Below are 72,089 nucleotides of genomic sequence, written 5' to 3'. Positions count from 1 at the left end.
TACTTTATTGCGATTGAAGAACTTTTTATTTAGAAAAGAAAGTGCTGAGTTTTTAAATTTTCGATTACTTATGACGTAAATAAAGGGATTTACCGCTGAGTTTAAAGGTGGTAGTATAACTTCTGTTGTATTGACTAAAATCTCATAAAACAGCGGCTCCTTATTTTCAAAATTATTTAATAATCTCTGAAAATAAAAACTTAAAAGCACAATGACAAATGTTGGCAACCAACACGTTACGTAAACCAGAAACACAATAAATACTGATGTAAACAGTTTTTGTTGGCGTAACTTGCTTCGATTAATCCTTAACTTTAACTGTCCCAATTCGAGTTTTGACATTTGACGGATATGACGCGATGTGGTTTTATAGACAAAATAATAGATATATCCCATCAAAATTATTGGTAGACAAAAACAAACAACATAAACAGTTGTAAAAAAAGGTTTGTTATCACGAGTGCAAACGTGATATTTTGAATTGTAAATTGCGCTAAGATACGAGATAGCATTTCCTCTGATTTCAATAGGAAAAGTTGCTGTTTTATTCCATTTAAACATTCCAAGAAAAGACCAAAGAAACGCATAAACCCATAGTGATAAAAGCCACGTATAAAATAAAGCAGAAGACGTTGATAGTTTGAACTGAAATGGAAGCTTTAACGATAAAAATCGCTCAACTGCAATCGAAAACAAATGATTCATTGATGCGATTGAGAGAAAAGGCTCCATAATTAGGATTATTTTACATGCAGTTTTTGATAAACAAAACAGTCTATTGTTGTACATTCTTTTTATGTTATATGGCATGGTTATACATCCCACTAAAAAATCGACAACAGCTAGCGAAAGTAAAGTAACATAAGTAGTATTTTGGCGAAGCTTTGACGTAAAACTAATGATAATGATAACAAAAATATTCCCGATTATTGTCATTGAAACCATTACTATCAATATTACAAAAAACATTAAGTATGTTTTATTTGTTTTTTCCCTACACTCGTCATTTGTCTTCGCACTGTCATTCCAACTATGTACCGAGCTGGTAATTTGATTCAATGTTAAAATAATTCTTACTAAAATTATTTTTTCCATTCAAAATAAACTAAATAGGCTAATAAAATGGTACAGAAAGTGTTTATGTAAAAATTTGTGAGCAAAATCATCAATATTTAAAAACCTCAAATGATAAGTAAACTTTTATTAATGAAAAAAATAAATAAACAACGATTGATTTATTACACTTTAAATTTGACTTTGTTTCAGTTCAAACTTTTTTTTTGTTTTAACATGATTTGCTTAGCAATAATTTAAAATTTCACACGTACAGCAAAATTTATACATATATTTATTTATTTATTATTAGCAGTTTATAAAATATTCATTCAAAGTTTCTATTACCAGTGTAAATATCATGGTTTAAAATTTTTTACAGCTTATTCCAATAACTTATTTTGCATTAGAAAATGAAACTATATGTGGTTTTAACTTATCTTTAGAAAAAGTCACCTCAAAAACTAAAATATGTTACTTGTGTTGAATGCATTACGTAACATGTGTTATATTTATGACGTAATACTTATATTTTAAATAATCTTTACAAGGCCATAAACTCTCTCAAAAAAAAAAGGATTTATTTTTTCGTATAGAATTTTTTATTCAGAATATATATATATATATATATATATATATATATATATATATATATATATATATATATATATATATATATATATATATATATATATATATATATATATATATATATATATATATATATATATATACAGTGTGGTGAAAAAAAAAAGCCACACTAATATTTTTTCTTCACTTTAAGTATAAAATGTATAATCAAGCAAAACAAAAAAAATTGGATGTGGCAGTGAAAAATTTAGGACAGAAAAAGTATGTTTATATATAAACTAATATTTACATAAGTAAAATCTTTAAAAAACGGATTAATATGGGCACATTTAATATTTTAGAAAACATCTAACGGATGTAGAAATTAGACGAATTATTGAAGCTGCTGACTAAGGAGAGCCTCACAAAAGCATTGGAAAGCGTTTTAAACGAGAAAACTCAACTATTAGGAGATTGGTAAAGAAATATTAACACACTGGTAAAACTGAAAGGTCTGCTGGATCTGGGAGAAAGCCTAAAACTTCAAAAAAAGAAGATCGCTACATTCTTAACGCTGTCAAAAAAAATCGTAAAATCACATGTTCTGAGATAAAACTAGATTTGAACCTTACTAATATCTCAAAGTGGACAATATCTCGCAGAATAAAACCATCGGGTGATTTTTTTCCTGAAAAGCAAATTAAAAAAAACCTTTGTTAGTGAAATCGAAAAAAAACGATTAAAGTGATGCATTGAGCACAAAGATTGGACATGTGAACAATGAGCTAAAGTTATCTGGAGCGGCGAGTCTTCTTTTGTTTTGTTTTATAATGATCGATCTCACTGTTGGAAATTAGTTAGGGAAAAATTCAACCCCCAAACATGCAAGGCAACAATTAAACATGACAAAAAGATTAATGTTTGGGGTTGTTTTAGTGCACACAAAGTTGGAAAACTTTACCGGGTGAAGGGCATCATGGACCAGTATATGTATCATAAAATCTTAGTTAATCAGCTTGGACCAAGTATAAAATAACTTTTTCCTAATAGTGACTACATCTTTCAACACGATAACGATCCTAAACATACAGCACGGTTAAATAAAAGATATCTAGAATCTAAATTGATACCAGTTATGTCTTGGCCAGCACAGTCTCCTGATTTAAATCCAATAGAAAACCTTTGGTCTATATTGGATAGAAAATTGAAAGGCCGTAGAGCAACAAATGAAGATGATTTGTTCCAAATTCTTCTTGTTGATTGGAATGCTTTGCCAAACGATTTATTAAAAAGACTTATAGATAGTATGCCTTTTAGATGCGCAGAAGTCATAAAAAACAAAGGATGGCCAATTAAGTAACAAAACAGCTGAAACCTAAAAAATACTTTACAAATCCTAATTTGTTTTTATTATATGTAATATACAATGATGTTATAGACATTTTTATCAAAATTGTCCTATATTACTTTTATTATATGAGTCTTGCACATTTTTTGTTGCTGTTTTTATAAAAAAAATTAGTGTGGCTTTTTTTTTGCACCCCCCTGTATATATATATATATATATATATATATATATATATATATATATATATATATATATATATAATACATACATATATATATATATATATATATATATATACATATATATATATATATATATATATATATATATATATATATATATATATATACATACATATATACATACATACATATATATATATATATATATATATATATATATATATATATATATATATATATATATATATATATATATATATATATATATATATATATATATATGTGTGTGTGTGTGTGTGCCCGAAGTGGAGAAAAAAAGTAACGGAATGGTATTTGGTATAAATTAAAAATATCGTCCCTAATCATTGTTATATATAGAGATTAATAAAAAGGTGGCGGGGTGGTTTATAGTTTATAAAAAGATGACGGGATGGAATCCTGCCGCATCACGCCTTACTTCGAACACTATATAATATATATATATATATACATATATATATATATATATATATATATATATATATATATATATATATATATATATATATATATATATATATATGTATATATATATACATATATATATACATGTATATACATATATATACATATATGTATATACATATGTATATATATACATATATGTATATATATACATATCCCAAAAAAAAATATATATATATATATTTTAATATAAATATATATATATATATATATATTGATGCATATGTAACAGCTTTAGGGGGTGTGACACCCCCTACACTCCCCGTCCCAAACGGGGGTGTAGGGGAGTCCTACCCCCTCCCCTCAAGCTGTTATATATGCATGTGAGTTGGCACACTTGTATATTTAGCATTTGAATTGGCAAATGTCAAGTATTGAGAACCTTTTTTCGTGTGTGTGTGTCTCTAATTGGCAAAAAACATATATTACACCCCCCCCCCCCTCAATGAGAGACCTCTTCGGGACTGCACTGAACTATGGTTTACTTTTACAACATGTGGTTTATTGTCACAGCAATTGTTACCTACAGTTTTGTTAATAATTGGCCTTAACGTTAGGCAAAAATTCAAGTCTTTGGCCTTGAAAATATTTGCGTAGGCATTGAAATTCTTTTTCTTGGCCTTGACCTTAAAACTATTGACCTTGTCCTTGGCCTTGGGCTTGCAACATGTGGCCTTGGCTTTGCTAGTTTTGGCCTTGTTAACAACTCTGGTATAGAGTAGGGGAGACCGGGGCACGTTGGTCCGCTTTTTTTCCTTGATGTGTAACTTTTTAGCATTTTGTTTTTTAATTAATTTTAATAGCTTTAATCATAATAGCTTTTCAATACATTTAAAACTATTTTTGTTAGTTCATGTTAGGTGGGCCAACCTACCTTGTTATCGGGGTAGGTTGGCCTAAGAATTGAGGCAGGTTGGCCCACATACAACCTATGGCAGACTTTGAGGTGGAAAAACGCTCATTGATCAAAAACAACTTTACAACTTGATGAAACAAACAACTTTATAACTTGATAAAACAAAATTGAAACAACTTTAAAACAAACTACAAAAAAATGAAATAAAAACAAAATAAAACAATAACATTTTATTCAAAAACAGTATAAACATTTACAATATAACCCCTTGAACACACAGCACCTGGAAGGCTGTTTGAGAACGGTTTGAAGCAACTAAGACAAGACACCTTCCTCATTATCATCTTTGTTTTTCTTGTTGCGTTTTTCTTTTACAGGTTGACTGACAAAAACCTTGCTTGTTTTAGAGTTACTTGGACCGGCTTCTTTGATAGAAAATAGTTTTTTATTTTTTGAGCCCTTCTGTTTTTTTTCTTTTGCTGTTTTGTGTTCCTGTTGCAAGGCTTTTTTAACTGATGTATCAGTTAATATAGCAGAAATTCGTTTCCGATTTCTGAGCTTATTTACATTGTTTTTTCTAGGCTGAGTTTTTTCGAAAAGCCTCACTTCTTCAGGAGATCGTATAAGTGAAGAGTTTGGAGTAGCACCTGATGTGCTGTCTAAATCTGGAAAATTTCCTTTCTTAGATTTTGATTCATTTGAATTAAATTTTTTGAACTTCTTTTGTTTACAACCCACAGATGAAACTTTGTTACTAGGTGTTTCTTTAGTGATGCTAAAACCCACAGATGACATTTTAGTGCTAGGTCTGGTCTATCTGTTAAATATGATGGCAAAAAATCACTTTCTGAAAAAATATCTCTGTTAAATGGACAAATAACTGTTGCTTGGAAACCACTACTCATGTTCCTTGGAGTTATAGCATTAGGAAATGCTGTTTTTACTATATCAGGTAAGTCATAGATAGTCATAGGTCGTATGTTTATTAAAACTTGTGCGTCGAGCTAAACTTGTTGCTTGAGGAGAGCGAATAGAAAGCTTTGGTTGCCTTTTCAAGAATCCGGAGAACTAATCATTACCAGCAGATTGAAGTTCTATCCATGAGTGAGGAATTTTCCTGCTACAAGCAACAGCATATGTATAAGCAAACTGTCGAACTTCTTTAGGAGAAAGACCAAATTAAATATCACTTGCTCTCATTAGGTACTCTTCAAGCAAAACTTCCTGCTCAGGTTCAAATACTCAAAGAAATATCAAATATATATTACCATTAGACATAAACATTAAAATCATATTAGGTATCTGTCCCAGTCTCTGAAAAATTTAAAATTTTAAATATATCAAAGCAGTGTTTTATATTGAAGTATCTTATTAAATGTTTAAATAAGTTACAGTACTAAATAATATTCAAATTAGTTAGAGAAAATAAAAATACCTGAAATCTTTTGGCATAGCCAAACTTGTGCCAGGGTTTTTTTAATCTTACTTAGGTGGTAGTAAACCGAAGCATTAGATGTAGATGGCAACCTTTTGGATATGCAATACCTTCCTAGAGTCTTACGTGGTATATTAAATTCTCAACTAACTGTTCTAATTGATCTTTTATATTTTGTAACTTGTATCAATGCCAATAACATTGTTTTTTCTGACACTTTTCCAAAATATGATTTCGTTCCATTTTTAGGTAGGTCTAAAAAAAATGCAAAAACCAAAAAGACATTACTTTATTACAATGTTTATATTTAACTATTTCTTTTTTATTTAATTATTTATATACTTGCATACTTATATATGTAAAAAGTTACATTTTATATATGTAATTGTTACCTTTTCTAAATTTCTGCAGGGTTTCAACGCAGGGGTACAACTGATTTGGTGTTACCAGCATCATTTCATCTAATAATTTGAGAACTTTACCACAGTTGGTTTTATCCAATCCGCCACCACTATAAACATGCCACATTACAGTATTTTTTTCCAAAAAGTATTTTAGGCCCTTATTAACTAAAAGAATGTCAACAATTTGTGTAACAACATGCTTATACATGTGAAGTTCCGGAGGAGGGATGCTATCAAGAATAAATTTTCAAGGATCTTCCTTAAGCAAACATGGGTTAATAACATTACTGAATAATTGCATAGTCTTATAAGGATATCCTGCATCTTGGTACAGATAGTAATCTGAACCTAAGGAGGCAAAAGTTCTCAATCACCTGATGAGCTTATTGTACCAGTACAGTAACAACAAGCATGTTTTCCACCATGGCTCTATAATAAATTATTTTATTATTCTGAGATTTAATGTTTTAATAGCTACTTGTAAAAATTAATAAGCTTAAGCAAAATCTGACTGCCAAGAAGTACTTTTATGAGCTTTAGGTCAGAAGCCACAAAAAAATTGAGCTAATTTAGAATTATTAACTTAGTAAGCATCCAAGATTATGGTTATTCTCCTTGACGTTACGTGCCAAAGCCAGAATTATCACCTTGTTCACTCCTGAGTCTTTCTCGTTTCTACTTTGCTCCTCTAACTTTGTTTCATCGAAAATATTCATTATAATCTGAACGTTAATCACAATTGAATAGTAGTTCTAACTTTATTTCTTTTATTTGAGTAGTATAAAGTAGGTTAAGTTACTAAACCTTCAGTGAACCCTGTCCTCCATCAATTCCAACTCTAACAATGGCTTTCATAAGATATAATCCACGCAGAGAACAGATTTCTTGAAACACTGAGTTTTCAAATTCATCTTCCTTTCCATTTAAAAAAACAAATATTTTGTAACTGTAAAACTTATCTAGAGCATGAGACCACTTCACAACCGTAGCAATTAAATTCTTTTCAACACCTAATTGTGAAATACCATACTGTAAACAATGTAAGATATATTAAATATTATAGATTTTTTGAAAAAAAAAGTTGCCGTTTTAATTATGTTATAAAATATATAGACACCTAAACGACCAAGATCTTTTCGTAAATCTCTAAGAATATTACGAACAACATTTTCAGGCAGATCATGATTTTTCTTGATATCAAATATTGTATCAGTAGAGACTACTTTTTTTTTTGGAGCTTTGGTTCTAGTACTACTGGTAGGAGTGATCCTCCTAAAATTAGAATAAAATATTTCAGAAAGTCATTATAAATAAATAGGAAAATAAATAAAAATATACCAGTGGATAATTGCAACGAATTTTCATTCTTAACTAAAAAATTTAAAACATTTAAGGTTATTTGCTCTGACATCTTTTCATCCTTGAAAAGAATAAGATTCTTAGCATTTTGAACAGCTGATGTTCTCGTGCATGGGCGCCCAATGCCCTTTCCAACTAGTTGAAAACAATCTGTGCAGAATGAGTTTAATCTTTTAATGCAGAGATTTTCATTTGAATCAATGATACAATCTTTTAATTTAAAAATCTTGTGGCTGCGCTTATCTGATACCATGCAACAAATTGGACATAAGCATTGATCCTCAGTTGGAGCAATCCTTTCTACCTTTATAAGTTTTCAATAGTAATTTTGGTTAACAAATTTATCGTAATGTTCGACCTAAAGAAAAGTATAAATAATAGCAAAATATGTTGGCATTATTTTCAACACAAGCGGGAAAAATGTACTCTAAATAAAATAAAATATGTTCACATTATTTTCAACACAAGAGGGAAAAATACAGTCTAAAGAAATTAAAATATGTTTATATTATTTTCAACTCGGAGGAATAAATGCAGTCTTAAAAACTTAAAATATGTTTCATTTATTTCAACACAAGAAAGAAAAATGCAGTCTAATGAACTTATAGTATGTTCGCATTTATTTCAATACAAGAGGAAAAAATGCATAACTTAAAACGGTGCAAGCAATCAATATCAGAGATAAAAAATATGTTCTTATAGAAAAACGACAAATGTTTATTTAACTATTTAAAAAAATGAAAATATTAAAATTAAAATTATATGAACATAAATTTCATAGTATGATTAGTGACTTATATCATGTACAACATGTGTCTGTTCCTACCTTTCAAACACTACAATGATGAATATGTGTATATATATACATATATATATATATATATATATATATATATATATATATATATATATATATATATATATATATATATATATATATATTCATTAATTCTATTTCAAAAAATTATCCTCCAAGAAATTTTAAAAAGTGAAAAAAAGTGTTTTGAGAATAGAAAAAGAGAGATTGGAAACAATACGAGCTTTGTAACTTCAGATATGGAGATGGGACGTTGTTTCCAGCAACAACAAAATCAAAAAATTAAGGTCTTATCTAAATATTATGTAACTGCATCGCAGCTTAAATTTCCCCTTCAAACCACCAATATTTTATAGAATTTTATACGGAAATTATATTTTAAAATTTATTTGTAACAATATTAGGTGTTAAACTTAAAAAAACAATATTTTATATTTTTTTGTTTTAGGGGGTAATCCTCAAGCATTAAGAAAAGTTAAATAAAAATGTTATGAAAATAATCTTATGTTAAATTTTCAAAAATATTGTCTTTTGTATAATCGATTTTAGTTGATTACACTATCGTTGTTAGCTGCGTAGCTTTGCAACTTTTTTACCTTGGACCTGAAGCATTTAAAAATAATTTTTTGCTGGTAATGAAATTTTTTTAAATTGTAAACAGTTAACACCAACAAAAGAAATTGTAGTTGTTGTCTGCTACAGATGAGTTAAAGTGTAATTTAAACCATAACCTAGTCAGCTGTAAGTTTCTTTTACATTATTTTTTAATAAACCACTAAAATGACACTAAAATTCACGTATAGAACTTTTTTCTATCGTGTTAATACTCACGTAGAGCACTTCCTCCACAAAAACGGCACAAAAACGCACGTTTGGCAATTCCAATTTCCGAAAAATTTCCTGGGTGTTATAACCCAGGACCCCGTATACAAGAGGGAGGGGTTTCCACACTATTCCAATTTTCATTTTTATAAAATAAAACTTTGCTTGTAAATTTTATTATTAGTTTAACTCTTAAACAATTATTTTATTTGGTTCATACATCTTGCTAAGTTGTCATAGCTACTAAATGATTAGATAAACTTTCATAAATTTTTATTTGTTTAATAATGATTAGAAAAGTAGGATAGGATATTTGAGCAACTTTATTAAATTTATCAGATCGTTTGAACGGTGCGTCGGATTTTTTTTTTTTTAATATTATAAAAATTATTGCTTAAAAAAGCAAAAAAAATTTAGGATTTGTTTGAGAAAGTATTGTCTAAAGTTTACCAAGCTGCTCAACTTACTTCATCGGGGTATGTAATATTTTCACGTTTATGATAAAAATCCCTTGCGTTGTAAATGCCGAAATATGCCGAATATGTCGAAACTCATAAGTTCATATGCCGAAACTCTTAAGTTAAAACCAATAGTTTAGGTTTTTATCAAAAACTATGAAAAAAAATAACAACTTGAATAAACAGTTGTATATTTAAATAAATTGTGAACATGTAATAAATTAACTTAAAATTTCAAATTTAAGTTTCAATCTAATAGTTGAGTCAGCAATTTTGAACGCAGCTATTTTTACTTGACATATCTCAGTTTCATTGTTAGTAAAGAAAAATTCTTTTTTCAAATTAAATTAAAAAAAAAAAATTATTCCATTGCATGTTGGTACTGTTTTATTGTTTATTATTGGGAAAAGGAAAAAATTTTAAGTATATAAGACTTATTAAGCTAGATTTATATAAAATTTTAATATAGTATTTAATTTATCTTTGGTAATAAATAGTATGTGAAATTTAATAATAGAGGGTTGGCATTTAATTTTTTCTTTTTTAAAATTAAACAATAAAATCTACATGAAAAAATTTACGTGGAGTAATTTTATATAAATATTTATAATATGCAGTAAAAGTATTTATACAGTTTTTAATTGTTGTTTATTAGTGCGCTTTTGTTGTTCATTATTGTTTGCAATCAAAGATTTTATTTCAAGACCTCGACGGTTTTATTATTACTAATATGGGAGGAGATTATAATAAAACCTTTTCAATAAAAGATCCTTTCAGAAATAAATATGAATGCTCTAAAAATAAAGTTTTTAAAACTATTAAATCTTCAAGTAATAAAAGGTACGCAGAGAGTCCGGAAAAAAAATAAAAATTTAAAGGATATTTCCGATCTAAACTATTACAATGTTAATTTCTATGATAAAAGCCGACTCTAAACCAACTATATTAACGGATCATTATAATATTCCAATAATAAAAATAAATATAAATGATCTAAACGAAACATTGGACAAGGTGCTGAATACCACGGAAATATTGGTCGATATCTAATTAGTATACTTGGTAGAAGGATATCGATTAATGCAATGAAAAAAAGTACCTTCAATAATTTGCTGCTGAGAGTAAAGTCCTCAGGCAAATGAACTGGTAAAACATCTTAATCGAAAAATAAAGATATCTTTGGTAAAGGTTAAGAAGATATTTCTGAAACGTGGCCGCAAAATATCGAGGGCATCATGGCGTTAACTTTTGTGAAAAAATCTTTCAGCGCGAATTGATCGCGCGACTATTAAAACTAAATATCGTGAAGACTGAAATATTTTTACGTTTGGTTCAGTCTACACTAAAATATAAAGTTATGTAACCAAGGTTCATGGCTTAATTGGTTAAAAGTTGAATATTTTAATGTGTTAATATATTAAAATATGTATTCACAATTTTTCTATTTTTACAGATCAAAAATATTTTATAATTTTTCATACAAATGTTGGTATATATCTTAAAAAACTGTGTTTCTCTCATTTATATTTATTAATATCCATTTATATGTCGCATGTTCAAAACCAAAAACAATTTGTAGCTTGTTTTTCAAAGTTGATAAACATCTGATACAAGGTATCAGATATACTTTGTATGAGATTATAGTAATTTGGTACAAGGTATCAGATTATTAAAAACCTTGATGTTTGTGTTAAGGTTATCTAGGTAAAGCAATGATCCAAGTAAGTATTGTAAATTTCAAAAAAATTTATTAAAAAATTTGCGCTAGTAAATATCAAAAAGAATGTACAAGCAACAATTTTTTTGGTTTCATTTTATTTCTAAAATCCTTTTATAATAAGTTATAAAACATCAAAACAGCATCGCACTAACTAATTTTTCTTTTTTGTGATATTTCGGTCTAATTTGTATAGACCATCATCAGAAGTAAAATAACAATTTAAAAACCGTTACAAACTTTAAAAACCATAAAGAAGCCATTACAAAGACGACGTCAATAAAAATTGTCAAACATACAAATAAAACCCGACTCAAATATCAACCCTGCAATTATTACTGGAGTTTTTAAAGGTTTCATATCACAAGCCACCAAAATCTGCTCCGAAAAATACATTAACAACGAGATTCAGATTATAATAGATATGTTTGTTGAAAACGGTCATGAGAGATCAAATCTAGAAACAATTGCCGCGTATTGCCTTTCAACTAAAAGCAATCCTAACAACAAAGTTGCAAAAAAACTAGAAAATAATATTGTGATAATAAAGCTACCTTGGCTACCAACCAAAACTACGAAAGGCACTAAAAGCATATAATGTCAAAGTTATTTTTACAACACCACCTAATTTAAAAACAATTCTCTGTAACAACAAATCTAGTTTAATGCCAAAGAGCAACCCTGGGGTGTACAAGCTTACGTGTTCGTGTGGGGGAATTTATATTGGGGAAACAAAAAAGAAAATTTTGCAAAGAAGCATAGAACACGAAACTAACACCTCATAAATAAAATTTTGGACAAAATTTAAAAATTAATATTTTAAGAGATTCAAAATACTAATAAGTTTTATTATTTAATATTTCAACTGTTAATATGTTAGTATTCGTAGTTTAAAATAAATATTTCAAATACCATATTTAGCAATATTATGAAGTTTTTTTGAAAGATGTTTTATTTGAGTAAAGAAAATTTCTTTATTCATCTTTGAATAACAATATCTAAATCTGGCTTAAAGCTCTTCCAAATTCTCAGCTCTCCAATTATTCTCGTACACTAGCCGTTTTAAATCACCCCAAAAGTATTCAATTGGTCTTGCTTCTGGAACGTTAGCTGGGTTTATATCTTTGGGTACAACTTTAATTTTTTTCAATTTTAAAAAGTCGATGACCGACTTTGCGTAATGTGATCGAGCTAGATCAGGTCAGAAGATAAACTCACTGTCTTTTTTATAATATTCTAATACTAGAGGACGTAAAGTTTTTTATGAAAATAGAACATGTATGATAAATTGATAGGACAGTAATTTTTTATTTTTAAGTATTGGCAGGGTGTACTTTGACGACTTGCTTTCCTGCAACGAAATCAAAAGAATCTTCAACTACAATCCAATTTAAAATAATTTTCATAGCTAATTTCATAATTTTCATTTTCTAAGAAAAACTTTCCCTTTATTTTATTTACTAACTAGATTACTTTTATTTCATAATTTCTTTAAATTATTTTTGCAGATTGTTTAACTTTGGTGTTTTACGAAATTTTAAGTTTAAAAAATTGTTTTAGATTTTTAGTGTTTTAATAACTCAATTTTATTTTTTCTGAAAATATCAATTTGATATTATGTTATCAATGTGAGAGTATAATCTCAAGATATAATTAAAAAATGGTAGGATGAGGTACATAAACCAATGACCCATTCGCTTTGATTTCTTATAAATTAAATTTAAGTTTAGCGCAAAATGTCTGTATCGATAGAAACTTCTCGCAAAAACTTTTGATATTGATTGGCCTATTAAAATATCGTTAATTTCACATAGTTTCCAATTACAATGACTGTAAGTGTGAAAACACGCGCAAACTGGCAGTCGGGAGATTTTTGAACATAAATTAAAGCCGTGTATTTTTTTGCATTAGTCAATATCCTTCTACCAAGCATTCAGTATTCATGCTGATGTATTACACAGCCAGTTTTTCCAAGAATAACCTAAACAAAGATAAAAGAAATGAACAAAAATGGATATAAAAAAAACAAAAACATTTGAACTTATTTATCAACCAGTCTGAACTACAATACCAGTTAAGCCAAAATTATAAAAAGCAGATTTTTTTTGCCGTATAACTAAATTTACAACAAGATCACGCACATATAGCAAATAGCCGGAGATGAGGGCTTAAGTAATATCACCGAGCCCAAAGGTTATGATCACAAGAGATTATTATAGTAGAAAACGGAGGTCTCGCAAAAAATTTTGGTCCGTACACTCTTATGAATAAATAAAAGATTTAACTTTACAAAAAACTTTTAAGAATACATGCAACATAAGTTAACTACATATAAGCAGTAGACAAATAAATTTAAGCAGTAGACAAATACATTTAAGCAGTAGACAAATTAAAACCAAATAAAGAATCTATAACTTTTTAGAATTGTACACCACAAGAAATTGTTGAGATGATTTTGTTTTATGCCGTGCAACAACCGGAGAATTTTTTTTATAAACACAAGTGTGAAACCTATACTGATTTTATAAACGCTATTTTCTTATTTAATAAAACAAATACTCTTAAATTTTTTTTGTGGCATTTGTGTCTCAACTTTACCGTTTTGCCCAACTTATGACTCTCAGCACTTCGGATTTTCAAAAAGCTTTTTGCTATTGTTATAAAACAAATACCCGTGAATATAAAAGGTTTCATTTGATTGACCCTACATAAAACCTGGCGATCTCTTTGGCCCATAGTAAAGCGTCCGTCTGATATATGACACAACACACAACTGTTCAAAAGCGGAGCTCGAAGTGTTTTCTGACCAAAAGGTCGGTAAAACAAGTAAATTTCTGCTAAAACACATTTGTAAATAATATACGAGTCATTTTTAAGTAAAGAAAAATACTTTTACGATGTTTCTGAATCAAAATTACGATATCAAACTAAATAAAAATTAATAAAACTTGCAAAAAAAAAAAAAAAACATCAATAATTTAGTTTGCAAGAAAGTTTTGCTATTTTATAGTATTTTGATTTTTATTTGACCAAGTACCAATAATTTATCAGTTAAAAAAAAAATCTTTAAATTTAACTTCTAAAACATACACACCCGCTTAACTAAAAAAAAAAAAACCAGAAAAAATAAACACACCCACTTAACTTTTAATAATGTAAATTAAACTTAATATTTAATAAATAATATATAAAATATAAAGCACGCAATATCGTGTTAAATATATTAGACTGTTAATAAATATAACAAAAATCATAAAAGCCAAATAAAGATATAAATTTTTGCTAAAATCGAAAACCTTTCCTCTGTATTGTTGATATTACAAAAAGATTCCTTTGAGAATTTACTTTTTCTGCTCTTCTCGCAAGAGATTTATGTGATAAATTTTCTTTCGACAAACCTGTCCTCACAGGTAAACAAACTTTTTTGCCATGAAAAACCTTAGGTTTATAAGAGATGAAACCATTATACGCTGAAGTGGTGTTAAATGTTTTACCCGAAACTTGTTTCGGATCTATGTAAGATGCAATTCTGTTGTTGTTAAAAAATGAAGTTATATGGGGAGCGTACATGCTTGATGTCTTCTGCAATAAATTTTGACTTAGGTTTAAACATTGTTTTTTGTCAACTACACAAGTCGGGTTTTTTAACACATCGGTCTCTTCAATGTTTGTTATTTGATTTTTTCCAAGGCAATGGGAATAACAACCAGTTAACCAACTGTCGTTGAGATTATTTTCTTCACTCTTTTTTTCAAAAGCGCTGCTTTCATTTGTATCATAGTTTGAATGTTTAATTGTGACAGGGTTAGAATTTTGAACAATTTGTTTTAATACGCCAGCTCTCTTTAAAGGTGTTTTAAAAGGAGTTCCTGTTGTCGAACCAGCAAAATCTGCAAACTCATTTGCATCTTTACTGTTCAAAGCAGACTGGTCTTCCCACGAAATATTCGTTGCATCAGGTAAACCGTGCAATAAAATACTTGATGCTTCTTTTTTGTTTTGATTCGCCAATAAAAAATCCAGCATTCTAAAAGACAAACTTAGATTCTATATTCAAAAATAAGTCAATGCAGAAATATCTTTTTATTTGCATTTTTATCTTTATATATCCTTAGCTTTATCTCAAATGCTATCCTTATTTGATTGAAAATAATCCTTTTAGATATAAATAGATATAAATACATTACGTAAACAACACAGTGTAATAATTGATGAAACTATACGTGTTTCATGAATATTCGAAATTATTAAAAGATTTTTCAACAAATATTTGTTTTAGTTGTGGCAGAAATCTGTATATGCTTAAAACTGGAAAAAATTCAAGTATGGCTTGGAGAGACAAGATATCTAAGTAAGGCTTGTAGAGAGAAGATATCTAAGTATGGCTTGGAGAGAGAAGATATCTAAGTATGGCTTGAAGAGAAGAGATATTTAAGTATGGCTTGGAGAGAGAAGATATCTAAGGTGATGATAATATACATTAAACTATTTTAACTAAAGTTGTGGAACTATATTTGTAATACTAGATTTTTGAATTTTTATTTTCTTTCCTTTTTTTTTTTAAATTTAGGCCTACTTATTAGGGTGTTGACTTTTAATACTTTTCATGAAATTTTTAAAACACTATAGCAGTGGATGAGTATTTATGTATACTATTTGAATATATCTGTTATTAGATTTAATTTTTAAAAAAGTCACTCACCACAGCAATCATACATTAATGTTAAGCTATTTGAAAAGATAGTATGTTATATTGGGTGAGTATATTATATATATATATATATATATATATATATATATATATATATATATATATATATATATATATATATATATATATATATATATATATATATATATATATATATATATATATATATATATCAAATAAATCACAAAACAGAATAAATACACACTAAAACTCATCTCTGAAAACATTAACAAATAATAATAAATCATATAATATTTGTAATTTTTTATTATTTTTTATATTAAATTTATTACCCTACATGCAAGTCAAAGATAATTAAATTTTATTTTGAAAAGGTATATTTTTCAAATATTTGTCTATTTTAATTTAGACCAATTTCAAGTGACGTTTAAGCAAAATGTAAACAATAAGCGCGCAGATACTGGCAGGCAAAACAAAATTAAAATAGCGGTTTAACTATAGTCAACATTTACTTTTACTTGATAAACAAAACTATTTAAAATATAAAAATCAATTATCAATAAGTAAAAGATGAATATTTCAAACCCAATTGAAGTAAATCCAGAAAACTTTAATGAAAGTGTTTGGAAGAAAGACATTACAAAGTTGCCTGACATTACTCGGAGAGACGTTTTAATTTTTCTCATAGACACTCCTAGTGAGTTTACAAAAGAAAATACCAAAGCATATAAATCATTGGAGACATAAAACATATTTTTTGTGTGGCCATGTGCAGGATTGTTGGTATGCTCCCAGCATCAATGAAGAATATTGTTTTATAAAAACTAAGGTTATATTTTATTTTTTTATTTATTACTTTGTTTGAGACAACAAGTACAAGGTCCATAGTTGAAATAAACATAATCAGTTATTAATTCTGTCTGCATACACATGTCTGCAATAAATTTACTGCTTACACAGCTGCATTTTTATATACATATACATATATGTATATGTGGGTATATATATTATATGTTGGTTTTAAACTAATTTGTTTGCTCTTAATTTTAGTATATTAGTAGCAAAGTGATTTTTGTTCACTATCACTGTCAAATATCTTAGTTACGCTATATAGAAATTAAATAAACATTTCATTACATCCAACTTTTTTATAATTCAAAAAATAAATCTTAAGTTTTGAGAACTACATTTTAGAGTATAGCAAAGTTGACAAAAATTTGATTATATAGAAATAACTTTTCATATTTTACTGCAAATAGGTGTTATCTTTATTTAGGTTCTTCCAAGCCAGCGAGTCAGCATAAAAAGTTCCATGTATGATGTATGGGTTTGTCTTCACAAAGATGGGTGGGTTAAAAAAAGCAGCTGCACTTGTCCAGTGGGACTAGGTTCACCTTGCTCACACATTGCAGCTCTACTTTTTAAACTTGAGGCTGCTGTGCACCACCATTTAAATAGAGAAGATGCGTCAACAAGTCAGCTTTGTTCATGGAATGCCTCAAAGCGCAGTGTTAATGCAGCACCATTAAGTGCTATGAATTTTAGCAAAAAATAAAAAAAGAAGACAGTTACCCTCAATTAATGAGCTTGTATTAAAAAAAAAAGTATAAGAGCATCAACTATGTTTAAATTAAATGGGAGTTATTCATATATTGACCCATCATTTTGCATATCAGTCAGCGACTTTAACACCTTACGCCAATCCAATCCTAAATCTGTTATATTTACCAGCTTAGATAGTAATAGCCATCATAAATCAAGTGATACAGAGTCAGGTTCTGAAGATGAGATGAATTGTTTACCAGAACCTATAACTAGCTTGTTTGATCCTACTTGCAAAGATCTATCTCAGTTTGAGCTTTTAAAACACTATAAACAACTTTATGAAGACTTTAGTCAAACTTATTTTGAAAAACAATACGATCAACTTGCCAAAGTAACATATCAACAAAATCTATCATTAGCTTGGCAGGTTCATCTGGCAGGAAGAATTATAGTTTCAATATGTTTTAATGTATTTCACACAAATAAATTTGTTCTCAGTGAATCTCTTATCCAAGAAGTCATGCAATATAAAAAAGATTTTTATAGTAAATTTACACAATACGGTAAGAAAATGGAAAATTGTGCCAAAAATACATTTTATGAGGTCCAGTTAAAGAAGCACAGCAATTTTTCGTTTATTAACTCTGGTTTTTATGTTATGGCTGATACGCCTTTTTTGGGAGCTTCTCCTGATGGAATATTTACCTGTTCTTGTCATGGAAAGGGTGTTTTAGAGATTAAATGCCCATATAATTATAAAAATGGTTTTATTAACTGGCAAAGTGATGAAAAGTTTCTCCTTAATAGTAATGGTCTAAAATCAAATCACCCTTACTTTTTCCAGATGCAATTACAAATGTTCGTTTGCAAAGTTACCTTCGGTGAGTTTTTTATGTGGTCCCCAGTTGAGCAAAACAATTATTTACAGTGTACTGTACAGCGTGATAATGATTTTCTTAAAGTAGTTGTTGATGTTTTGGCTAAATATTTCTTCAATGTTATTTTACCAGAAATTGTCAGCAGAAAAAGAGACGAAGACTTTCAACATAGAAAACAGTGTTGTTTTTGCATGAAACCTGAATTTGGTCTCATGATTTCATGCAGTAATGCAAGTTGTTCCAAAAAATGATTTCATTACTCATGTGTATATGTTACAAAGGAACCAAGAGGTTCCTGGTTCTGTCCTCAATGCAGGAGTTAATTGCTATATTTCTTTATTAAAAGTACCATTTAGTGATAACTAATATTTTTGTTATGGTTATGTATTCATATTATATTTTTATTAGATATAGTAATATAACACAATAGAAGAATATCATATTTAAATAAAATAAGCTATTTATTACAAACTGTATGCACCTTTTGATTCTTAATTACCCACTGCAAAATGCCTAAGGCTTGTAACATATTTGCAAGGTAAACATACAACATTATTTGCTGTATGAATCATTAGTTGGGCTCTGTGATGTTAACACAACCCAAAGATTCCGTAGGCTTTTTTATAGATAAAATAAAACTACCCTTAGTTATATATAAATATAGTTTATGTGAATATTCTTAAACAAAATGTAAGGAGATTTATCAATAAATTGATAAAGACAGAAAGGTGTGGTTCATTAGGTTGTTTTTTTATCTAACTTAGATTTCATACAATTCTGCAAAACATTGTATCACTTTATAATGCCTTTGTTTAAATTTACAATGACCTATATTACAACCATTATATCATCTAGCAGATCAATTTGTCTGATCAGCACGGTGGTTTGTAAAATTCTAAATTGTTTGACTCTGCCAATAATGCGTTCAACATGTATTCTGACATTTGACAGTTGCCTTGAAGTTCCAACTTCTAAATTGTTGTTTTCCTTTTAAAAATGCTGGAATGTAAAGGTTTGCTCTTTTCTCTGCAAGCTCATCTTTAATGAGGAATCCCCTATCTGCTAAAATGCAATTTGTTAGCTCCTTGTCCGAAACTCAACCTCCCCAACCACCAGACAAAAAAGTAATTGCACCTGTTGGACTGATCCTGATTAAGTATTTTACTGTATTGTTGTGTTTATAATTTGACCATGATTGAGCACGAGTTGTTAGATTTAATGGTCTTTCAATAAAAATCTCATAGCAGTCAATTATGCATACACAGTTTCTAAACTTCTTCATAAAACACTCTGGCAGGTTACTTCTTATTACACATTTACTAGGCCATTTTATTAAGGGTTGTAAGCAAATGGCTAGTGCTGGTAACCAATTTCTCAAAATTATGAAAGAATCCATACAAATGTTGCCATATTTGGTAGCCCCGTAAAAAAATTTAAATGAGCATTGTTTTCTTTTATTTTTTCAATGCTGAAAATCAAATCCCTTTTTTTAAGTTCTACATTTTCTTGTCTTAAAAGATAAACTTCCATGTTCCTATCACGTAGTTCCATGACTAATTTTTGATTTTCCTCTTTTAATAACTCCTCCATGCTCAAATCACATTGGATAACAACACTTTTAAACAACACAGATTCTTCTGTGCTATTTCCAGAAAACTTCTCATTTTTAAAAAACATAGATTCTTCAATAGCAATATTTTGTGTGTAGCATTCTTCAGTTTCAACATATGCTGATTGTTCATTAAAAATATTATCTCCTGAAAATGTTTTTTGTTTCTTTTCTCGTGATTGGTATCTTTGATATCGCTGCAATCGTTTATGACCTGAACTATTGGGTTTGTACATAAAAACTGAAGGTACATAATCTGGATGATTAGGTTCATCAGATCGTTTACCTATAAATAATATAAAATGAACATTATTATGTTACAATGAAATACCTTTGAGAGAACACATGATTACAAAAAGTTGTATAATGCAAACTAAAGTTGAACTAGTAATCACTTTAAATACTGTTGACTGTATACCTCAAACATTTTTAACAATACTATTTGTGTTAAATTTACCACTGCACTCACACTTAGATATAAATATAAAAGATTATGTTGAATAAAAATGAACAAATCTGAGCTAAAAATGACCTGAAACAAAGTGTTTGCTGCATACACGAGCATTTTTTATCAGGCCAGTTTTCTCTATGAAGAGCATTCAGCCAAAGTTGTCGTCTGTTAAATTCTTTTGTGGAACGACCATTTGGAATGTGGTAAAAACTTAAAAACTTTTTAAAACTTCTTCTATTTGCACATCCTACTACACAGCAACTATCAGGCATTTTTTAAAATAACTTACAAACGTATCTAGAGCTGTAATTTTAGGTGAAAAATTAATAAAATGCAAGTTTTCTAAATGTTTACTGTAGAATGTTTATATTTTTTGCCTGCCAGTTTAGTGCGCATGTCCACGGGATTGAATATTTTGTAAACATTTGAAATTGGTCTATAACGTAATAATTTCAGCAACACTTTATTTTTTTAGAATATCATATAACAGATTATGAAAAATCTAATAACAGATTATGATAAATATTTAGGAAAACCAAAAAAATCAGTGAACACTTCTTTTACTCAACTGTTTGATATTACTGATTTGAAAGATATATCCAAGGCGATACAAAAATGATACTTTAAAGAGGTTTTCAATAAGCAATAGTTTCATATCATTTTCTGGCCAATTTAACAGATCCAAAATATAATGAAAATAATAAAGGTATCTGTAAAGTTGTAAAAAAAATTAAAAATTTGCATCTGATCAAATTAATATATATACAGATAAAAAATTTTCTACTAAAGTTATAAAAGTAGTAAAAAAGTTTACTGCTCTTATAACTTTACTTATTTAAAAAAACATTAACTGCTGCAATCCACTCGCAGCACCTATTAGATGACAACTAAAGTGATTTACTATCTTGATGCCTAATAATAGCAGGAAAGCTTTGGAATGACATCTTGTCACCATCACGGTCTCAAGTAGACTTGAGCAACTGCAGATAAAACAAGTACTTGGCATAGAGAATTTTTTTCAAAAGTTTGAATAAAATGGAACCAACTATTCGGTAAGGTTTAAAAATATAAACCAACTGAGGTTTTGGGAATCATTAAAGAGTTGCATTAATCATAAAAATTAAATTTTTAAAATACATAAACTTTCTTGTTTCAATAAAGATTAAAGTTAAATTTTTTTTCTCTCATTTTGTTGTTCAAAATACTCTTTTTAGATAGTGTCTTTAAACTGCAAGCTTTTCTTAATATCTTTAACTAATTTAATGACAATTAGGGATTCAGAGTGGGCGAAATAAGCTCTATTTTAAATGATCAACTAACTTTACCTCACTTATGCCTTTGGCAGAATTTTAATTTTCATAATAGCTATACTATCTTAAGACAGTAATTTTTAGAATGCTATCAAGAATAGAAAAATAAATTGAAGAATGTTTTAAGAATATTCAAATACTTTTAAATCGTTTACATTTTGTTTGTTTTAGTTTTTCTTAAAGCTTTATTTTTTTTTTAGCAGTTTTATTTTTATTATTTTATTTTTTTAGAATATCATATAAGCAATCAAAGAATTAAATAACAAAAACAAGAAAAATTGGACAAAGAATCTTGAAAAAAATAGATTTCACAATGTCACTAGAAAACGTCAGTATGGACAATTTAAAAAAATACCATCTAGAGCTACAATGATTATAAGAAATCAATTGTGTGTTAAGAAAAGTCAAAGTTAAATCGAATTAAAATAATTTGCTTAGAACTGAGAGAATTGTGGCAAAAATTTTCATTTCCTACTTTATCAATGCAATCTGCTCATCGTAAAGTAAAAAATCTAATAACAGATTATGATAAATATTTAGGAAAACCAAAAAAATCAGTGAACACTTCTTTTACTCAACTATTTGATATTACTGATTTGAAAGATTTGACAAGTGAAGACAAACATTTTTAGAATATGCAGATAGAAACATAAGGAAGAGCAGGCTATTGTTCTAATAAAGTAGTTGACCCAACAAAAATTCATCTATTAAAGAGAATCAGAAACATCGAAAACAAAAACTCATCTACAGAAGATACTGATATCAATACTGATTCTGATACTAAGGTTAATAAGACTAGTGGGGAATGTTTTGACGCACCAATACCCAATACTAACTCCAGAAAGAGGAGGTATTGCACAACTTCATCAGTTTTGAAATTATCAACAGCAGCAAAGTTATCATCAAGAAAAATTGCAGCGGTGTGCAATTTTTTAGTTAAAGATATTGGATTAGATATAGACACCTAATCATTTATCAATATATAAAGCAACTATGAGAGAAGCAAAAAACTTAAAAATTTCATATAAAAAAAATTTAAAAAATGAATACTGTTGCCTCCATTTTGATGGAAAATATTTTAACTATGATGAACACCAAGTAGTGGTTCTGAAAAATACTACAAAAGAAGTAAAATGAGCTGTTGTCTTAAAAGATGGTAAAGCACAATTTTTAATGGATTGGTTGAAATTATTGACTCTTTTAATTTATGGAATTGTATAAAAATGATTATAACAGCTACAACTGCTTTTGATACTGGTAAAAAAAAATGGTACAGTAACTAAACTACAAAAAAAAATTTAGCCACCTTGGATTTAATAATCCACAGTATGTTTCATGTCAAGTTTTGAAGTTGGTCATTGATTCTGTATGTCCTGAAAAGTCTACCTCACATGACTTACACAATTCTTTTATTAAATTCGTTCTTGAAAATTACAAAAATCTTGTCAAAACATTTGACAACAGTGGTCCTTCATTAAACTGCAAAATTTTAGGATGGAGAGATGATATGAAATTGCTTTATATCTTTTTTATAAAGAAAATGTATATTTTTCTAAAATTAATTTTCCTAATACATTACCATCTCTTCACTGTGCAAGAGCAATTAATACATTTTAAAGTTATTTTCTTGTTAACTAATTTAGAGAACAGCTTGAATTAGTTAGTAATTTTGTTAGTGGTAACTGGCACAAAACATGGTTTGAGAAAAATATTTTTAATGAAAATGATTTTAGTAAACTTGGAGAATATATCAAGAAAGTTGGTAATTGCCAGAAAGCTCTTCGTTGTTTGAAAACGCACTAAAGAACTATCAATTATTGCAAACATCCAGCGCAGTAATAAATGCGCTGAAAGAGCAATAAAAGTTGCTCACTACTTGCCTCGATGTATAAACTCTGAAAAACTTGATTTAAAATTTATTTTGTCTGATATTAAGATCTAAAAATAAGAAAATTAATTACAAACTACAAATACAAATACAATGTTGTTTTAATGGTTAGAAATATTGTTTTTTATTGGTGGGTGATCTTTTTGAAAAATTAATGTAAATGAATATGATTTTATGTTATTATACATAGTTGTTCATTAGAAAATAATATAGGACATATGTAATGTAAAAAAGTCAACACCCTACTACTTATATCTATTTGTTTTTTGGGATATAAATTAGCTTTTAAGAACATACATCATATGAGCTTAATTGCTAGTTAATTATGAACTTAAATGATATTAATAATATTTATATATTATAAAGTAATATTTTATAAAATAATATTTATATAAATTATATTTTCAAGATTGATTGAACAAAGAAGAATGGCAGGATAAATGTTGAAAATAAATCTTACACAGGAACCGAAACCAAAATTAAAAGGACTTTATGTTCAAGCTGTTTTTCTAGCATTAGAGCAGGGTTAACACACCAGTGTGTTAAATAAACTGCTGTTTCCAATCTTATAAGTTTGGCTTTTGATCTTGGTTGTCTTGATGCTGAATTGGTTGCAAATCGTCATGTGCAGAAATATTATTTATTATGAAGTTGGACAGCTTTTGTGCAACTTCGGCATGTTTTAAATTATAATTCAGTATTTGTGACACTTCAGAGGTATCAAAAAAAATAAAAAGTAAAAATTCTGTTAGTTAAAAAAAGTTAAAAATTCTGCTTTGTGAGCAGAATAGGAAAATGTTGCTTTGGAATTATTCCCCTAACACGACTTTTTTTTCTAAAATGCTTTGTCTGTGACTTTTAAGTGGTTTGAAAAAGGCACCATCTAATGGCTGCATCAGGTGAGTTGTATTTGGATATGGGGGGATAGTGGTAAAATAAATGTTGTTTTCTCTACACAGTGATACAACAGTAGATGTAAAATAAAAGGCAAGATTATCTGCAATTACAACTTTTTCTCCAGGAATGTTTTCTGCATGGGGAAGGAAAATATGACAAAACCACTATTCAAAGGTAAGAGAATCAAACCACCCAGTTTTTGTTACATCATATCTGGAACCTGCTGGTCCACCATTGCACCAATTTCCATAGAGGTTTTCTGCTTTATAGACCACAAAGGGAGGAAAAATGTCACCAGAAGCAGAAATACAAAACATAAGAGATATTGCTACTTTTGAATGTTCCATAACACGTTCGACTTGCTTTGTCCCTCTTAAAACTACAACTTAGCACCAGGATCGTTGGTCAAGTTGGTTTCATCAAAATTACAAATCTTTCCAGTGGCATGTTTTCTAGCTTCTCCATGGCATTTTCAAAAAATCCTGTTACGATTTCAGGAGAAACTGCTGCTCTGGAACGGCTGATGTTTGTAGCTAAACGTTGTATGAGATTGTTACGTAACATAAAACTGTTCATAAAGTCTTCACCAGACATGTTGTTGCCAAATTGGATTACAGTACAAACTTCTTTATTCAAATAACCTTGAATTATGAGCCAGATATCAAACTTTGTCAACTGATAGGACCACTTCGTCAATTCAACCAACGTCTTGACAATAATTTTATCTTCAGTAGCATTCAGAGCAGTAGGATGTCCAACTGTTTTATTATGTCGACCATGCAACTTGTCTTGAAGAGTTATATGCGGCACTGAATGTTTCTAGCTGGCAAATGCAACTGACAGTCCATTACCAATATCTCGAAGAGCATTCTCAACCTTACTTGGATCATAACGCTGGTAATTCCATCCTCCAATTACTTTCTTATTTTTCTTAGGCATTTTGTAGATATTTTGATATAAACTGGAAAAAACAATTTTACACCAACGTTTATGCCGTTTATAAATACCTAAAATGATCTATTATGTGCACAGAACAATCTACTACAGTCATTCAATCAATTTGTGAGGTTATTAAAAATTAATTTTGTTTCTTTTTAGCTATTATCTATTACGTGCACAGAATAATCTATTACTGTCATTCAATCAATTTGCGATTGAAGCTATCAGTTTACTTGACTGTTGAACTTCGAAACACTGAATTCAAAAAGTATTTTAATTTAACAGCAGCTGACGAAGTTGTACTGCTTGACAAAGTTGCCCCGAATTACGATATTAAAACAATTATAAAAATAATTAAACAAGATAATAAATAATTAAAAAAGGTTATAACAATAAATAACTAAACAAGGTTATAACAATAAATAATTAAACAAGGTTATAACAATAAATAAAACAAGCAAAAAAGTTAATATTTAAAAAAAAATTGGAACTATAATTAAAAGAAAACAATCTTCAGAGTTGAAAAATAAAATGTTTTTTTGAAAAAAAAAATGAAAAAAAAATTTACTCTCAACAAGGCTGTAAGCAACCACAATTAAGTTTAGAGTTACTGGAAAACAAAGAATGTTAAAGAGTTAAAGAGCAAGGAAACGGATGACAGAAGACTTGAAAAGTTGAAGGTTGTATGAGTCAAGAAAACATAAAGATGGAAGAGAGTAAAACTAAATGAATAAAAGTTTTTAGAGCATGAAGGGACATATACTGTAAAAAGATACAACTTTGCTGAATGGGAAGTCAAAGAAGAATGAGTTTTGGTTGATGGAACTAGAGATGATAGCTCATTTGAGCAGCGACCATGATAGTATTTGTAGAAAAAAGAAAGAAATGCAACCTTGCAACAATGGGACAGTGGCTTAAGCTTGGCAGAGAGAGCAAGTTCAACTATTATAGACGCAGGCCCCAGACCTTGTCTAAAAGAGAAAGAACATCATTAGAAGAAGCAGTCCAAATATGACAACAGTACTCCATACAGAGACAACTTAAAGAATTGTAGAGGTAGAAAATGGAGCAAGTAAATGGTGAGCGCAATAAAGAAAAGCAACCTTAGCAGATGTTAACTTTGCAATAGATTGTATATATGGTTTCCATGAGAGGTCAGTAGTGAATGACAATCCAAGAAGACATAAGGTAGAAGACTCAGTGAGAGGTTTCCCATTCATCAATATAGGAATGTTAACAACATTGTGATTTGCAGTAAATAACTAAGTTTTGTTGGATTGAAAATTCACAAGTCACTGCAAGCTCCAAGCTGTTACAGAAGAGAGTTAAGATTTAAGATCAGTTCTAAGCTATCAAAAAAAGAAGACTTTTTGTCAAGAGAGAAGTATAAAGTTGAGTTGTCAGCAAATAGTGCAAAACTAAATGTAAGATTGTCAGGAAGATCATTAATGTAGATATGAAAAAATACCAAATAGAATAGAACCTTGTGGTACCTCTGAAGTTACTAGAAAAGAAGAAGAGTGTTTTAAGGATGACTTTAATACCACAGAAAGAAATTATTTAATAATCTCAAAAACTTTTCCAGAAACCATATGATGAAAGTTTATGGAGAATACTAGCATGCAAAACTTTATTGAAAACTCTTGATATATCAAGAGCAATATTCCTTGCCTTGCTGTTCCTATCTAATACACAATAGAATCTTTCAGTTACAGGAGTTAGCAAGTAAGCCTTAGAGCAAGAAGAGCAAAATCCATATTGTCAGAGAGTTATTAACCATTTTGATTGTCAGAGTGTAAGTTATTAGACTCAAAATCTCAAAGACTTTGCTAATAATAGGGAGTGATTAGACAACAGCAGAAGGGTTTAGAATGTTTTCTAAAAGTTTTTTAAAATTGGAACCACAGATACCATTTTCCAGTAGGTAAGAAAACAAGATTCAGTAGTAAGGACTTATTAAATAATGTAAGATAACTGAAGAGAGTTCTAGAGAACAAAGGATAATAGCCATCAACACTGAGATCCAAAGATGAAGATCTGAGATTTGAAGATGAAGATCTGAACCATCAACACCAAGATGAAAATCTGAAATTTGAAGAAAATCTGAGATCTGAAGATGAAGATCTGAGATCTGAAGAAGAAACAGCCAAATAAATTAATCTCATAAAGAGCAAGTAAATCCGGTGAATTTTGCAAGAAGTAAGACATTTGTAAATGATAGATTGAAACAGTTTGGTGGTTGCGGTGGTTTTCAATGTAACTGCATTGCATTGTAAATTTGGCAGTAGAAAAGTGATGGGTAAAAATGATTTGAAGGGATTAATCAAGATTCTAAGTCATAACTCACAAAGAAGAGCATAGGTTTAAAAGATAAATATATTAGCGACTTCGAGTTAAACTAGTTTATTCTAAAAACTCCACTTAAAAATTTTATTGGATAAAAAATCAAACAAATACAAAAAATCATTTGTTAAAATTATATAATCTTTTTTTGTTCTTAATTTTTCAACTTTTGTAACATTTTGCATTCAAATGTATCCAAGCTAATTATTTAACAGTAAATTTTTGTAATTTAATTTTTTTCAGATGAGCGCTCTTTTTTTTAAAATGGAGTTATTTGAAAAATGGTGGAAACATAATAAAGAAAAAAAGAAAATTTCATTTATTGGATTTTATTTTACAAAGATTTTGTAAAATCAAAAATGTAAACAAATCATTTACCTCTGCATTATTTTATCTTGAGCTTTACGCATTAAGAAACACTTGCGCATATGTTTCACCTGAATTTTCCATGACACGTTTTCTAGCTGTTCTAAACACAACTCATAAACTAAATTTAGCTGCGTTCGTACAATGCTGTCAGTTTGATTAACCCACTGCTCAACATCACTCTGACATCGCAAAATTTGCTTGTTATTTTCTTCAAGAGAAGACTTTAACATAATTTTTTGTTCTTCTAATTGGCTTTGTTTCAAGATAAGCGATGAACGGAAAACTTCAAGATTTTTTTGAGACTAGAATAATAAAAATGTTAAAATATAAAATCATTTTCAAGTTTAACTTTTCTAAATTAAAGCATGAAAATGAACATAATAATATATCACCTCCCCAGTACTACCAGGGATGTGGTGGGGATTGAACTCTGTTTAGCAGTGGAAAAAAAAAAGAACAAGGAAAAAAAAAAGTAGACTGGTACCAATCATTGAAATTGTTTTACAACAAATGAAATTATTAAAATCATTTAAAAAAATGTAAATCTAACCTGTTAACTAACCTGTTCAATTAAATCTTGATCAAACATGTTAGAAATTTGAAGCATATATTGAAAAGATTTTTCCTGAAAAAAAAAGAAGGGGGATTTAATATTTTAGGTGAAAACAAAGTTTGTTTTGTTATATATATATATATATATATATATATATATATATATATATATATATATATATATATATATATATATATATATATATATATATATATATATACATATATACATATATATATATATATATATACATATATATATATATATATATATATATATACATATATATATACATACACACACACACACACATATATGATTAAAATTGCCTTTGCATTATGTAACAAAGTACCATATTGTAATTAAACATGCTGTTTGCATTATGTCACATAATGCTATTTTAGTGATTTGTGATTATAAGTGCACTCTTGATTATGCAACAAAGTGACATATTTAAAGTTATATAAAAAATTGAGCCTAATAAATTGATACATACCATAAAATTAATTACAAATATACCTTGTTACTTAGCTTTATTGCTATTTCTTTTTCTAGTGCTTCACACTCAATAAACTGTTTCTTGAACATTTCTTTCTCTTTAAACAAACTGCGAATTCGTTGCTCATGGCTATAAAAAAATATATTTAATATGCATAAATTGTGGGACTAATATAGATATACTAAATGTTTACATATTATAGATCATAACATTGGTACACATTTTTTTATAGATCATTTCATCTTGACTTAATAAAAGCAATATTTTTTTACATATTCACTTTCAAAAGCGAAGGATACCATGACAGTCAAAGAGGCTACCATGACAGTCAAAGAGGATACCATGACAGTCAAAGAGGATACCATGACAGTCAAAGAGGCTACCATGACAGTCAAAGAGGATACCATGACAGTCAAAGAGGATACCATGACAGTCAAAGAGGATACCATGACAGTCAAAGAGGATACCATGACAGTCAAAGAGGATACCATGACAGTCAAAGAGGATACCATGACAGTCAAAGAGGATACCATGACAGTCAAAGAGGCTACCAATGTTTTAAAAATATTTGTTATTGCAACCCACTGTCTCTTTATCAAAACAAAATAAGAAAAAGATTTTGTTACTACCATTATTATAAAACTTTGAATTTTTTTATATTTTTACTTTTCATATTTAATTCATTTTTTACTTTTCATTTACATATATTTGAATATTTTTTTCTGAATTCACTTTGTCAAAAAAAAAAAGAAGTGAATTAAAAGAGTTTCGATTACTAACTGTCATTGATTTAGGTACTAAATTTTATTAAAACAGGTGCTTACTGTCATTTTGTTAAAACAGGTGCTTACTGCCATGTCATGTTGTGTTGTTACTGTCGTTGACTTAAGTACAAACTTTTATTGAAGCAGGTACTTTCATTAACTTAGGTACTAAAAAGATTTATAATTAAAATGAATGGCATTTTTTGTTCTCAAAAAGAAATATAAAAACCAAGAATTTAGATACATTTGATAATTTTAGATGAAAAAAATTTGTTGGAAGCTGTTTAACCAAAAAGTTCTGGATGCAATTCTTTTCATGGACATGACTTATTTACAAATGTGCTATTTGTCATTGAGGCTAGACTTTTTTTTTGCCTTATATGACCTTGAGTTTAGATAAACATACAAAAACATAAAAATTTGTTGGAAGTTATTTCACCTAAATACCAAAAAGTTCTGGATGCAATTCTTTTCATGGACATGACATATTTACAAATGTGCTAATTGTCATTGAGGCTAGACTTTTTTTTACCTGATATGACTCTATTGTTTATTATTTAGGCTGATTTGTCATACATCAGCCATATTCTAATGATACTACCATGTACACTACTTTGCCAAGCATCTGTAAAAGTTGCAGAGGCAGCATAATGTCTAACAATGTTTAAAGTCTAATCTTTTTAATAATATTCAATTTTAATTTATGTTTTTTATCCTTCTGTTGAAAATTTTATGTTTTTTATCTTTCTGTTGAAAATTTTAAATTATCCAACACAGCTCTAACATCTATAAAACTAAATAAATAATGTGATGTTAATTTTTATGATGTTAATATTTTTAAACATGTGTTATTACTGAGCTACTTTGCTCCTTAAACTTGGTTTAAAACCAACTGTTCAACCAACTAATTAAATACATATTATATTTATTTAATTAACTATTTAATTATATACACACCACTGGTCAAAAGTTTGGGTTCACTTGAAAAATTTAATAAGGTGCACAAGAAAAAAAAGATTGTAAGTAAAAAGTATTTATTTATATATACATTCTTTTTTTATACATACATTTTTCCGATAATTTTTCATTACTTATATTGTTTTCAATAAAATAATCTTTCAACAAAATAAAATGATAATTAATCATAAAAAATCTTTCAGTATTTTTTTTTCTTTTTCTTCAAAGTACCCTCCTTTTGCTTTTATTACAACAGCACATACTCTGTGCATTCTTACAATCAATTTCTACAATGATTCAGTTGATATTTGATTCCGGCATGTTTGCATGAATACCCAAAGGTGTTTTTGATTGGTTGGTTGCATTTTTCTCACATTTCTGTTTATCTTGTCTCACAACAACTCTGTTGGGTTTAAATCAGGCGACTGAGAAGGCCATAACATATAATATATATATTTTTTCTTTGGCTGCAATATAATTTCTGCAGAATTTACAGCTATGTTTAGGACCATTATTCTGTTGAAAAATAAATCTGAGAGACTTCTTTTTGAGCATGGAAATTCTTGTTTTTGGTATTATTTTTGTCCATAATGTCCTCAATTCCCACAAGATCACCAACTTTGTTTCCATCACAGTATCCCCAGACCATGATTGACCACCATACTTGACTGTTGAGATCATTCGTTATTTTATCATGCGTTCTCCAATTAACCAGCAAACATTTTGTTGACAATTTCTTTTGAAAATTCTGAACTTTGATTTATTTGAAAACAAGACTTGAGAACATTGTTGAATTGTCTAATCTGTATGTAATTTTGCGTATCTCAATTTTTTAATTTTATTTAGTTTGTGTAGTAATGGTTTTTTTTGGCAACAACACATCCTTTTAAGCCATAATTGTAAAGGCATTGTTTTACAGTTGAAACGCATTATAGAAAGTTCTTGGCAAATTTTAGGAGCACTTTGAGTACAATTTCTTTTACTTTGAACGCAGATAAATTTGTCTTAGTGACTCAGAGTTAATTAGTTAGATTAATTAAAGTTAGAAAAAGTTAATTAGTTAAAGAGTTCTAGATCTATCTGAAGGATGACAACACTGATTACAGCCTTATTTGCAATACTCTGATGGCTGCATTTTGAGAAGCATTGGTTTTTGAAGTAATTTTCTGCATTGAGTAATTTTCCTTGTGTAATGCCACAATAACAGCTCGTTTTTCTACACTTTTTTACTCATATTTCTTTAATCAAAACATAAAATATATACTTTTGTTCAAATTTCAATACTAGGACAACATTATTTAAACTAATTTCAATGTGCATAACAATTATTCTATAAATGTTAGAATATTTAACACAAACAATCTTTTCGATTACCTTTCTGTATATAAATTCTATGAAATATGGCGATAAAAAAAAGCAAAATATCTCCAAATATTATCAAAAAATATACCTTATAATAACAGCAAAATATCTCCAAACATTATTGAAAAGTATACCCAATTATACCAGCAAAATATCTCCAAACATTATCGAAAAATATACCCAATTACAACAACAAAATATCTCAAAATATTATCGAAAAATATACCTAATTACAACAGTAAAATATCTCCAAATATTATCGAAAAATATACCCTATTATAACCTCAAAACTATCCCATAGTAATCATTATTGTAATGATAATAAACAAATCGACAGCTTGTAATACAAGTGTCTTAATTATCTAATTTATGTAAATTTTAAGTTGTATAAATGTTAAATAATATTTTTATATAAAATCACAATAAAAAACTCATACAAAAAGAACTTTTACCATATAAAAAAAGTTAAATTGACTCAAATTAGATTTTTATAAATAATTTTAATAAACTATCGATATGACACTTGTATTTTGAACTGGCAATATACTCTATGTTCACTAATAGGGTGTGTGAATCTTTTATAATCAAAATGTCATAATAAATGCTTAAAATTACTTGTGGCTATAACTCTCTCTCAACTCTATAACTCCGAAACACAAACCTTGACAAACAAGGCCGCTGCGCGGAAAAACAAGTTGAGCGTGGTACTACCAGGGATGTGGTGGAAATTGAACTCGGAACCTCTCACTTATGAAGCGAGCATTCTACCACTACACCACTACCGCATATGAATCCAGCTACTGTCTTGTAAAAGGTCTACTAAGCAAAGATTTAAGGGGTGAACAAATTCTATCTGTTGACCAGCTTTGCACACATTCTTTATCTGTTAGGCTGGTGTAGATGTATTTATAATACATTGTTTCCAGTTTAGGATGTTGAATTCTGGACTCATTGCATGGGTTTTGCTTGTGTCTCTGTTTTTATGACTAGGCAACTCATTCTATTGACTTCTATTAATGAGGGTACATCTCTAAAATCCAGTTTTATGGTTCTGAGGGTTAAGTGGTAATCAGGTTTCCCAAACTCTGTGGTAGCTTTAAGAGAGGCTGATCCCATTAACAGCTGCTAAGTATCAGAGCAACAAAAGTGCAATGTTGCGCATGGGTGGTGTTCCTATTTATACTTTTGGTTTGCATTGGCGAGGCCACATTCGGAGCCCTCTCTTATGGCTTAGGGTTTATTAATAGTTAATAAGGCAATTGCTTGGACTTAAATAATGTACTAAGCACTATCTGCACTTTGAGCCAAGTTCTTTAATTAGTTTAAAAAATGACAAAAGTATCAAAAACTATATAACACAAAAAAACCATTATCACCACTAAGTTCTCTAAATCTATCATTCACTAATATTTGCGGTCTTCATAACATTCTCTTGTTGAGTCTTATCTCTTTCAAAGTTCACCAGACCTGCTTACTCTTTGTGAAACAAATTTGTGTTTAGCTGTTTCATCTTGTGATCTTCATGTTAATCTTCCTTTAATTAGTAAAGACTCCAATAGTCACAAGCGTAGTCTGGGCCTTTCAATTTGAAGAATATTTATCAGGAAACTAAGTTTGAATCCACAGACTATTCTTTTATGTGCTTAGCACCACTTCTCTCTATCACCTTTCTTTGTTCTATATCACTCTCCTTCATTTCAAGACTGCACTCTTTTACTTGTTGTTTCTGATCAAATAACAGGCCTCTTTTCTTTATACTTCAGCCAATATTGTTGTTGTGGGTGACATTAACGCTTTATCACACTGAATAGCTTAGCTCTAGTGTCAGTCTCTATGCAGACATAAAGCCCCACAACTTTTGCCTTTCTCAATCTCTAAGGCAAATAGTCAACTTTTCAATTCGCTTTCCAGACAATCTGAATCATTTACCTTCTCACTCAACTTGTTTCTGATCCTCCTCAGTGCTCAGTTTTGCCACATTCACCTTTAGATGCTTCTGATCATGGTTTGATCTCTCTAAAACTATTATCTCATTCTTCTTTATCATCAGAATTCTCCCTATTATTGTACTTCTCACAACTACATTAAAGCTGACTAGGACTCTTTCTGTGATTTTCTTCATGATGCCCTTGGGTAGAAATCTTTAGTCTTTCCGCTGACATATATGCTTCTTATGTAACTTGGGTTCAGGCTGGCAAAGAGTTTTTTATATTTCCTCTCGAAGAAGTTTCCAAGTCAAGCTTCACTCTTTTCCATGGTTTTCATTGTCATAGTCGCCAAAACGATTCTTCAGAAAACAGGTGTCTGTTTACTATTGCTAGAAACCTTTGTAAAAAGGATGTCTAAAACCAAGGCCTGCTATTCTCAGGTCACAAAATCTTGCATTTCATCTCAAAAATAAAACTTCTGAAGAATCTTTAAATGTGTCTATAATAAGGACAAATCTGCTATTCCACCTCTCTTGCATGATTTAGATTTTTTTACCTTACCTAAAGACAAAGCTGAATTGTTTGCTAAAAACTTTTTGTTAATCTCATTTCTTGATTCCACCAATTACATCCTACTGGATATAGTGGACAAACAGGTTGATCCATTGCTTGACATTCATACCATTCCAGCTTCTGAATCTAAAGTGATTTCTACTATTTAGACTCTTCTATGGACAACATATAGTTATAATCAACAACTATTTAACAAGTTTTGAGTCTTGAATCTACTAATTTTCTTTCTGATCATTAATATGGATTTCGATGTTCTAGTTCTATTGCTGATTTGTTAACAGTAACTGATAGGTTTTATTGTGCATTAGATAGATGTAGAAAGATTAGGGCTATCGCTCTCAAAATTTCTAAAGCCTTGGATAAAATTTGGCATGCTGGTCTTCTCCATAAGCTCTCTTCTTATGGTGTATCTGTATCAGGTAATATTTTTAAGATTATTGAATCTTTCTTAACCAATTGTAGTATAAAAGTTGTCCTCAACAAATAGCACTCTTCTTCATTTCCTATAACTTAAGGCTCTCTGATTTCTTGGAGGGGGCATTTGAGCTTGAAATCTTGGATCTCACTTCTGCTACAGCATGGGGGTCTCAGTGGCTGGTGAACTTTAACTCAGATAAAACTCAATTTTTTTCAGCTAAGATGTTATTGTAAAAGTCTAGACCATTCTATATTTATGAATGGTAATGTATTCAATGAGTCATCTACATCTTCTAGGACAAACTCTTACTTCTGATCTTTCTCGGTACCCATATATCAAATCCATTGCAAAATCAGCATTCGCTAAGGTTGCATCTCTTTATTGTGCTTGCCACTTTCTCATTCTGGATTCTATTCTTTATATCTATAAATTTCTAATCTGTCCTCGTATGGAATGCTGTAGCCATATCTGGAGCGGATCTTCATATAATGCCCTTTCTCTTTTAGACAAGGTGCAAAAATGCATTATAAACAAAGTTAGATCTGCTAATGCAGCCAACCTCCAACAATTATCACAATCATAGCCAACCTTCAACAATTGTCACCTTGTCATAATGTTGCTTCTCTTTCTCTTTATTATAAATATTATATGGTTTTTTTTTGTCCAGTTATTTTCTTTTAACACCAGTTCTTTAGAATTCGCTCCCTTCATCTTGTTTTCATGATTTGTATTTTTGATGCTTTTAAGTTGACTGTTAAATCTTATCTTGTTTTACAACGCTTTATAACTTTTCCCATAACTTCCAACTCTAATAGTAGTTACTTGCAGCCTTGTTAGAAGTGAATATGTTTAATATATATATATATATATATATATATATATATATATATATATATATATATATATATAGCTTTTAAATATAAAGCTGTTTTTATATATAGCTTTTATATATGTTTTTGGGGTGGAGAGTACCCCGCATGAATTTTTTTTAATTTTTAAACTTTCTGCTAATTCCAAAATGATAAAAAATGATTATAAATCAATATTAAATCAATTTCAGTACTATTTCCCAATTAAATACTAACCCTGTTTATTCTCTATAAAAATGAAAAATAAATTAAAAAAAAAACACTTCCAAAAAAACTGAAAAGAATGGTCAACATCTAAAAAATAATAATCTCTAATTAATTTTCTATTTGAAACTGAGCCTGTTCTTACAATAATGTAATACAAATACTCTACTAAGGTATTGGTGTAGTAATAGAGCTGCCTTATACATAAAAGCTGGTGTTTCCAAGTTTAAGAGTTAAGAGAGGGTTGAAACAACAACTTGAAAAAAATAATGAGTAGCCTCCTTTATTGTAAGAAATTAGTAATAATGATAAAACAAACACAAATATTATATTTATTATATATTAATTTTGATAAACAGATGCTTATCAACAAATATAAATAAATATTTAAAACCTTAAAATGCGCGTTGTTCTTCAGGTTAGGAATTCAGAAATAGTCAACCCATTAACAATCTTACAGATTATTGTAGGTTAAACAAGAAATAATATAAAAAAATTAATGAAAGAGAATATTCATCCTTGGCATTACATTTTATCTAATTGTTGGTAGCATTTTCATTTTGACAAAAAGTTCTTCATTAAATGTTGAATATCATTATACTTTAAAATATTTTATAATTTTGCAAAACAATTTGAGTTGCTAGAACAATGTTACTGAAAGAAACAATGAACAATGAAACAAACCAACAGTGAATAATGTTACTAAAAGAAACTCAAGTATTATTTACCTTTAGTTTAATTAAAAAAGAACAAAAATTGTTTTTCAAATACCAGACGTAGTTTGATAGGACTTATCTAACAACTAACAATAACTATACTTCATATATGTCTAGAATAACTATATTACTAAACTTCATATACTTCATATACATCTAGAATAACTATTAAACTACTCACATACACAACTATTGTAATATATTTTATATTATTATTCATATTTTTATATTAATTTTATATTTTTTTAATAAATATATAATGCACATTATCACACAAACCAATATTTTAAACAAGTATTAAAACATATAACTATTCCACAACTATTAGCTAACTAAAAACAAGTTAATAATAACATTAACCTAACTACTAAACAATTTTCGTCCCATAATGATCTAAAATACAAATATAACGTCCACTAGCAAAATTAAATTTTTACTACTTGCCTGAAGATTGTGGTAACACATGAAACTCAGAGTTGCAATATTAAATTATATTATAAACATCAGAAAAATCATTTCAATCAGATTTTTCTGATTGAAATGATTTTTTATTGTTTCATCAATAAAGACTCATTGAAATGAGTCTTTATTAATGAGGAAAAAAGAGGTAGATAATCAGGATCACATTTCCCTGATCGTCGACCTCTTTTTTCTAATTTTTATTTCAGTTATTATGAGGTTTTTCAGACTTAAAATGGATTGGGGAATAATACATGGAAAAATCATGTACAATAAAAATAAAGCATCATTATTACATTTATGAAAGTATTGTTAGTATGTTGTCATTGTTACTATTGTTATTAAAGTACATTTAAAATTTAATCAAAGTAAAATGTAAAAATGCTATGTTTTCATTGACTCTATAAACTATTTTGATAAATAGCATTCAGAACAAAATAAACTGAATAACGCAAGTAATGCAAAAGTAAAATATAAAACTAAAATCAACATATATATAAAAGATGAAAAAGAGATATACACCAAAAAGTTCAGAAAATATAATACTGAAAAAATGATAAAAATTTAAACAAAATTTTTTATTTGTTGTTAAAAAGATGAAAAAGTATTGCCACATAAATACTAAAAATCTTTTAAAAAATAAATAATAACTTATATAATATACTTTTAAATACCTTTTAAATATCTATATAAATTTAGATTTTACTGTATATAAATAATAATAAATTAATATTTTTTTTTTTTTTTTTTAGATTATTCACCTCCCCAAGGCCCGAGGGGGGCCACTACAGTCGAGGAGGATACTCATTTTTTTTTTTTTTTTTTAATATATTTTTTTTTTTCTAGTCATTATTTGTGGTGCAACCCTCTCTCAACTCTTTAACTCCGAAACACGAACATTGCCGAGCAAGGCCGCTGCGCGGAGAAACTAAGTTGAGCGCGGTACTTCCAGGGACGTGGTGGGAGTCGAACTCCGAACCTCTCGCTTACAAAGCGAGCGCTCTTACCACTACACCACTACCGCATAAAAATTTTAAACATCTTTACTTTTCTTAAATAATAAATCAATTGTATTATCTAATTTTTTTATCTCTTCTTTCTTCTTTTTCCTATCTTCAATAATAACTTTTGCTTCAATAACATAAGCATAAGCTTTTTCAGCATCTTTTGCAGCCTTCACAAGAACTGCTTCTGAATCACTTTTAGTTGTTTTTTTTTTCACTTTTTCCAGAATAACCTTTTTAGGTTGTAAGTCTTTTATGTCTATAGCAAGTAAGTCACTTTTTCGCTTTCGAGCATCTGTAAGCTCAGTTTCTTTTCAAGCAGCCATTTCAATTTTTTGTTGACTCCGTGATTTTTTGACAGATTCTCTCAGTTCCTTAGAAATAACTATAAATTGCGGGTTTAAGTCATGAGCTTTCATATCGTCATACACAATTCTTTGGCTTATTAATGATTTACTCATTAAACTAGGTTGTAATATATTCTTGTTAATGTTAAACCCTCTTTTAACCGCTGCTTGACCATGAAAAAGAGTAAACACCATTTTGATTAATTTGGACAGTGGCGGATAATCATCTAAACCACCAACTTTAGAAAAAAAGAACTCATCCAATCTATCAACTGTTTTGTTAAAATTCATGAAAAGTTCCCAGTTTTTAGAGACAATCTTTTCTAAATATCTCTTGAATTAGGTATTTACCTCATCCTCCCACCTTTTGGGGTAACCCAATTCAATTAAATCAAGTTATCAACCAAATCACTTATCCTTTCCTTTGCCATTTTTTCATTGCACATTATTTCTGGGTCAAGACATTTTACATTTCGCACAATGGCATATTTTAAAGGCAATTTTTCCACCAACTTTTTATGTCAACGACTGTAGAAAACGATTTGGTAGCTTATGCACGAAGGCTGCTTACTCTTTGGTAGAGATTCCCAAAACCTCCACATTTTACAAATGCAATCCCAAATATTAACAGCTCTTAAAGCCACCTTTTCATCATCAACCCATCGAGTACCACAAAAAAGAAGAGGAAATTGATTACTTTCAGTCACAATAGGTCTTCCCATTTGGCAGGAGAATCATGGAGAAGTTTATAAAGAGCTTTTAAAATCTTTTTAATACCCCAGTCTGTTTTGTTTTCCCCAGTTTTGAATGATATGAATCCAATGAAGACCACAAGATCCAGTTGGAATTAGTTTGTTAATGTCATTTTTGGCATGATAGTTTTGTAACTCAGAGTAGAAGGCCCAATTTACATTTGGGCCATCCATAGTTACCTGAATAAGTTTGGTTTTATTCAAAGATTCTATAACTTTAATAAAAACTGATTAAAAATGAGGAGCTATTCCAAAATTTATATAATATGAGCACTTGTCTTTTTGAAGAGAGAACTTTTCAGCTATAGCACTGTCAGGAAACATTGATTTAAACAAAATCAAAAGTCTATCACTAGAACGAAAAGAAAATGATGACAAAACATTTTTAAGTGTCATTCTAATCTCTGCATCAATAACAGAATCTGACACAACATACAACTAAAGAGTGGGACTTGAACTGTGTTTTTTGACAAAGTGTTTGTTACGACATGTATATTTTTTTTGACACATTGGTAAATGGTATACATGTCGTTTTTAAGTGAAGAGACAAACATTAACAATCCTTCTTTCCTGTTGAATGACTATTTAATGCTCACTGGCCCATACTTCACAGTTCAATTATTTTTTTTGGATGTGGACAAAATCTACATTTTGTTGAGGTATATGTATCCCCACACATTAAACAAGCTTTATATTATGGTATTTGTAACCACTGAACATCAAAATATGTTAAGTTCATTATTAAATTTACTTAAACTTGTTCTAGTCTAAATAAAATAAAAAAACTGATTAAAAACATCATATAGTTATCTACTAGTTAATAAAAGCTAGTTACTAATCAAGCTCAAAAAAAATAATTTTCTTTTAGAGTTAAACTGAGTGTTAAAAAAAAAAGACTCAATTAAATAGCTTCTAAAATAAGATAAGTAATAAAAACCCTGATTTTTCCCCTGATTTTTCTAAAAATTAACCTAATTTCTCTCTGATTTTTTTGAAGACATTTAAATTCCCTGACTTTTCCATGATTTTCCTGATCTGGCAGACACCCTGTATATATATACACAGGCTTGGACAGGAACGGCGTATGATCACACGCTGTAACTGACCACACTTTTCATTTTTTTCTTTACAATTAGACCATGGTGGTATAGATGTTTAAACAATTTAAATGCTATCAAAAAAATTGTTACGTTATAAATAACTTTTAATCATTGATCTAAGTTTTTATTTTACGCAAAAGCTTTAAATAAAATAAAAAACTGATTGTTTGAAAATAGTGATTGTTTAAAATAAACATATTTTGTGTGAATTAACAAATGAAGTTATATTTAAATTTTTAATGATAAATTTAAATATAATAATTTGTTTGAAACTATTTTTCCATGTCTTCTTTTAAAAGATAATTTTTTAAGTTACTTTAAATTATGAATTAGTTAAATTAAATTTACTGTTGCAATGGAATGATTTAATTGTTTTATTTATTTTTACTATTTTTACAAAGAACTGTTTAAAACTTCTTTTTTTTAACTTGACTAACTGATCAAAGCATGAAATGATTAAAAATTACATATTAAATACAGTATTTTTTTAAACAATTTTTTTTTTGAAACTTTTAAAAAAAAATATGTTTATACAATTTAAAAATAATATATTTTTAAATTGTATAAAATTTTAAAAGTAATATTATTTAAATATAATAACAACACTTTTAAGTAATTTAAATAAAATTTATTCATTCATTAAACAAACATTAGAAGTAATTTGTAAAAGCATTTTGCGTAACTTTAATAAAACGTTTTCAAAAGATAAATTTTTAAGTAATTTATTTTAAATGCAATCAAAAATGCAATAAAAAGTAATTTTTGCTTGGAGTTTGAGTTTTTTGAGTTTTAATTTAGTGCTTATATATTTTCTTTTACGTAAGAAATTGCTTTCTTTTTTAAATTTAATTTTTTTATTTTTATTCTAGTTTAAGTTGAGCTAGTGTTTCTTTTTTTAGCACATTTCTAAAATGTTAAAAAATCATTTAAACACCTAAACAGTCATAGCCAAGTTGTCAAAAAATAAAACCATTTGCGTGGTCAGCAATAGAGCTCGATCGCATGGCATGCGATCGAGCGCTATTGCTGTCCAAGCCTGTATACACCCACACAAATAACTTTCAACAAAGCTGCAGGTAACTACATACATAAATCTTACAGGAGTTTATTTACCTTTTCAGTATGTTTTTATCAGTTTCGCCTAAGGTGTATGTTCCTTCAATTTCTTTAGTTTTTTCGTGTAACAATTTTTCTTCTAGTTTTTTATTTTTTTCTTGTAGTAGAACAACCTATTTATAAATAAATGAATCCATTAAAAATAAATTACTATTGTTATTTAATTTATCTTTTTAATAATAAGATTTTTAATACTTTTTTAAGCTTTTTAAACTTTTTAAGTTTTAATAATACTACTTTTACTTAAATATTTATACAACAATTATTGACTCAAATTTCATATCAAAAGAAAAAAAATAAAGAGAAAAAAAAACCTTAAACGATCTCAGTTTTGTTTAAGAGTACTATGCATAGATTATTAATTAAGTAGATTTCAAAGTGTATTAATAAAGAGTCCTAATCCTTAAGTAACACTTAATTCTACTAGTAAGGCTATGCTCACATTGGTTCCCTGTAAAATGACTTTGCTTGTATTTTTTTTTTTGGAGTTATAAGTTTAAGACAGAAAAATAAATAAAAGATTCTTCATGGTATTGACACACAATGAACCCAGAGGTGGAAATAAATAAAATATTTTTTTGAGAATGCCTATAAGAATTATTTATTTAGAAAGCCAGATAAACTTGTGGATAAATAGAAAAAAAATGTTTCTAGCTAATTTCTAAGTGACGATGTGTATTTTTGAAGTTGATGAATTTTCAAATTTTTTATTTATCTATAAACATTTAAAAAATGCAGGTAGTTTTTTGTTTTAAAATGATTTTACCAACATGAAAATTGGTAAACAGCTTATGTAAAAGTTGTTTTTAATTTGATAGGGAATATATTTTTGATTAAAATAATTTAAAATGTGTAATTTGGTTTAATTAAACTTTTTTTTGAGTTTTTCAAACTTTTTCAGTTTTTTATTTACACGATTTAAAAAAGTTTAACAGTAAACTTTTTTCTTCTTCTTAAAATATGTGAATATTTTATTTAGGACAAATATAAAAATACAAGAAATATAAAAAATGTTTAACTTTTATTCATTTATTTGATTTTGATTGTGTTTTAACACACATAAACTAATTATTTAATGTAATGGAGGAAAATAAAAATGTAAAATAATTCACTGAAATAAATTCATTAGAATTTATTTCAGTGAATTATTAGAGAGAGTTAGAGAAGGATTCCCGAATAATCGATCATTAAAAGAAACATGGATATTGTATGAAAACACTAGTTAATAAGGATGGTATCATTCCTACTAAAACTGGAGATTTTGCAACAAGAAAAGGATTGACTAAAAAGCCATAAACCCAACTCAATCCAAAAAACCCAACCCAAAAAAACTAACCCAAAAAAACCCAACCCAAAAAATCCAACCCAAAAACCTAACCCAAAAACCCAACCCAAAAAAGAAATTATTATCTTCTATAAAAGATCTATGCACTCCTATGTACAAAGATGTTACTACTACATTCTTAAATCAGTGTAATACTTTGTAGTTTCTTGTCTACATAATATGCCATGACACAAATTAACTGCACTCTTTATGGAGTCCTTCATCACTTAGATGAATTAATTATTTCTTATGATGGCTAAGGCCTTGACAATTTATCTGAAAAAGGTCTAGAAGCAAACAATAAAGATATAAGAAACTATTGTAAGCTTCTTTCTCAGAAGACATTGCATTTAGAACAACTTACAGATGTGATAAGTCTTTTTTTTTTTTTGATCCTGCTGTTTTAAATTGTATTATCCATTCGCACTTTTCAAAACTATGCCAAGATTGTTGTTCAAATGAGCATACAAGCTTATCTCATGAGCATATTTTTTCAAAAACAAAAAGAGATATTTTGATATGTTTGAAAACCTTAAATATGATTAGTTATGAAGTTATTAACATTTTTTACTTTTATCTTTATATATAATACATAAATATATGCAGCAATATTAAACAATCAGAACTCTTTCCTTATAATTTTATTATACTAACATTATTTGAAATCCAAATTTGATCAAATACTTGTTTTTAAGAACTAAACTTCTTATCAATAAACATTGATAAGAAGTTTAGTACTTACTAAACTTACCAGACCCCTAAATTGTTTAGTTTTTAGAATTTTCTTTTTTTTAACTGTTGTCTAAAAAAATTTAAACTATAATATTTATCAAAGTACTAATTTGTCAAAAATCCCCAAATATAGTAATTTGAACCCCGTCCACTAATTTAATTTAATATTAAAAATTTAAACTTTCCTATAACCAACACAAAAATATCTTTCCAAAAAGCCCTCAATGTGTTTTATAGGATTTCTTAACCATTAGTTATGATTCTATTTTCAAAACATTGCCTTCTGGGTCCACTGTGTGACACCCTTGTCTTGGAAAGTAAATTTAAAAAAACTAAGATCACATATCATAAGAGAAAGCAAATCTTTAAATCATCATAAAAATATTTGTTTTTGAGTGATGTGTTCACCGCATTGTTTATCACTTTGAAAAATAACATGTGATTAACAAAAATGCATATATAGACATAAAACAACACAAATGTACCTGTGCTTTGAGGTCTTCAACAATCTTTCCGTACTGTGAGACATGGTAGTCTACATGTAAAATATTTGAAGTTAATGTAGATTCAATACTTTTTGCTCTATTGGCATATTTTAATGTGTTGTATGTGTCTTCGTAACTTAAACTGGATGGGCTAAATAATACATATGTAAATTACTTTCTTTTATAACTAAATTAAATTTTGCACTTTTTTCATTAAAGTACCTGACAGCTGCAATCATTATAGTTTTGCAATTTCCCCCCAAAGAATCCTTAAGTAAGCGTGTAAGTTTACTATTACGATAAGGAATGTGGACATTGCTCTAAAGAAAATAAATTCATCATTTAAAAAAAAGTCATTATTTAAAAGAATAACAAGAAAATCACAAAAAAAAATTACTTTTCAAGAAGTATCCTCATAAGATGTATTTCTAATAAAACCTTCATAAAACTTTCATTTTACAATTATGAAATAAGAAGAAATTAATCATAATAAAAAAAGAAGAGTACCCTTTGATAAGTATTGTTAAAAAAAAATGTTTTCTTTTTCTACATGGTTACAAAACAAAAAAAATTAACTTTATTTTCTGCCAATGCATTGATGCAATTCCCAAGAGCACGAAGTGATTTGTTAATATTAGCACCTTCACGAAAGAGATCACCTTGATTTGTAGTAACTGTAGCACGTTCAGATCCAGCTAAGTCAATTAGTGACATTTTAGCCAATTTAACATTTGCACTTAGTCCAGAGTCTTTTGGGCATTGTCGAACGAATACCTATACGAGATAAAAGTAAAAAAATAGTTTGTCAAATAATAAAATGAATCTTCTTTTAGTCATCTTTTACTATTACTTGCTGATGATTAACCAGTGACTTGCTGATGATTCACCAGTGGCTTGCTGATGATTCACCAGTGACTTGCTGATGATTCACCAGTGACTTGCTGATGATTTAACAGTGACATCTGATGATTCACCAGTGATATCTTGGTTATAGTTTAATATATTTACATGGTTACATTGTTAGATATCTCAATTTTGAGAAAAAATTGAAAAGAACTTAGTATTAAGTTTTAAAAACTTTTTAAAACTTAATACTTCATAGTATGAAATAGAACAGGGCTTGAATTAAGCATATCGCAATTGCCAATTGCGATTGCTTTTCATATCTTCGCGATTTGTTTTTTCTTTAAAAAAATGTTTTTTGAAATTTGTTTGTTTTTTTGTTTTTTTTTTTTTCTTTTCTAATTTAGCAATTTTTTTTTGGTCATTCTTAAAAGTAATGTTTTTGTTTAAGCTTTTTATTAGTACATCACGCTAAATTTAACATTTGAATAGAAGTGTGATCTTTGCTCTCTTACACGGAGATTTTATTCAACATAAAGCGCTTTTGAATTTAAACTACTTTAGTTCTCTGTGTGAAAGCCAATACTATTTTAAGTTATATTTAGTTTGATTTACTAAATGGATAAAGTACATCACAGTAAATTTACCTTTAAACTAAATCAAAACAACCAATTAAGTTTACTACAGTAACTTACAATCCTCAACTTTTAAATTTACTTAATATAGTCAAAGAATCACAAAAATTAGTTTTTAAAAATGTTTTTATTTTTATCTTATATGCTTTTAACACATAATATAAGCTTCCAACTAAAAATTATTTTAATAAGAAATCTCGAATAGAATATAAAAAATACAATACCATTTTTTTAATATTTTATATAAAGCGATATCAAGATCAAACATTTTTTTATAAATACACAAGTTGTTTTTACGGAATTTTATATTTTATTTAAAAAAAAATCTATTTGAACAAAAGAATTTTAGTCCTCTAAAATTCTTTCATTCAAATTATTTTGCGATTGAAATTTGAAATTGAAAAAAATTGGAAAAATTTTTAAAAATTTTATATTTTTAAAAATTATAAAACTTATAACATTTTATCTATTTTTAGTATTTATAAATTTAATTCAGAGGCGTCTGTAATACCCAGTCCGTAATACTCAGCATAGCAAGAATTGTTGCTGAAAGGTAAACGTATATCTAGCTACAGTAACAGTATCAGGTTTAGAACAAAGTCTAAGTGAAAAAGAAAGTTTTATTCAAATCATAAACATTTTGAATAGTTTTAATTATATTTTGTTTCTTGAAAATAGTTTTAAAAGTAGAGACATTCTATTGCAAAAATTAAACCAGCAATTGTCAAAGTTAAAATAGAAATTAAGTTATAAAAAATTTAAATTAAAATTAATAAATTATTTTACATCTGTTCAAAGAAAATTTTATCTAAAAAAATAACTTAAGTATATTCTTAAACTTAAGAAAATATAGTTGGATTTATTAAACCTAATTTTTTTGTTCCACTTTTTATTACAAAATAACTTGAATGAAAAAATTAAATGAAAACATCAACTGAAAAATAATGAAATACTCTTTAAAAATAACACGTGTTTCATCGTCAGCATGAACGTATTCAATAGTTTTCTATGACTAATTAAAGTGGTTTAAATATTGTAGTATTTGCATTTTTACTCTTAATTTTATACTATTTTTATTTTAAATCATGTTAAGTAAAAACAATTACTAAAAGTAATACTTTAATAGTATTAAATAAGCTACTTGCTCATTACACTAAAACTGCAACTTAAGCTGTAAATTATAACTTAAGCTATTTTAAACTTCCCCAAAGCAGAAAATTATAAGATAATATTTAAATATGAGAGGTAATATGTTAAGAAAATAACAATTACGAACTAAATAACAAAAATAATTTATAGTAACGCAACCCTGCTACTCCCCTCCCCCATAACCGCAAAATAGCGCCAAGGATGGGGGTAGGGGGCAAAAAATTTTTTTTTCGTAATAAAATTTTTTTGTGTTAATTCGAGCCCTGTAGAATATTATGAACATTTTTATTTACATAAGTGAATTGTAAAATCTAAAATGTCTGATGACACTTTTTTTAGTACATAAAAATTTAGTTAACTTTAAAAAAAAAATTCATGATGTTGATTTTAAATTTGAAACTCATTTTTTTCAATTATATTTACATTTCAATATTTGAAAAAACTTGCCTTTAATGGAATATACATTTACAAAAAGTGTTTTTTTGTAAAACAAGTCACATTTATTTACATTAATGTAAACTCACTTTAAATTTTATTTCATATCAATCTATAAGTCGAGTTTATACTAAACCATGCTTTCTTTTAGCACACAAGTCATATTTATTTTAGAACATATTTATTTAAATAATTACTTTCAAACATCTAAATGATGGCTAGTGTTACATTAAGTTTATTGCTAAATTTATTGCTAGATACAAGAATTGTATTAAAAGACTATTCAAAGACAAAAACAAACAGTTTTTATTACATATTGTCTGTAAAGGTTGCAGTGACTGGTTATATATGTGAGCAAGTAGCAAGCTTATAAAAATGTAATAGGCTTGACACGAGCAAAGTAATTATTCAAAGTAGTCATTCAGAATTTTGTCTTTCTAATACTATTTTTAGTAGTTTCAACAAAAAACACAAAACATATTTAACAATTTACTTTGATGTTTTCCAGAAGACAGATAAAGTTCTATTTGTATCAAGCAATTGATAAAACTTAATGTGAGGACGACAACTTTGAATTTGCAGATTCTTAAAAAAAAAAAGAATCAGGAACAACCTTATTATTTTGTTCTAAAGTTGTTTCTTTCTAAAAATGATGCTTATCTGGCTGGTACTATAGAAAAGAACTTAGTGTCTTAACTAAAGAAACAAAACCAAAAACACATAGAATTGTTTGAAACATGTAACAAACTTGATTAAACTCACTGTAAAAATACAACAGGCAGCAATAGAGATTTAATGTTTTGCCAATAACAATCGTTGGCATTTCATAAATGGCAGCATTTCTAGGTCAAAGTTCATTTACATTTAAAGACAATCGAAGTTTCCTCAAACTCATTTTCTATATTTAAATGTAGAAAATGAGTTCCAGGAAACTTCAACGGTTTATTTAAAAAAAACCAAAGAATCATATGACACAATAAAGTATTCATTGTCACTTAGATATTAAATAGATTTCAGAAATTTGGAGGAGGCTTAAAGATCATAGAATTTTTAAATGGTAGGTAAAAGATGACACAAAACAATGCTTTTATGTCTATGAGACAGCTGAACTGGCGCTGAGCTCTACCGTCGCCAACATTGACCACAATTAAATACCTGGTATTAAACGTGTTGAGCATATTATACTAGTTTCATCCAAATAAAACATATTACCACTGCATGTTAAACTTAAAATTTTGTGAACTCACTTATCATGAACTCATCAAGAAAGCCATAAAAAAGCAAACAACTAAGATGCTAAAAGATTTTTTTTTGACAAAATGCAAAGATCAAAGAAAGCATTTTTTCAGACAAAACACTTTAATTAATGAAAAATAAGCTATTTAGAGATTCTTAAATCAAGTTAAACAACATGCATATGATGTAGTAGTGATGACAGTTTCATAAAAATTTCTTAAAAAGTACAAGAACTGTCAGCTAAAAATTTTGCCTTTATTTGATGCACAAAACGTTAAAATGTTGCTAAAAATTCACTTTTTGAAGAATCCTTATTTCTTTTCATATAGACTTGGAAAGTAAAGATAAGTTATCAACATGTTGAATGGTATCACTTCATTATTGTTTTTACTATATAAGATTTACAATCTTATGTACTTGTTTTGACTTGTAAATGAAGTTAAAATTACATGCTTTGTTTAAAATTTATTTCTGTAAATTACATGCTTTGTCGAAACAAACTTACTAACTATAAAACATTTTTGTAAGTTTTGATTAACTAGAATAAAAAACATAGACACACTGGCAAAGCAGATTTCAGATTCATAACCAAAGCTTTTTTTAAAATAGAAATAAAAATAAACTAATTAAATTTTCTTAGTTTTTAAAATATATATAGGTAAATAAACACATAAGAGTTTGTTTGTAAAATTTATTACTACTTCTAATTTTGAAGTTTGTTTTTAAATCACTTCTGACAATAGTGATATAAAAATAAAAAAAAAGGAAAAAGCATATTTATATCTTACGCAAACTAAAAAAAGTAAATAAAAAATAACTATCAATATTATTTAACAAATAAATGTGTTTGTGTTAAAAATGTTTGACACTAAAAATAAACTAAAAATAAATAAGTTTGATCCCCACCACTTCCCTGGTAGTACCGCACTCAAATTGTTTCTCCACACAGTGGCCTTGTTTGTCAAGGTTTATGTTTCGGAGTTATAGAGTTAAGAGAGGGTTGTAATCACAACTTTAGTAGCCTCCTCAACTGTAGTGGCCTTCATGGCCTTGGAGAGGTGAATTCAAATAAAAAAAAAAAAGATGTTTACTTAAATAAATTGTTGTCTGCTAAGAAAATAATCCAAAAAAGATGAAGTATTATACAGAATCCAAAAAAGTATGAAGTATTATACAGAAAATTCCTTAAAAAAAAATCATTTGATTATAATTATAACTTTGTTATAACTCAAGAAAAAAAAATGAAGGTATGCAAAACATCTGCTGAACATCTGCATCAAGTGGCAGATGTTCAGCAGATTTTACACCATTATAAGAAATTACAAATGATGGCAACAAATTTTCTGTGTAGTTGAAAGACAAATTGTAAAATTATCTGCAGAAATTTATTTATTTTTAAGATTTTCTAAATTTTTGAATCATGTAAAAGGCATCTATATCTGCTCATTTAAGGATTTTATTTTTCTATTCATCAAATGAAGAATTAAACAAAAAATTGCACATGTGTAAATTATGGTGTATGAAATCTAAATTATGGTAATAAAAATAATACTGCTGTATTGCCTTTTAACAGCTGCATTGTCTTTTTACATGCAAAATTTGCCAAACATTCCTATTCAGGGAATATAGAATTTTCAAAAAACATCAGGCAGCTATTGGTTTAAGTGATAACAGCCGCACCAATGATTATCTTGTTGAAATATCCGATTCTGCAGGTTGTTTTTTCAGCATATAATAAAAAAAATTTTCTAAAATTTCCTTGTAAATAATAGCCATCATATTTCCATTATTCTTAACCAACAGACAAATTACTTGCGCAGAGGAATTTCCCTAAACCATCACACTTCCTCTACTGTGTTTTGAAACTTGGAACCTATTGTCATTTCTCATGCCAATACGATGTTGTAAATGTTGTTTACCATTGTTTCCAAAAAGATTTAACTTAAATTCATATGGGAAACTTTTTTCTAATCATTGATTGCTCATTTTAGGTGAACTTCAGCAAATTGCAATTAGTTGATACTAGTGATACTTATTGATACTACTCTCTTATTTTCACTAACTTCCATGTGTCAGTGTAAACTGACTTACACAGGTGTTGAGGCAGGTATAGGCTAAAGCCCGCTATTCCTGTAAAGCGGTAGTGGTGTTGTGGTAAAGCGCTCGCTTCATAAGCGAGAAGTTCCGAGTTTGATCCCCACCACGTCCCTGGTAGTACCGCGCTCAACTTGTTTCTCCGCGCAGCGGCCTTGTTCGTCGAGGTTCGTGTTTCGGAGTTATAGAGTTGAGAGAGGGTTATAACCACTATTAAGTAGCCTCCTCATCTGTAGTGGCCTTCTTGGCCTTGAGAAGGTGAATAACAAAAAAAAAAAAAAAAAAAAAAAAAAGCCTGTACTGAATCAATGTTTATTGTGTATGCATCAATGCATATTGCACATATAAATATAACTTTTTATAGAGCTAAGATGCATTAACTTTTATGAGTTTCACACAAACTAATTTTCTACCTCATTAAACTTTGAAAAATAATATAATTAGTTTCAATCAGATGATGAAAATCAAATACTGAAAAAAGCAAATGATTGGTTAATTGCTTCTTGACAACCTTGGAATAATTTTAAATAAAACTGTTAACTTGAAGCTTTTATTTCAAAAATTAAGATACTTGTTTATGTGATTCTGGTCATTATGACATGATTATGATATGAACACTTATTGAAAAAAACTTATGAAAAATATTTAAAACCTGAAAAATAGCATGGGATCGAGATGATTGCTGATTGGCATCAGTTGGATGCTGTGATCTGTTCTGATTTCCAAAATGTAGCATTTCAAGTAACTCTTCGGCACTGCGTGGCTAGAGAAGAATTTAATAGTTAAATGAATAATAAGTAGTTAAATAAAAAATTTAACAAACAAACATAATGTATTAAAAAATAAACATATATAAAAACATAAAGATATAAAAAAATTATTAAAAAAAATAAAAATACAATATATAAAATTATGAAAGTATATAAAAATAACATGAAAAAAAACACATAAATATGTTTACAATAAAAGTAGAAGACCAACTTAAAAAAAACTTAAATAGTGTTGAAAAAACCATAGCAGAATAACTTTTTTTTCTGACCAAAAATTATTAAAAAATGACAAATGATACTAACAGACACATACTAAAACCAAAACCAGAATCTTTAATGTTTCGACCCGTTTAAACCACATAAATGAACCATAGATGTTAAAAGACAAAATTAAAAAAATTATATTAAAAAATAAAAATAATTAAAAACAACCCAAAAATAACTTTAATAAACTACAACAAATAATAAACAACTTTAATAAAATAACAATAAGTATTAAAATAATTCTGTGACTTTTTTCTTAAAACTTATTTCTGTTGCAGTACTACTTATTTCCATGCCCAACTAGTTGGAAAATATTTTTGAGTATCACCTCCCTAGAACCAGTACTATCATAGAAGTTGAAAACTCAAAACTTCTTGTTCATGAAGCAAGTGTTCTACCACTTCACCACTACTGCATTTCATACACCATTATTTACACATGTGCAATTCTTTGTTTAATTCTTCATTTAATGAATAGAAAAATAAAACCCTTAAATGAGCAGATATGGATGCCTTTTATATGATTCAAATATTTAGAAAATCTTAAAAAAAAAAATTTACAAAATCTTAAAAAAAAATAAAACCCTTAAATAAGCAGATATGGATACCTTTTATATGATTCAAAAATTTAGAAAATCTTAAAAAAAAAATTTCTGCAGATAATGGGTAATCTTCTTAGAAAAATCCTATAAGAGCAAAATTGTGAGACAATGTGTCAGTAAACATAAATTACCGATTCAAAAAACAGTACAAAAAGAGACATACAAAATCAAATCTTTCTTAGAAAAAGAAGGAACAGTTCAAAATAGAATCTATAATAAAGATTTATACCTTAAAGAAGCTTAAACTGTAAGAAGCTTAAAGAAAAACTTTAGAGAGATGTAACCTTACAACAATGGGACAGAGGCTTGAGCCTGGCAGCCAGAGTAGGTCCAACTAAATTTACAATATGTTTAGTAGAAGCGCAAGTATGACAACAGTATTCTATACAAGGACAAATAAGAGATTTGTAGAGGTAGAAGATGGAATTGGGAATAAAGAGCACATTAAATAAAGATGATCTTAGATGTTGCTAATTTTGCAATAGATTGTGTATAAGTTTTCCATGAGAAGTCAGTAGTAAATGATAATTCAAGAGGATCTAAAATTGACAAGTAAGGTTAAGTAAGGTTAAGTAAGGTTGTTGCCATTAATCAATATAAGAATATCAATAATTTTGTTATGTCAGCAGTAAACAAATAAGTTTTAATTGGTTTAAAATTTACATTCTACTGCAAATCCCAATCTGTTGCAGAAAAGAGATCAGATTCAAGATTACTTGTTATAAGTGATCAAAAAGTGACTTTTTGTCAAAATAAAACACATAGAGTCACTTTAGACATAAGATTGGCAGGAAGAACAATATAAGACTGGTGAGAAACAATAAAGAACCAAGGATAGAACCTTGTAGTACCCCAATATTATTATAATTATTGTTCAATATTTAAAAAAAATATTTAAGTTCATTATTTTATCCAATTTGTTAAAATTAACAAATTGAGGAGATATTAACTATTTAATTCTTTATGAAATTAAAAAGAAAAAATCACTTTTAGAATTAAAAGAAATATTGCAGCAAGTTTAAATTTAATTTAGACTTCAAAAACCCATAAAACCAATCAAATTAAACCTGTTTGATAATAATTAATTTATCTTAAATAACAAAAACTTGTTACACATTAAGTTCATACACATAGTTGTTAATATCCATACAAGTAACATTGTTAAAAACTACTAAGACCTATACTAGGAAAAATATTAGGGTTGCGATGACCCCCCGTGTCCGAGAAATTTAACAGAAATATTGCCGAATATTGGTGTTTTTTCTCGAAAAAGAAAAATTTGCCGTAAAAAAGAAAAAGAAAAAAAAAGGTCCTTAATTTTCAATTTGGACAGCGCCCAAATATAGTCGACACTGTCGAACTATATATGAGCTCCTGACTAGTAATGCAATTATCTACCACTAACATCAAGTAACATTTAAGTAACTTAGTTAACAGGGACTAATATTCAAGTAACTTAGTTAACAGGCTCTAACATATGTTCGAAATTATTATAATAAAAAAGTTTAGTGTCCAGATAAAGCAGTTTAATGAATTACTTTATTAACAACGTTTTTGTAGGATTATCCAAATTGTGCATTTAAACCCAATAGTTTATTTCCTGATGAACTATTATTATTGATGATGCTCTAAAAGCTTGTGGGCTATTTCATTGTTAGTTTACTGAATTTATTTAGCAAAATGTTTAGGAGCCTATTTAAAACTTTTTTTTAAGTTTTTAAATACATTTTTTTAAACTGAGTAATCGTTATGTTCATTAATTTTTAAATTGAGCGATATTTTTTATATTGCTCAATTTCCGATATGCATCAAATGTGGTAAATACATTTATTACAGAAACCATGTTATTCTTTATTTAACATATTGTCATTACAAAATTATTAACCATATAATAATATAATAATATATTTCAATATAATCCAATAATATATTTTGCAAATAAACAACAATTTATTTTTTTATTTTCCTATTATATGAGTATTGAGAAAAAAACTTTTAAATTGATATTTTGATTCAATATCAACTCTGGCCAATCAAATTGGATCAACAAGAATTGCAAGGCAAACTTAAAAATAAAAATATTAAATACCTTTAAAAACAAAAAGTTGAAATAATTAAGTTAGCAACTAAATGTTTTTGATTATTAGAATAAGAATAGTTTTGAGACCAATAACAATCTTTAACAATCTTTGGTTAAAAGTATAAAAAAAACAGAAAAATAATACTGAATAAGAAAAAATGATAAAAAATGCAGAATATTTTTGATTGGCGAAATAAACTTAGTTTAAAATCATAATTTTTTAAAGTAAAAAAAAAATAATTTATTTATTAGTTAAATGTTAATGAACTTTTATGAATGATTTGAATTTTTATGAATGATATAAACTTTTTTTGAATGAAATGAATTTGAAATAACATTAAATAGAAATGTTAATATTTCTTTTAAAGTCGGAATAATAAATATACCAATCATAAATATTTAGGCAAAATAACTACTTACTTTTGCTTAAATTGTTTAAAAATCGATGTAATAATTTTATATATTAATAGCCAAACGATGGAATAGTTTTCCTTTTAAGTGTTAAACTTGATTAAACCGAAAATATAAAATAATTATAATATTAAAATAAATGCAGACAAAATACAACAGACAATTATTTCATTCAATAAGAAAATAGTATCTGAATCACCCGCAAAAAAAAGTAAAACTTATGACTTTTTTCTAAAAAAGTTTTTAAACAAAAATAATATTTTTATCTATTAGCTTTTTTTATAGCAATTTTATTAAAAACCCACCCGGAAAAAATATTTTTAATAAGGAATCAGTATATAAACCTCCAGCTAGGAAAAAAAAAATTACTTTTTTCTTAGAGGGTGTTTTAGCTAAAAGTAAAGATTTAATTTTTTTAAATGAAAAAACTAAAATCCTACATTTTTGTTAGCAAGTTGTTAAAAAACTATCATTTGTTTGAAATAAGAGTTTTAAAAAACTACCATTTGTTTGAAAGCAAATTATCTAAATTTATATGGTATTTTATTAAAAGATTATTCTTAAATAAAAATTTTATGTTTCAGTGTTTTTTTTTGTGGATTATCAGACTTTATAACAATATAACCCTTTAAAAATATGCACAAATTTAAAAGGTGTAATGATAAAATTTAGGTGTAAATTATAAAAATTAAATTTGATCATCAGGAAGAAAATTTTATTATCTGCTTATCAATTTTTTTATTTCAGCTGATCAGTGTTGATCAACAACTTTAAAATAATAGCTGTAGTGGTGTAGTGGTAAAGCACTCGCCTCTTAAGCGAGAAGTTCCAAGTTCAATCCCCACCACACCCCTGGTAGTACTGCTGCAAATTGTTTCTCCATGCAGCTGCTTTGTTTGTCAAGGTTTGTTTTCAGAGTTATAGGGTTGAGATAGGGTTGTAACCACAACTAAAAGTAACCTCCTCAACTGTAGTGGCCTCAATGGCCTTGGGGAGGTGAATTGAAATTTAAAAAAAAAAGTAATTAAATATTAAAATATAAGTTTGTGCATTTATTATTATTTCTTTTTGTTACCCACTAATATATTGAAGGTTGAAATGCCAATAAAACAGATAGTGTATGAAATCAGTCATCAATGTGGTCTAATCTAAATTCTTTACTGAAGTATTTTTCAGTCGAATTTTTGATTATCTTTCTTTTTTTTATATCCCAAAACTCAAATGACTGCTTTAAAATTGCCTCTCATGTCACTGTTATAAAGTTTAATATTTATTTTTACCCCCCTTATTTGTTGGTTGCAAATCTTTATTAATTTATTAATTAAGTTGTTATCTTTAGTGATATCAGATTATTAAGTTAGTATTAGGTTCAGACAATTGGGTTGTCCAATAGCTTTTAAAAATGATGAACATGTCTTCATATTTAAATAAAAAATTTAGATGGTTTTTCCCTGTATTTTTGGTATACTAAAGAGGGGCTTTATAACTGGTCTTACCATTCATTCTTACAATGTAATTTTATTAAAAAAGGTATACAGACTTCTAAGCTGTATAATAGCTATGGTACAGCTAAAGATTTGATTTATGAAAAATAATTTTTGAGTTCTCCAGAGATAGATTGAACCATAATAATTTCTTTGTTTACTAAAAACTTTCAGAAACTTTTAATGATTTATTGAAAACCAAATGATAAAAAAAGAGAGAATTATCATGAGAGTTTTATTTAGTTTAAATAATACATCACAAATTATACAATACTAAAACTGGGATAGGTGTGGACACCATAAAACTATGTGATGTGTTGTTTAGGGAAGGAGGCAGTAGGTTGTTTCAAGGTATGAAAGAGATCTAAGAGAGAAAAAAAGTAGTTTTTCTTCTTTTAAAAAATTAGAACCTAAAATGTAAGTTGTATATATGTATGTCTACTATTTAATATGCAAAATTTTGAACATACCTTATGAAGTGAAAGACCATTAATACAAACACCTTTTTCAGAATCTTCTCTAACAGCTAGAGGTCCTTTAGGTAAAAGTAAATCTTTGCAAGTTTCGTTATAAATCTAAAAACATTAAAAATTCTATTCCAGATTTGCTTAAACAAAATCAAAGAAGAAATACATACAGCTATTATCTAAAAATTACCTCAAGATATGATACTGAAATGTCAGCATCATATTCATTTTGATTTTTCATCAACCTTTTGTAGAGTTCCATCATAGTAAGAAATATGACACCAGGTTTATCCGGTGATCCAAGCATGGTATGAGTTTTTCCAGCGGATGTAGCACCATAGGCAAACACAGAACAATTATAACCACTTAACAAACTGTCAATGACTGGTTTTGTAGTGAATTCAAAGATGTCATTGTTTGTACTTTTTTCATCAAAAATGCGATCAAAAGTAAATTGAAGATCTCGAATTCGCTTATCAAACAATGAAGTTCTATTTTTGTTTTCAATGTTAAAAAAATCATCTTCTTTAGGATCAAACGTTAACATATATTCATTTGTTACTTTTATAATATTATTTTTTCCACCACTTAATTCTTTTATATTAGGAGGACGAACACGAACTACAACTTTGACATTACTTGATTTTTCTTGGTCAACATTTTCTCGTTTAGCAGCTGTTACATTGAAACAGCGTGCAGACATTACCATATTTATTGTACATGCCTATATGAATCAATATGGAAACATAACTATGTTATTTAAAATAGAATCATTATACATATCTATATCCACACACACACACACAAACACGCGCACACACACAGACACACACACACATAGGGGATGGGTTCCAAAAAAGGCTCTGGTTTTGAATTACTATTTGTTCCTGGTCGCAGGTATCCAATTGCTACAAAAAAGGCTTATGTAATACATTGAGAAAAAAAATGCAAAAAGTCTTAAAATCTATACTTGCTATTAACAAACAATGAAAAGCTATAATATATATATGCATATATATATATATATATATATATATATATATATATATATATATATATATATATATATATATATATATATATATATATATTATCATATTTAACATTATTTTACCAACTCCCACCATGCACACAAACAAGCGTCATTTATTGCGCCATGAAAATATTCTTTAGAAAAGCGTTGTCTTTCACACTGTTTCACGTTGGTTTTCACGCTAGCTATTCATTTATTTATTAACAATTTATTTGATAAAAAATTTGACAAAGAGCTATAAAATTATTTTATATTTTCTTATTGTAATAGAATGCAGGCATTTAAAGAATTATAAAAACAATTAAAAATTCCACAAAAAAGTGAATAATATAATTAAAGTAATTAATATATAAAATATAATTTATACATAAAATAAAAATTTTCATGCAATAATTTAGAGTGTAATAATATTTATTTTTACAACTCCCCTATAGCGGTTTACAGGAGCAATTTACAGCTTTTGCAAAAGTATAGTTTTTTCATAAGTATAAACCACTTTTTTTCTTTTTTTAAAATGTTGATTGTGCCATCTACATAAAATAAAAAAGACAAAGTTTGAGTTTCAGATTGACTTTTTTTGCTTACAAATATTTATTTATTTTTCGTAACAGTTTTTTGTAGTGTTTGAGATTATATTTTAACTATACACCTTATACAATTATAATTATATAAATTATACAAACTATACAGGATTACAACTTGTCAATATAGTAATATAAGTTATTTTATATAACAACAATTTTGTTTTTGTAAAGCAGAATTTTGTATTATAAATGTGAATAAAAATATTACATAATTATACTATAAGGTTGAAGTAGAATTTGTAAAAAAAGATTTTCTTCTCTTTTCAAACACAGATATGCAGCGCTGAGAATTTTTTTTTTCTAAAATCCTTTGTGCGAAACACTATGTAATATCACTATAACATTAATAACAAGATGATCAAGTTCGCAAAATTGTTTATAAAAGAAAAGCATTATTGTTGTAACTAAGATGAAAAAGCCATTTTAAAAATAGACAAACAATTGCATAATAAATTGCAATGCTTTATTAAGGCAAGGTTATTACAAAAATAAAAAAATAAAAAAAAAAACGCCAGTTAAAATGCAAATGTTTTTAATTAGATTGGATTAAATGATTAGTTTCCTAAATAAAAAATTAGTTTCTTAAACAAAACCTATTGTGAAAAAATAAATTAATAATACTCTTGTAACTTATGTAAATTTTGTATTTAATAAGCAATTATTTAATAAAAAAGCAGATAGCTTGTGCAAAACCGAAAGCTCTTGTAAAAAGCTGGTTAGAGGAGTTACTAGCATGGTTTTCCATGTTCATTATAGGAGAGCTTTTCTCTGCTCTTGCTCATTTACTCCTACTGAGGCTTATATATATTTATATATATTTATATATATATATATATATATATATATATATATATATATATATATATATATATATATATATACATATATATATACATATATATATATACATATACATATATATATATATATATATATGTACATATATATATATATGTACATATGTATATATATATATATATATATATATGTATATGTACATATACATATATATATATATATATATATATATATATATATATATATATATATATATATATACATATATATATATATATACATATATATATATATATATATATATATATATATATATATATAGATATATATATATACATATATATATATATATACATATATATATATATATATATATATATATATATATATAGATATATATATGTATATGTACATATACATATATATATATATATATATATATATATATATTACATATATATTACATATATATATATATATATATATATATATATATATATATATATATATATATATATATATATATACATATTTATATATATATATATGTATATGTATATATATTATAAAGTATATAGATATGCATATTAAGCTATACCAGCTTAAGTAAACTAAACTATTTCTTAATAGTTAAATACTTAATTATTTCTATTTTTAACTAAATTTTAGATAATCCTACAATTAGGTGCCCTAAAGTAATTTTATTTTTTCGCTTGTTGCGCTCTTATCAGTAAAGGCTTTTTAAACATAAGGAATGTTAATTGAAATAATAAAAAAAGATTGTTTCCCCATGCCAAACCCTCAGTCGATGTAGTGGCAGTTCCTTGTAGCAGCAGGCTATAAGATAGTCAATGTATGTACTGAAGCCAATAAATATTCCTTATGTTTAAAAAGTCTCTACTAACAAGAGCAAACAAGCCAAAAAATAAAATTATTTTAGGACACTTAACTGAAGCTTTAATTAATTTTTAACTTTGTTTGCTATTATCTAGTCATCTTAAGTTTTATTAGAACGAACTTACTTCATACAATAAGTAATTTATAGCAGTAATTAAAATAATTTTCAAGTAATTTAAAAAATGCAATTTATAACAAAATAAATTAATAATGAAAAATGCAATAAAAGAGCCATTAAAAAATTCAATAAATGAATAAGACAAATGATAAAATCCTACATAGTTACCATAAATATATAGAAAGAGAAATTTAGTACTTTATTTGTTTACTTAATCAAATTAAGTAATCATAACCAGATAGATACTGTCTATCTGGTAAGTATAGTCTATCTAAGAAAGGCTATACTTATCTATCTGGTTTCGGAAACTCTCGATAAAACTTTATTTTTTATGAAAAAAAGAATAATAAAAATTATTGTGATAGATCATAATTTAATTTAAAAAACTAATCCAATAAATATTCAGTACCTTAAATCGTATATATTTACAGTATAAAATAAACAAATAGCTCGCATATTTTTCTAATTGTTTAAATTTTCGCGCAACTTTTTTGTTAGCCTTTTATTTCAACCGCAACACAGTAGGACAAAATCAAGATTTTTGTGCCAAAATTATTTTCGAAGGTTTTTTTTATTAAAATGGCTATATTTATATATTAAAATGCATAAATAAAGTAATAAACATGCAATTATATAATATTAAAAAAAATATTTAAAAAAATTAAATTTTGGTGAAAAATATGAAATATTTTTAATGGACGAGACAACTTTTATCAGTATAAACATCGAAAATATTACTTTTCAATGCATGTATTTGTCATAAAATACCTTTTTTAGATTTGTATTTACAGAACTTATATTTTTTATAACAGTTATGAAAGATTTTGTAGGTACTCTTTGCGTACCATACATCTTTTTTACATGTTCAGTATTTCTCATCAACTGACCATTAACCGAAGATCAATGTTTTGTTATAATTTTTTTTATTGCAAAAAGTAGCAAAATATTTATGATGCATGGCTATTTACATACATTTAGCATGAGATTTACATAGTCAAATGTTTGGAGGATAGTTTATCTGATACCTAATAGCAAAGGTTAGTAGCAAAAAAAATATCGAAAATGTGTATGTTTTCGATACATAAAAACTAATGATTACACTTACGTTAAATTGTTTTTAAGTCTGAGCGAAAAAAACATTGTTAATTAAAATAATATATTTTAAAATAGAAGTCGATAAAGTTAATTTAAAACATTAGTAGCGTAAGGAAGTTGATGAACAAAAAATGAAAAATAGCGTTTTGGAACACATGTCAAATTAACGTGTAAATAACCGCATAAAATAACGCTTATATTAATATTATTGTTTTTTTAATTAGATATTTTCTCTAATAAACATGTCTTCACCATTATGACAAATTTTCACCCTGCAATGCCGACATCGATTTTTTGGTATTTTGTCCCACTGCAGTGGGACAAAATACCAAAAACAGCGAGAAAAACAAAGATTTTCAAAAACAACTTATTTCGTGACCGAAATAACCCTTAAAGGGTTGTTTTTTTTAAGGATTTGCCTTAGATCGCAGAATATATCGAGAAAAAATATTTAAATTATATACTTTAATAAAGTAAGTTTTTAAAACAAAAGATTTGATGATTTATAGCTTTTGGTTCAGTAATTTTAATACTGGAAAGAGGAGAAGGTAAAATATCTATACTTATATTTCTTTTGGGACCAATATTTTACGAACTACTAAATAGCATTTTGTTTAACTGCATTCAAAGTAGGGTTGAAATTTTCAGGAAATTTTATTCAAAATTTTTCAAAATTAAAAAAAAAATTTTATTGCAATAAACTTACATACTTTTATAATATTCATTTTTTTGTTTCAAAAATATGCGTTTTATCGTTGTAGTATTTGGGTTTACTTTAGATATTTCAATCAAAAATCTAAAATAATAAGAACCCACAAGCGAAAAATGCGCGTCGTTTTGTTTAATGTTTATAATCAAGATTACCAAATTAAAAATCGCGCATAATTCTAAAATTGCGATAAAACGCTCAATCGAGTAACATCTACTTTTGAGAAACAACGAAAAGTAGATGTCTTCCGGGTTAGCTTGACTCTTGAGCTTGTGTATAACATATTTCTAGCTTTTACTTCTCTCAATTACGGGGTGAAACATTTACAAAAGATAAAAATTTTTTTTAGATTAACAAATTTAATTGTGTATTATTTTTGTAGAGTGCTTTAAAGAAATAAAGATTTTTTATGTGTAAAGATAATCTTTAATATTGGATAAAAATTTTTCAAAAAGATCGGAAGATTTTTATGTATAAAGATTGCATTTTAAAACATTTTTATAAAAGGTGCGTGTTATAGATGCACTAGCTGTGTTAGATTATAATAACTTAATAAAAAAGGACATTAGAAAACACATTTGATCTGAATACTCAGTAAAATAATAATAAAATAATTCGCTTGGTATGATACTTATGAAACACACGCACGCACACGCACACACACACACACACACACACAAATCGCCTACTTGGCAGTATTGGTTGAAAAATACGGTAAACATTTAAATCATTTTAAAGTATAGCATAATTTTTTAATTTACTGATTTATAAAGTCAAAAGTGCCCTAGCAAAGTTGTGGCCAGTTAAACTCAAGTCTTAAATGCACTTATTTAAACTTAACGGCGGGATTTTTGACCTCGAAATCATTAGTTCTTTACTTTTATAGCTAACTATATTTTTTAAAAATATATCTAAAATGTTTCTTTACTTTTTGCCTTCCATTATTCAATAAGTCGTTAAATCAAAAACAAATTGTAAAATACTTTATATATTTAATCAAGTCTTTTTATATACAATTTTACAGCTTTCAATAATTTGTAGATCATTTTAATAGACATGAAAAAATATCGCTTCCACTTTCGGGATAGGGGTGCAAATAATGTTTAACCTTAAGCTTGCTACGACACTGAACGTCAATATGCTTAGCAAATTAAAGACTAAAACAATTTTAGAAAATTATAGAAACAAATTCTCATAGTTGCTGTTTGAGATTACAATAAAAAAGCTCAACAAAATTTAAAAAAAAAGTGTTTTTCAAAGAGGGCTTAATAAAATTTTTTATAATCTGCTTCACAATATTTTACCATAAAACTGCTCATGAGATCTGCCTGAATGAGACATAAAATTTTATCCAACAATAATAAAATAATCTCTTTTTTGTCGCCATTTTTAAAATTCCATTCTTCTTTTCTTTACTTATTTGTTCTGTCATTGAGTATAAAGTTTATTATCCACCCTAATAAAAAAACCAGTGAACTTTTGATGGAAGTTCGCTGGAAATCTAAAAAATCACTGGAAGTTCACGGAGTTCACTGGGTTTTCAGCAAACTTTACTGGAAACGGTAGGTTTCGCTGAAAGAATTCTAACGAAAGCTTGACTGGGTTACCAGTGATCTAAAACCCCGCGGGAAGTTTACTGGTTCTCTTGCGAAATACTTTGCCGTATTTTCAGTAATCAAAAACGTTGCTGGAAGTTGACATGAAATAATCATAATCATATTATATATTGAGCAACATGTCAATGCTCATTCGTGAACGACTGACACATTACTCACGACAGCCATCGCAACCAAGGTAATGACGAGAAAGAGTCGCAGCACTTTCTTTTATAAGAAAATTTGAATGAAAGTGTCTGTAAACATCTAACTTTTGTAAACTTTAAACTACGTAATGTCAAAACATATATCAAGTTTTACACTTTTACTTAAAAATTTCATTGCGGCAATATCTCTTTAATTTTAATTTATAGCATTTATTTGCCGTTTTGTAAAGTCTTTTGTTTATTATATACTATAAAACGTGCGTAGTACAATACACCAAAAGGGTTAGGTTGCAGCGTTTCTGATACAAAGTGCAACATTTGCACTTTTATTCATAAACCTTTTTAAGTTTACTTTTTTCTTTTTAATTTTATTTTTAAAATACAAAAAAAACGCTTTTGAAGTTCTATAAATATCATATACATATATAACAAACGAAAGGGAGAAAATTTTTGAAAAAGTCGTTTTTTTAATTAAGTAATGTTAAAATTTTTATCGTAAAATACACTTTAATGGCCGAAGTGGTTGGCTCGAAAGAGCATCGCCGTGGTTCAAATTCTACCACTCGACCATTATTTATTTATTTTTTCAATTTTTCAAAATACAAAATTTTTGAAAATTTTTTTGAAATTTTTAAATATTATATGCATAACATATATAAAGATATAATATACTAAAACAAACGACAAATTTCCAAAAATATCAAAACACCGTGAGAAATTTGTTGCGCAAATGTCATGATAGAGATACTTATGTTGTTAAATGCGATCAGGTAATTATTCCTAATAAGATCTGAAATTCAATAAAGAAAAAAATTTATAAGTTTGTTCTGCTACTCCAGAAGGTGCTGTGGAAGCAAAAAAAAAAAAACTTGCAAAAACTTTAAAACTTTAATTTTAACAATTAAAAGTCTTTTTTGCTATATTTCTTTCTTTTTCATTATGTACACTTTTCAACATTTTAAGAAAAAGCGATTTGAAATCTTCAATCATACATCAAAAATATAATTCGTAACAGAATTTCATGTTTTTTTGACATAATAATGCATGCATAATGGACGTATGTGGCATGAATCTCAAGGCTGGTTAAGCGCTAGGGCCTCTTGAAATTAATCTTAACTGGATATTAGTCATTCTAACTGAAAGAAAAACTGACCGCTTTGGATGTGCATGAACTTAGTTCATTTAAATTCTGAATCATCCAAACAAATCTATGAACATCAACATCAAAAGTAGGTAGAAATAACAATATTTGTAGAATATAAAAAATAATTTGCAATTTGTAGATTTATTTTTTTTTAAATGCGAAATATTTTGAAATTTTAGAAAACAATTGTAAAATTTTATTGTAGTTTTCAGATCATCGTACGACAACAGCTACATAGTTATCAAATTGTGAAGGTAACATATTATGAGCAATAAAATTATAGACAATTATCAAAACGTAAATGTTGCATTTAGTAGATTAGTAACCCAATGCCTCATTAACAATTTACCAAAAGATTTATGCAACTTTTTAAATCATTTTTTAAACATCACTGCATTGTAATAATTAACGTTTTATGAACATTTATCCAAAAACAGCTTTCTAAATCATTATGAAAACCTCAGAGGCAGAAAGTTGTATTTACTAATTTGTCACCGCTCTTAGTCATTAGTTTGCACATTAATTACAAATTTAGTTACTTTCATTGCAATTCTCAAACTCACGATTGCTGTCTTGTCAAGTCCGCGCATCGGCTGCTTTGTTCGATGTTGGTGGTGATCGGTATTAGACACTTTGTAACAACATCTGAAGCAAGACGGTTGTGGATGCTTCTAAGCTTTTTCTCGACCTTTTGTGTCTATGTAACTTTCACACTTTTTTTCTAGTTTTATGGTCTTGATTTACTTGTTCTAGTATCTTGATGTGACCAACTTCTCTAGACTCATGATCTGCGACTGCTTGTTCGCCGACTCCGCTATCCGCGTCTTGAGAGTCTGACAATAAAACGACTTGGTATCTGGAATCCCAGTTAAATGATCTACGTCAGAATTATTAAAATCACTATTAATTTCTTCAAGCAGCTCTGCGGCTCTTTGCACATCCACCCGATCGCAACCTGCAAACATAAGAAAAGATCGAGATACAATCAGTACAATTTGAAATTGATAACGTGTTATGATATTTCAATCGATGCGCACTGATTCAGCATAACTAAAAGCTAAATTTACAGTTCAAAAAAATTACCTCGCCTCAAGTCATGATGAAGATTTGTTTCGGGGATTCGCAGCACGAGCTATTTTTTACAATTGATACTAAAAACTTACCTTAAGCGAAAGAGATAAGTACACAGAAGATGAACCCAATCCGAATATTAGCTTAGCTATCTGCGAGTTATTAAGTAAAGAACATGGAAAAGCTGTACACTTTCCTTGTTTTAGTAGTAATTGACGGAGGTAATAGTATATTATGACGTCATAATGAAGAATGGTCATATACGTTATGACGCCATATGTTATAATAATCTTTTCATAGTTTAATTATGGCATTGTGCTCACAATTATTAGCATTCATGACTTTAGTGTCAGTTAATTAATAGTAGTTGTTGTTTTATTATTATTTATTTCTATTAAAAAATATACTTTTTTATTAATATATAGGCCAGTAGCAACTGGGAAAGGGGGGATGAGGGGCATTTGCCCTATCCCCCTCCCCTAATAATTTTTCAAATTAATAATTTTGAAGAAATTGACTGGAAAATGACTTTAAAAGAAAAAAAAGGTTGTTAAAACTATTTCGGAGTAGTACTGCCTCCCTCCTGCCCCCCCCCCCTCCCTCAATATAATTTTTGTTACTACGGGTTTGATATATTATCATTAATAATTTATTATTAATTTTGAAGAAATTGACTGAAAAATGACTTTAAAAGAAAAAAAAGGTCGTTAAAACTATTTCGGAGTAGTACTGCCTCCCTTCCGCCCCCCCCCCCCATCCCTTAATATAATTTTTGTTACTACGGGCTTGATATATTATAGATATTATAGATTAATATAGTGCTATTGTTTATTATAGTTCATTTTATATTATAAAAGATTATATTGTTTATTATAGTTATTATTGTTTATTGTTAAGTGTTACTATTAATACATTCATTGAGACATGTCATGTCCTAATAATGGAAGATTTTTTTCATGTCAGAACAGCATATGTGGTGCACACGCCGTTCTGGTTCCAAGATTAATCATCAAAATTTACATACGTTCAATTGTTAACTAAGAAAATTTTGGTAATTAAGCTCTAGATCAAGTTTGTTTTGCCACCGAATAATATCCGAGGCTCACGCACACAACACCTAACTCATAACTCATTTTCGAAAAAAATGTAGGTACGCGGTTTTGGGTCAAGCTTTCGATATATGGCCAGTTTAAAAAAATTTTAAATGTATTGTGTTAAGGGGTGGATTTGAACCCTCGCGAAACAACACCACTGACAGGGCACTAAATTACTGATTTATCAAAGTTATGCATGTAAGAGAAAACAAACTGTTATATAAATCATGATGAAGATAAATGTTATATTAATCATGATGAAGATAACTGTTATATTAATCATGAAGAAGATAAATGTGATGGACCTGTTATATGCTTAACAAGGAGAGGATGTTTTATGGAAAGTCAAGACAAGTAAGTTTTTTTTACTTTTTGTTTTGGTGAAAGCAAGTTACTGATATTATATGGGTGACAAATGTAAATTTTATTTTATGATGTCTTTTTTCAAAGTAGGTGTGCGTATAAATTGATATATATATATATATATATATATATATATATATATATATATATATATATATATATATATATATATATATATATATATAAATATATATATATATATATATATATGTATATATATATATATTAGGATGGTTCAAAAACAACCTTTTTGAAAATACACAGTGGCTGGTGAACTTTAATTCAGATAAAACTCAATTTTTTTCAGCCAATTGTTATCGCAATAATTTAGATCTTCCTATATTTATGAACGGTGATGTACTCGATGAGTCACCTACTCTTCATCTTCTAGGATTAACTCTTACTTCCAATCTTTCTTGGAAACCATATATCAAATCAGTTGCAAAATTAGCATCTGCTAAGGTTGCATCTCTTTATCGAGCTCGCCACTTTCTTACTCTGGATTCTATTCTCTATCTCTATAAATCTCAAATCCGGCCTTGTATGGAATACTGTTGCCATATCTGGGGCGGATCTTCTAATGATGCCCTTTCTCTTTTAGACAAGGTGCAAAAACGCATTGTAAACATAGTTGGACCTGCTCTTGCAGCCAACCTTCAACCATTATCACATCGTCGTAATGTTGCTTCTCTTTCTCTTTTCTACAAATACTATAATGGGCACTGCTCTAAAGAGCTAGCGTCTCTTGTGCCATCTACTAAAATTCATTCTCGTGTTACTCGTCATTCAATTAAGTGTCATCCTTTTTCTGTGACTGTTCCTAAGTGCTCCAAAAACGCTTATTCGTCTAGTTTTTTTCCTTGAACATCAGTTCTTTGGAATTCGCTTCCTTCATCTTGCTTTCCTGATTCATATAATTTGCAATCTTTTAAATCGTCCGTCAATCGTTATCTTGCTCTACAATCTTCATCTTTTCTCTTACAGTAACTTCCAACTTTAATTAGTGGCTGCTTGCAGCCTTGTTGGAAGCGAAGATGTTTAAAAAAAAAAAAAAAAAAAAAAAATCTCTCTTAAGCTCTAGCTATGCGGAAAGATGCGTATGTTTTTTTTTCCCTCTTAAAGCAGTTTTTTTTCTAATGTTGACAAAAAACTATTGGAGTAAATAAGGAATAAATATAGAAATGATAGTGTGGAATAGATAAGTATAAAAATGGTTGGTTTAGTAAAGACCAGTATTTTACTGAATCGGACAGCTAGGATATATATACGAAGAACACGTATAGAAAAGGTTTATAAGTAATAGATATATGAAGACCCGCATTTGTACGGGTTCCGTCAGCTAGTACTTTTAATATTTCTATAATCTTATGTTAACCTTGCATCTGCAGATGCCCGTTTTTATAATTATAAATTTTACTTAGCCCAAAACAAAATACTGCACTGTGCGTCGCTCCAATAGAAATTGAGGAAAGAAGCTTATAAATAAAGAAGCATTCGATATATTGAAATGATTTTTTCACATGACATTGAATTTTTGTTTATATTTCTATATTTAAAAGAAAAATATTCAGTTCATATAAAAAAACCGTATACGGTATTTTTTTCGGTTTAGCCAGACTAATCCGGAAAACAACCTAAGCTCGGATAGTTTAATTCAAAAAACAGTAAGCGCCGATATTTTATAGAATTTTACAAACTACGCAGTTAACCAGCGCAACTGGGGAAAATGCTGGGAACCATATGGGAATCTCACATTGATCCCATCGTGATTTTGTCAGCGGGATCCAACTGGGATTAGTCTGGGTCAATGATACATTTTATAAATTAGCTGTCTAACTTCGATCCGAAAAGTGAAGCCGCTTTTTTCCCTTTTTACAAATGGCGAATTAAATTTGTAAACAAATATTTTTAACTTTTCTTTTCTTAAATGAAGTAAATATATTTTAAATTTAAATACTATTTATGTAAAAGTGTTATGAAGAAATTAGAATTCTTGTAAAATAATAATTTCTTATTCTTTAATTTATTTTCAATTAAAAAGGGATTAAAGTTTTGAATAGAAAAGTAAAACGACATACGCTTTTGAGGCATTTTTATGAATTAAAATACTTTTTAATAAACATAGGCTCATAAAAAACTTTTATAAGTATTATATAATTATTAAAACTTGTTTTTGAATTATATTTAAATTATTTGGAACTTTTGACTCGCATTTTTAACTTTTATTCCACACTTCGGCTTTAGCTTTTCCCTTTTTACAAATGGCGGACTATTAAACTCGCTGTTAAGACAATAAGTTGTATTAAGCGCATGAATATTTGATCTGATATAATTTGTGTGAATTAGTTTTAAAAACAGATTTGAGCTTCTTAACACATTTAAGCAACAAAAAACTATTGTTATACAATGATTTGATTCAAATTGCTGGACAATAGTTTAATTCTTCGACAGTAGTTCTCTAATTACGCCATCATGATCGCACGAATAAATTCTGCTTTAATTTGTATCGATTTCTTAATTTGTATTGATTTTATAAAGTAAAAATAAAGATTAATATAATAATATATTAATATAATAATATATTAATATAATAATATGATTAATATAATAATACATTGCAGACTAAAACATTAGAATTATTTATTAACAACATTAATTAGGATATGTCATGCATGTGTGCCATATCTTGCACGTAACAAATAAGCATTAGGCAACAAAAAATCCAAGTAAAAAACACAAGCTGACTCAATACAGTACATATAATCATAAACATGTAAAAAAACCATAGCCGAACTGAAGTAGAGGCCCAGGGAAGAAAAATTATTCATCACTATAGTTTGTTGTTTCACATTAATCACCTCAAAGCAACTTTAAAAAAAAAATACTAATACTATCAAATCTCTTAAACAAATAATTTATTATAATTGTTAAAAAATATCATAAGTAAATAAAATACAAAAATAAATCTGGAGAACTGAAGCCTCAATATGACACAATTTAATAATGCTGTTTTAACTTCTTTAGTTGCTATCATCAGTTGCAATTGTAAGTGCTGACAGGCAGTCTGCAGGAAATTTAAAACAGTGATATTTAATGGTTAATGTTTGATGTTATTAGGCTTGACATGAATAGATTTGTAAACAAAAGTAATATAGCAAGACTACTATGCTACCTTTTAAACTTTTAAATCTTGACTCGAATTAACATGACATCAAATCTTTAGTCATCTTGGCTTGATATCTTTTATATAACTTTATAATCTTAAATAGCCAATATCAATATCTTTTTCTTTTTTTTTTGTCGTTAACAAGGTACTTTCAGAAGTCCTTACAGTCCTATAACAAAACATTGCAAAAAATGTATTTAAATAAGAAGTTAACATCTCCTTTCTTACCATGTCACTTATTAAGCTAGAGCAGGCCAGGAACCTCTTGGTTCTAAACTCTTACTACTGCGCCACAGCTGCTCAATATCTATTTAAATAATGTTATAACTTAAAATTAATTATTTGTTACCGTTGAAACATATTGAAAAAATTAAAAACAATTTTAGTTTAAACTTATATTACAATTAAAATCTTCTTACAATTATAACCAAGTTGTTTATGTAGAATACTTACAATTATATTCATGATTATTCAAACATAAGGAGTTTCAATTATCTTGGACCGAAACTTCTTTTTTACATTCATATTGCATTTGAGGAACTTTTTATGATTGTATTTTAAATTTACTTCACAGTAAATTAAAATATAACACCCTGTAAAAATTGGATTGAAAAACACATTATAGATGACTTTTAAACTTCGCTACAGTGTGATCGATAACTTTACATGAAAATAGACTTTTTAATAAAACGATTATTGAAATGATACTGCATAAACAAAACACATGACATACCATATATGGTAAAGCATAATTTATAGATAAATATGTAAATATAATCTAATAACCAACTGATAAATAAATATATAATTGAAAATTATAAAATAATACCACGGAGGTACCAAATGAAGTTTTTGAAGTTTATGTGAAAATTCCTGTAAGTGTCAACTCGTTCCAAATTATGTCACATTACTATATATGTACTTTTTAAACGGTTTTTTTAAATACTTATTCATTACATTTTATTAAAAACAATGCAAAACAAACTGTTCTTGTTCTACAAAAATGTGTTACTATTATATCATTCACATCACCTTGTAGTTGACATCATTTTAAAAATAGCTCAAATCTCAGCTGTAATCCATTCGCAGAAGCTCAGGCCAAACACAGCAAAAACCTGTATATCTTCAAAATTTTGTATATTTTTGATATACAGAAATTATTTTGTTTATTTTATCTCTGTAAACTAATAGTTTGTGA

At 27.7% G+C, this 72,089-nt stretch overlaps 3 protein-coding genes across 3 annotated transcripts in view; 1 reads left to right on the top strand and 2 right to left on the bottom strand.

Annotated features, from left to right (window-relative positions):
• Positions 1 to 1,144, bottom strand: part of LOC105843861 (trace amine-associated receptor 1) — a 1,838-nt gene extending 694 nt beyond the window's left edge. The window contains exon 1 of the mRNA XM_065790576.1: positions 1 to 1,144. This exon is cut by the window's left edge and continues 694 nt beyond it. Within this exon, the coding sequence (XP_065646648.1) occupies positions 1 to 1,095 (1,095 nt within the window). The 5' untranslated portion in view covers positions 1,096 to 1,144.
• Positions 1,145 to 14,731: 13,587 nt separating this feature from the next.
• Positions 14,732 to 60,998, bottom strand: LOC100208225 (kinesin-like protein KIF18A). Its single transcript, XM_065790575.1, has 12 exons — positions 60,897 to 60,998; positions 57,248 to 57,781; positions 57,061 to 57,165; positions 51,633 to 51,743; positions 45,165 to 45,362; positions 44,811 to 44,908; positions 44,589 to 44,739; positions 42,045 to 42,160; positions 29,499 to 29,607; positions 28,989 to 29,051; positions 28,436 to 28,728; positions 14,732 to 15,552 (listed from the first exon to the last, which is right to left on the bottom strand). The coding sequence occupies exons 2-12, from the start codon at positions 57,764 to 57,766 to the stop codon at positions 14,808 to 14,810; spliced, it is 2,508 nt and encodes an 835-aa protein (XP_065646647.1). The 5' UTR covers positions 57,767 to 57,781; positions 60,897 to 60,998; the 3' UTR covers positions 14,732 to 14,807.
• On the top strand, positions 16,753 to 19,052 carry LOC136076477 (uncharacterized). The gene is made up of 2 exons (XM_065789843.1): positions 16,753 to 17,026; positions 17,474 to 19,052. Exon 2 carries the CDS (start codon positions 17,819 to 17,821, stop codon positions 18,869 to 18,871), a length of 1,053 nt encoding a protein of 350 aa, XP_065645915.1. The 5' UTR covers positions 16,753 to 17,026; positions 17,474 to 17,818; the 3' UTR covers positions 18,872 to 19,052.
• Positions 60,999 to 72,089: the final 11,091 nt, after the last annotated feature.

This window comes from Hydra vulgaris, chromosome 02 (assembly GCF_038396675.1).
Source record: "Hydra vulgaris chromosome 02, alternate assembly HydraT2T_AEP".
NCBI classification, from domain to species: Eukaryota; Metazoa; Cnidaria; class Hydrozoa; order Anthoathecata; family Hydridae; genus Hydra; species Hydra vulgaris.
This window is presented reverse-complemented; position numbering and strand designations above follow the sequence as displayed.

What these genes read in the sequence shown, in the direction of transcription:
- LOC136076477 (XM_065789843.1), top strand. Translation starts at nt 17,819, where the DNA reads ATGTTTAAATTAAATGGGAGTTATTCATATATTGACCCATCATTTTGC.
- LOC100208225 (XM_065790575.1), bottom strand. Translation starts at nt 57,766, where the DNA reads ATGGTAATGTCTGCACGCTGTTTCAATGTAACAGCTGCTAAACGAGAA. An exon ending in ATGCATTGGCAGAAAATAAA is followed by an intron (nt 44,909 to 45,164) that starts GTTAATTTTTTT and finishes TATTTTCTTTAG; the next exon opens with AGCAATGTCCACATTCCTTA. An exon ending in ATCAAGATTTAATTGAACAG is followed by an intron (nt 28,729 to 28,988) that starts GTTAGTTAACAG and finishes TTATTATTCTAG; the next exon opens with TCTCAAAAAAATCTTGAAGT.